This window comes from Triplophysa dalaica, chromosome 24 (genome assembly GCF_015846415.1).
Source record: "Triplophysa dalaica isolate WHDGS20190420 chromosome 24, ASM1584641v1, whole genome shotgun sequence".
NCBI lineage: Eukaryota > Metazoa > Chordata > Actinopteri > Cypriniformes > Nemacheilidae > Triplophysa > Triplophysa dalaica.
This window is the reverse complement of record NC_079565.1, coordinates 16965276-17026223: the sequence shown is the minus strand read 5'-3', so window position 1 is coordinate 17026223 and position 60948 is coordinate 16965276. Positions and strand designations below refer to the sequence as shown.

The window sequence follows — 60948 nt, the reverse complement described above, 5'->3', positions numbered from 1 at the left end:
TAACACACTGCAGATGATGAGCAACCCAATGTGGGAATGGACCTTTTGTAACCATAAAGAAACAGTTGAACATGTTCTATTTTATTGCGAACAATACAATGATAATAGAATAACATTTTTCCAGTCATTAAAAAGGTTAAACACCATGATATTTCTTTATCAGAAATTTTAGGAAAAACAGGTGATAATATATATGACAATATAATATATATATATTTTTTTAAGTTATCCATGTAATCCGTGTTCTACACTCCAGTCCAATCGGTGGCGGTAGTGCACCTTAAGATGGTTTGCCAACCGCCAGATAAACCCTAAAGAAGAAGACGCACGCACGAGTTCAGCGCCACGATCTTTCAACCACACATTGCTTTTGCTTTCCAATCAGGGCTAAGGTGTGTTAATGTTGTTTAATATAAGAAATATGCTATACAATTGACGATATTTGTCTGTCTTTTATAAGTCTTTTGTAACAGGGCTTGTCGGTAACGTTGTATAGCTTGCTAAGTGATAAACTAACTTGAAACGTTAACGCATTTTTTTTAACCGCAAACGTTTGATATGTAACAAAATAGCGCTATTTTATCATAAGTTCAATCCATTTGACCGACTGTGTTGTTCAGTGTGTGTGTGCGTGCGTGTATATATATATATATATATTAGCATTGAATGTTTGTCACAAGTATTTAAAAAGTGTTGTGCTAAGTTAGCAATTCACCCAGTAAGTTTCATATCGGTAGGCATACAGTATATGTAAACTGATTGAGGTACATTGATCATTTATTGACTGATTATATGTTAGTAATTGTGTTCTGTGTACAAGCTTTGCCTTACTGCAAAGCTTTCAATATTAGTATCTCTTTAGTCTTTTCTCAGGAACTCAAGAAACTTTCTTAAGGCCGACTTACAACCCATGGTGAGAAGTTTTAATGAAAACTCTTAATGCATAATATGATATTCTACTGAAGTATAGTTAAGATAAATTTATCTGCTGAGTTGTGTTTTCACCAATACACAATAAACTTTATATTAAGTAAAAGAAATTGACAATTTTAAATAAATGTACATGTAGACCAGTTAACCGAACCTCTTGTGTGCCTATTTCAGACTGCCGTCAGGCTGAACTAAGCCTGACAGGTTGGGAAAGACATCTGAAACCTGAATTGTCTTGACATCAGAAAAATGAGTGAACTGATCAGATCACTGAAACTGTAAGCTGTGAATATGTGGAGGTTATAATAAACAATGCAAACGAGTTTATATTTAAGTTAATATTATTTTGTATGTATTTTATTTGGACCTTACATTAGTGTGTAATATTACATATTTTATGTTAATCACGAAATGTCTTCGATCAGTTGATCTGTTTTGATTACATTTAACTTTCTCTGTCAGCGTTCACCTATGAGGGGGAGGGGCGCGCTGCTCAAGTCAATACACAGCATCAGAAGACACAGCCGCTCTGACTCCTGTGGTTTTTTTGTAACTGTTTATTTCCCCTCATCAGGCGGTGAGGGTGCTACAAATACCCTGACACACCGGTGCGAGGAGAATCATCTCATCCTCAAAGAGAAGATGACAGAAGACGAGACAGCAGTGGTGGTCTTCAGGGGACACACCACCACCAACTCCATGACAGTGGAGGGAGTCAGCCACTTCAGATTCCCTGACGTTTACATAAAAACCTCACATGGGTGAGGGTGAAAAAGGCCCAGCAATGACTCCTCTCTTTATTTTAGAGATAACTGATGAAGTATGGAATAAGCTCTGCAATCATTAGACAGACCTCAGCATATACTCACAACTCCACTGAGCAAAAATAGTTATAGTTTAATAATGTAATATCATATATTCAAATCAAGTCAAAAGTTTACTTCACCTTTGCAGAACCTGGAAAATGCAGAACATTTGGGAAAAATAAGAGGTATTTTGAAAGATTTATTTTTAACTCTTTCCTGCCCTGCACAACTTATTTTGCAAAAGAAATGTTAACCCAAAGTTCACTTCACACCAAAGAATAATAAAAGAAATACATTACTACATGAAACATAAGATTCACAAACAAAACAATATGTACATCAAAAAACATTTTCAGAGGTTTACACCCACCTGACTTTAAATGAATGGTGTTGACTTCTTGAACATCACTGACGGTTTCTTTCGGTTGTAATATTTGTGTATGATCGTCCTCAATGTAAAAAGATGAATCTCAACAACGTACAGTTACTGTTGGACATAAGTCAAATATACAGAAATAATGAAAACGTTTTTTTTATAATACTAAATTCAAACTTTACTTCTGAATTGTCTGGAACGCAGAATAAGTTGAGTTAGATTCGGGTTACAGCTTCACTCTGCAGGACTGTGACCCTCCAGGGCTGAGTTGGACACATTTAGTCATTTAGGAGACGCTTTTATCTAAAGTGACTAACAGAGAAAAAAGCAGGAAATGAAGCTATATGTCATGCATGTGCAATAATACAGTAAATTTTTTCCACAAAAGCCAGATTTTTTGTTTTTATGTATTTATTTCGTTGTAAAGTATTGTCCTGGTGTATACCATTATGAATGCTTCATGCGGTCAATAAAATGTATATTAAATATATTTATAACTATTTCCAATTGAGTCTGTTTTAACTGATTTTTGTATTAGAACACTTTTATTTTAGAGGATGAAAATTATTTAGTGTATAATTTTAGTTCCGCAATCCAGCTACAAGCTTGTAAACATTAACTTAGTACAATTTTAATATACTTGAAGTTGTTCCACTTTAGCACACAAAAGTGCACTAAATACACTTTAAATTGTACTTTACTACAACCAAATTACAACTAAAAAATTATATTCCCAAAATATCACTCTTTAAGTTAACTTATCATTAACATACTATGTAACAGCGCGGACGACAGCAAAGACGACATAACGGACGACAGCAAAGACGACATAACGGACGACAGCAAAGACGACATAACGGACGAGAGATCAAGACGACAGCAAAGACGACATAACGGACGAGAGATCAAGACGACAGCAAAGACGACATAACGGACGACAGCAAAGACGACATAACGGACGAGAGATCAAGACGACAGCAAAGACGACATAACGACGACAGCAAAGACGACATAACGGACGAGAGATCAAGACGACAGCAAAGACGACATAACGGACGACATAACGGACGAGAGATCAAGACGACAGCAAAGACGACATAATTGCAATTACAAATATGGTAGAACGATTACTTCAACTACCAAAGATGCGTTTCTCGATAATCTGCCTGAATTGTCTAAAATATCCAGCATGAGTAATAACGTTGACGATTTTGACACTACTATTGAAAATTTTAACTCTACTTTCTCGGAAATATTAGACACAGTTGCTCCTCTGCGTTTAAAGAAAATTAAAAATAGCAGCCCAACACCGTGGTATAATGAACACACTCAGACTCTAAAAAAAGCATCCCGTAAAATGGAGCGCAACTTTAAGAAAACGAATCTAGAGGTATTTCGTATAGCATGGAAGGATAGTACTCGAAATTACAGGAATGCAATAAAAACGTCTAGATCCGCCTACTTTTCAACACTAATAGAGGAAAACCATCACAACCCTAGGTTCTTATTTAACACCGTGGCTAAATTAACAAAAAATAAGTCGTCATCGACGTCAGATTCTGATTATCAGCATAACAGTGATGAATTTATGAACTACTTCACGAGTAAAATCCAAGATATAAGAGAAAAAATTATAACAATGCAACCTGTAGTGAAATCCGCTGAACAAACTAACTACAGCACCCCTAAGGAGAAATTGCAATTATTTTCTACAGTAGATCACGATGAACTGTCTAAAATCATTAGATCATCTAAATCATCAACATGCATGCTAGACCCTATACCTACAAAACTACTGAAAGAAATGCTCCCAGAAATTATAGATCCTCTTCTTAGTATTATTAACTCATCTCTGACATTAGGACATGTGCCTAAAGCATTTAAGGTGGCTGTTATAAGGCCTCTTTTAAAAAAACCCAAACTCGACCCTAAAGAACTAGGGAATTACAGGCCTATATCGAATTTACCTTTTATATCTAAAGTTCTGGAAAAAGTAGTTTCAACCCAATTATGCTCCTTCCTCCAAAGGAATGACATTAATGATGAATTCCAGTCTGGATTTCGAGCATGTCACAGTACAGAGACTGCTTTGATCAGAGTTACAAATGATCTGCTTTTAGCGTCTGACCGTGGCTGTATTTCGTTATTGGTGCTGCTAGACCTCAGTGCTGCATTTGACACCATTGACCACAGCATACTTCTACATAGACTCGAAAATTACGTCGGCATTAACGGAATAGCATTGAAATGGTTTAAGTCTTATTTATCCGACCGTTTTCAATTTGTAGCAATAAACAATGAGGTGTCCCGCAAATCACAAGTCCCCACCAAGAATACTGCTTAACGATTGACGGATGCTCCATAAAATCCTCGTCATCAGCTAAGAATCTTGGCGTTGTATTTGACAGTACTCTCTCATTTGAAAGCCATGTCGCAAACACCTGTAAAATTGCATTTTTCCATCTTAAGAATATATCTAAATTACGTCATATGCTGTCACTGTCAGATGCGGAGAAATTAATTCATGCATTCATGACATCAAGACTAGATTACTGTAATGCACTTCTAGGTGGTTGCCCTGCGGGCCTATTACAAAAACTGCAACTGGTTCAAAACGCGGCAGCTCGAGTTCTTACACGTACAAAAAAGTATGAGCATATAACCCCGGTTCTGTCAACCTTGCACTGGTTACCTATAAAGCATCGCATTAACTTTAAGATCTTGCTTATTACCTATAAAGCCCTACATGGTCTAGCGCCGCAGTATTTGAATGAACTTCTATTGTATTACAGACCACCACGTACATTACGCTCTAAGGGGTCCTGTCAGTTGGTAATACCTAGAATTTCAAAATCAAGTGCAGGTGGTAGATCCTTTTCTTATCTAGCGCCTAAACTTTGGAATATTCTTCCCTGCACGGTCCGGGAGGCAGACACACTCTGTCAGTTTAAATCTAGACTAAAGACTCATCTTTTTAATCTTGCATACACTACACCTCCATAATATTAATCCTCAGAGGATTTAGGCTGCATTATTTAGATCAACCGGAACCAGGAACACATCCAACAACAAATGATGTACTTGTTGCATCAAAGAGTGCAGAACAGTACTCTACTCTCAGCCAGTCTTGTCTCTTTGTTCCAAGGTTACCGCAGGATGCAGTTCATGCCCAGACCTGATGGCAGAGCTGAGAATGGGAAGCGGTGACCTGACAAGTGCTAAGAGGATAGAGCTGGATAAAGGACGCGACAACTTTGTTTTTTTCTACAACATTTCAAATGCTATTAGATTGTTAATGATAATCTTTAATTTTTATATTTTTATTAAGCCTTGTTGTGCAAGCACTGATGAGCTTGTGCAGAGGCAGCAGCTTTTGCCAGAGGGGAACTGGAATCCCCTGGTTGGGCCTGGGTTCCCCTGAGGTTTTTTTTCTCGATGGGAGTTTTGGGTTCCTCACCACCGTTTGCATATTGTTTTGCACTATCTGCCTGGCCGGGGGGGCTGCTTTAGAATTCATACTTGTATTAAATGTGTCTCATGTACAGCTGCTTTGTAACAATGAAAATTGTAAAAAGCGCTATATAAATAAAGTTGAGTTGAGTTGAGTTGAACGGACGACAGCAAAGACGACAGCAAGGACGACAGGAAAAAACGACAGTAAAGCTTACAGAACAAAGGATACACTGTGAAAAGACGGCAGGACGACATATTACGACGACATCAGCAGACAGCATGAATGTCAAGACGTACTGATTTACCCGAACAAGACGGCAATGACCGTAGACAAAGACAATTGTATAGTACAAAGCTCAAAACAGTTGACACATTTTTGGCACTAATGGAACCCCATATGTGAAAAGACGGCAGGACGACATATTACGACGACATCAGCAGACAGCATGAATGTCAAGACGTACTGATTTACCCGAACAAGACGGCAATGACCGTAGACAAAGACAATTGTATAGTACAAAGCTCAAAACAGTTGACACATTTTTGGCACTAATGGAACCCCATAGACGTACTGATTTACCCGAACAAGACGGCAATGACCGTAGACAAAGACAATTGTATAGTACAAAGCTCAAAACAGTTGACACATTTTTGGCACTAATGGAACCCCATAAGAAAGTGTGCCTTGCATGCGCACATCCTGCCACGAAAGGCACGAGTGTTATGAGCAAATTGATAACGAGAAGTTATCAATTATGCTAGCAATTAAGCTTGCGGGGGAAGCGCACGACCTACAACAAACGACACTTGAGTTGAGTGAGCAAGCGTTAACGAATTTGGCTAGCTTACCCCTACATCAGCTCTCACTATTGTGATCGCATACAATTGAAATGACTTTCCATGTGCTTGCAGAAGAATCGCACGATTTACCTGAACACACACTTATGTATAACTCGCGACATCCATGAACTCTGCAGAGAACTTCCCTATGGTGTGAGAAATGTATCCCCTTACTTCTCAGTGTGATAAATGAGTTTCGGTTTATCTGAACTGCTGAAATGACTCGCGTTAACTTGAGAGCCCTGTTGATGAGTTAAACAGTGATGGGATCCGGCGATTTACTGCAGAGACTGTGATGCGGAAATGAATGGGAATTTAAATCTGTGGTGTGTGTTGAATTAGGATTGGTGCATGTCAGAACAGCTGACTGTCAGCTGGAGCAATCTAAACTCACCCTGCCTGAACTAACGCGATGCTTGATTTCATTTTAACAGAACATTTTGTACTATAATCAACGTCTTGTGCACCTAAAATGTCTTAACGTAGATTTTGGTGAACTTAATCAGTACGTTTACCCTTATACGTTGACCATTAGGACAACTCAGCCCTATTAAACTTATGGTCACCAAACTTATCGAAGGTACTCAATGCAATGACTTTTATTTTCCTCGCCTACTATCACTGATAGCGTTAACGTTTTGCCACACGCAACATATATTGTCATGACGCATGAATTATTCATAAATATCTGGACCGATACAGGAAAGCTATATTTTATAACAACGTTCTTTGTCAGACACGTGGGTGTATTTTGTGTGACGTCACCGAGGCGCTTTTTGTGTATATAACTTACAGTACAGTAAAGACCAATTAAATCGTCATTCTGGAGAATCAGAAGCAAACCAAGTACATGCGATACTGAAATAATCTTAACCAAAATGTCAGGAACCGTAAATTATATAATTTTTCTTTCATTTGTATGGTATAAAATCATACATATACTTAAATACTTAATTATATGTACTTAATTTTTCTATCATTAATTTGCACACACAACGTTAAGTGAGTCTAACGTTATCAATAAAGCAAACGCTGTTCAGCATTTCAACGTGATCTGTGATGGTGGTCTAGTGGGTTAAACCACTGAACTGGTAAATCAAAAGGTTGCTGGTTCGTTCCCAGCAGTCACCACCAGTGTGTCCTTAAGCAAGACACTTTACTCCATGTTGCTCCAGGGGGATTGTCCCTGTAATAAGTGCACTTTGGATAAAAACGTCTGCCAAATGACTAAATTATTAATTAAATTATTATCCCATAAAATGTATTTCTGTAAGTATTTGTACGTAAAGTCTATATCTAGGAAACGTAATCATTTTTACGCATGGATGGATCGCAATCAGCGGCGGAGCTAGAGTTTTTCACATGGGGTGTCCTGGGGGTGACCAAGGCAACTTCAGGGGGTCCATAGACCATGATAGAAAGTCAGTGTGTAATAGTGATGCGCGGATGGCGGTTAAATCCGAGGGCGCTGCGGATGATATGCGGGACGGGTGTGTCGGGTAATAAAAAAATACATTCTGATTAATTGCGGTTGGATGATATAATCTACAGTATTAACAAAATTTCTCAAAAAATACGAATTTGTTTTTAAATGCATTTTAAAGCAGGCGCTAATTTGCAGTAATTTAAAACGAATGCGCCCATGGTGGCGGTAGAGGACGGTCTATTTCTTAAAGCAGATATGGGGGCAAATCAGATCCGAGAGAAATATAAAAAGGGAGAAATATAAACAAAACAAAAGGTAGGAAAGAAAAGTACCGTGTGGGAGCGTTTTAGCGAAGTGGTTTTAACAAGGATGAATCAAGTGCTGGGTATGTAATATGCAACGGCTGTGTATGTATATTAAAGCCATAATGTCCGTAAAAAATACAGAAAAACACTGTAAAATTAACAGACCTAACCCAAAAATTCCATTGTTTTTACGGAAAACCCCTGTAAAAAAATGCTGTGAAATTAACACTGAAATTCTGTAGTTTTCACAGAGAAAACTGTTGTCAAAAAACGTCCATAAAATACGGATAACACTGTCAAATTCTCTTGGAAATGAACAGTGAAATTCCAGAGTTTTCACAAGGAGTTTTTTTTCAACTCCACAAACACTTTTATCACCTTCACTTACAGACCACTGTCACTTTATTTCTGTTGCACGTCTACAAAAGTTCTAATTGAAAATGAACACAAGTTTACATGTTGATGGTTTTGTTGAGTCACCATTATGGTGAAGAGTGTTTGCTTTAGTTGTGGTCTTGACCCTTTGCTTTCCATGTGAAAAAAATCTTTCACCAGTATTGACATCTATGAGTTGAAACACACTGACTCAGGTGGGTGGAAGAAATGTTGTTGATATAAAATACTCAAATGTATTAAGTTAATTCACAGTTTGAAGTTTGTGCCCTGAATTTAAACTGCAAAGCTGTTTACATTCTTTTCCTGTATTTTTTATAGAATTTTACTGGCAACAGCTGCCGGTATTTTTCTGTAAAAATTACGGAACATTTTTTACAGTGTGGCACTGGACTCCTCAGACATCCAGGACAAAAGTGATGCGAGTAACAGAAGAATAATGAAATTTCGCATATAAGGTTAGTTTTAACACTAGGCATCGGGATTTTGTTTGCAGAAATCATTTTGAAACTGAAGTCGCTGTATGAGTAAACATGAATGTTGGCGCTTACCCAGGACACCCCTCTGGCTCCGCCTCTGATCGCAATGCGTACAATATCGACGAATGAGTTCTTTCTATATACGTAAGAGTGTTTACGCGTGTACAAGTTATAAGACGTAGATATATTTACGAACCCATGAACTCATTCATATCCTCAAACGGCCAACGATTTATTGCGTGTGTCGTATCACATAACTCCTTTATTAGAGCAGCACAGTGGTAAATATATCAGCGTGCAGTGAGATTTATTCTTCGAGTAACTGTTGCCAAGCAACATTCTGCCATAGTGGAAAGAAGCGGGTCTTGTAGCCTGGACCAATCATAATCAGAGACCCGAAGTACCCGCTTAATAAATTAACCTTTTGTTTGTTTATATCTGGGAACTATCGTAATCAGAGACCCGGGGCCTGTTGCACAAAACTAGGATAAGGGATTAAGCCAGGATATCTTGGTGATCCTGGCTCAATTGATCCGTAATCCGGTTGCACTAAAGCTGGATAGGGGGCAGGAGGATATGTTATGGTATAAATTACCATGGAGATTTATTCTGTGGAGCTAGCCTGCTCCAGACCAGGCTAAATTCCAGGATCTATTTAAACTCATCCCTAATGTCAGTCAGCAGTCACCACAAATGGAAACCAATAGTTATTTCACTGCTCACTATACATTGTTATCACATATAACTAGACCCACTGTCATTATTTAAACGTTTGTGATCATTAATTTCAATCATTTTGGATAAATAATGATTTTTAGATGATGTTGCTATCATTAGATAATTTACAGTTTCCCATAGACTATAAGGCAATATATAAAATGATAGAATATTAGGGCCACAGAGGGAAAAAAAAGACAAGTCATAATATTGTAACCAGTTGTTTTAAAGGAGGACAGTTGTTAAAATGACAGATGTGGGGCATTTCGTGAAATTGTACTTCAGTATGGTTTCATAAAGAAAGACATGCTGATGTGCCTGAATATTAAGTATCACATTGTCATAAGTATCAAAACTGTAAAAAGAATATGTAGCTTTTCTGCAGAAAGAACCAGCCTCATAAATTTATGACTTTATCCTTTTTCCTCAGTGTGGCCCTAGTACTCTGTCATATAAACAAATACACATTCCATATGAATATAAAAACACAATGTGTAACATTATGTGCCTTTATTGAATAAGGACAAAACAAAGCAGGTAAACCATCAGCTCCTTTCGAAACTGAAGTCACAGTGACTCTACAAGATGGAAAGCACAGAATCAAAGCATATTATACAAAATGATACATACACATTCAAAGGTCTGTATATAACACACCCTGCATGTCTGCACACTAAAATAAATGCAGGACAAGTCCATACAGATCAACTTAACAGACAAATTAATGGATGCAGTAGCCTCCCTGCAGCCTTGTATTACACACAGTATACCGCACAAACATCATAAGAGGCCAAATTCGTAAAAAAACGAACCCAAAAAAAACCCAAATTCCTCTGCCACCGCAGGACATATTTAACCAAAATTGAAAGCACACATACTAACTAAAATAATTCAACACATATTGGTCCCTCAGCAGCCGACCACTGTCGTCATCAGGGAAGATTGCCGGATTGTCCCAGTCCATGGCTGGTGGCACTCTGGGGGCCCTCTCCTTCCTCAGGCAGGCCACATTGTGGAGGACAGCACAAGCCACAGTAATATCACATGCCCTAACAGGGCTGACCCTTGATTTGTGAAGGCAGTGAAAGCGTGCCTTCAGGAGGCCAAAGGTCATTTCAACTCTGGCCCTGGTCCTGGCATGGGCATGGTTGTAGGCCTGCTGTGCATCCTGGGGGTCTGTGAAAGGTGTCAGGAGAAAAGGCTGGCAGCCATACCCCCTGTCTCCCAGCAACACACCAGAGAATTCACCTGTCAACACAAAATCTCATCATTACTACCTCATAAACACAGTGATATTCTTGACACAGCCATGATGGTTATAAATAGGGGTTGTGTGTCTTACCTTGTGATAGGCACTGATAGATTTCAGAGGCCCGAAAGATTCTGGAGTCATGCACTGAGCCAGGCCATTTTGCCACAACATTGCTGATCACACAGTCAGCTTTGCAGACCATCTGAAATCATAAGATGAGGAATATTACACCAATCAATGCACATCACTGGCAATGCAGAGTGTTCGTCAATGGACAATATCAAAAAGTTATGTTCACCTGAACATTAATGCTGTGAAAGGATTTCCTATTCACAAAATCGGCCTCATGGGCACCTGAGGGGCTTTTATCCTTATGTGTGTGCAGTCCACTGCACCAATGACATTGGGGAAACCTGAGACACAAAGTAATGAGTATCCTACTATGTGTTAACAGTTGTCCTGTGATTTGCAGATCCTCTTACCTGCAATCCTATAGAACTCCTCTTTGATGTCACAGAGTCTTCTGTGGCCAGGGAAGGAGATGAAGACATCTGCTAATGCTTTGATAGCCAGACACACACTCCTTATTGTGCGGCAAATTGTGGGCTTGTTCAGCTGTTCTGCATCCCCCACTGAGTACAGGAAGGCTCCACAAGCGCAAGGCCACACAAACCATTTGCTCCACACTCAGTGTATGGCTCCGTGCAGTGCGGTGCTTAATCCTGGGACCCAAAAGTCTGCATAGATACCTGATGCCATCTGCAGAAAACCTGTATCTTTCATATAGATGGTCATCAGGGAAGGCCAGTGGGTCCAACCGGTCCCTGAAGACCCTTTCTCGCCTGAAGGCTCTCCTCAGCACAAGTGCTTCTTCATCCACCACATCTCGCAAGACCATTCATGCCCATGCATGCCATTGTCAGAGCAGAAAGGAACACACAATTTTGGGCCTTCATATAGGCTAGTGGCCACACCTGGTGCTGGGGGGGTGGGCAAAAGAGGCCGGTGCCTTATAACGATGACTTGGTTGTACTGATTGCTGGGAAAATAAAAAAAACCTTAGAAAGATGCCACCGTCCTGTGTGCTCACAATAAGAGCTCATATGTCATGGCTCACTTGACTTTACGAGAATATACCTAATTTTTATTTTGAGCCGTGTCATCTTCTTGGAGCTGGGGGAGGAAAGAAAAATAATGATTAATACATTTGTGTCACAGTTAGCATACAGTGTACATTGAAGGCATATCTCACCTCCCTCTCAAGTTTTTTTATTTCAAGGTCCAGTTTCCTAATTGTCCTCTTTTTTATTTCGGACTCCAGTGCAAGATTTTCCATCTGTTTCTTCTTGTACTGAATGTCCATGTCTGCAAGTTCTATTTGGTGCCGGAGGGGGTTGCCATACAACTTTCTGATAGCTTGTGAGCTCTGTAACACAATACAACTAGCGCAGCTGGAATTTGGAAGGATGTGGTGTCCTTTTATTAATACGCACTATGTTGCCAGGCTGGTTTTCCCACTGTATAGCATCTGGGTCCTGTATAAGAAATTAGATTTTTTGATTTTGATGAGGACTCCTCACCATTGTAGAGTAAATAGTACTTTCACAGTCTTAACATGATACCTCATGCCTTCTGGAATGCAGAGAGATGGTCTCCTCCTCATCATCGTCTCCATCATGTGCTGTTGCTGCTGCACTGGGGCTTTCACCCTATCACATTTAATCGGATTCATATTGAAGCTAGTAGACAAGACATGCCAGGCCTACAGTATGCCTTTGATGGAGTACTCCCTGGATCAGCTTTGTCTGGTGCTTGTGCTGGTGGCTCTAACAGGAACACAGTGCTGCCAGACACTGCAAGGCAATAGGTAAACCAAAGTCAGACAGTCCAAAATGATTCAATATGAATGTGGTTGTATCCCATGTAGAGATGGAAGGACATACCTTGAATGAAGCGGGTGGCATCTTGGGAGGAACCTATGCTCGTCTCTTTCCCCCCAGGGATCCCCTCTAAGACGGGCCTGCCTTTATTTAGCTCCAAGGCCATGTCCTCTGCTGGGGTAAGGTCAGCCTTTGGTGACCCACCACCCGTGCCTTGTCTGTGGGTATTCTTTTTCACTGCTAAAACAGTACAGACAATGTGTGAGCAGGCACCTTCTGGGTACAATATATGCTTGTGCTTTGTTAAATATTAGTCAGGGACCATACCATTGTGCAGAATGTTCTTGTATTTGATTTTGACCTGCTGCCATGTCTGTTTTGGCCCGTTCATGTTTAATCTAAATGCACACACGCACGCACGCACGCACGTTATCACAAGAACATTTAATCGAGTCACACAGCAAAAAATGACTTGGTATTTTTGTCTTGTTTTCAGTAAAAATATCAAAAAAAAAAAACTTAAATAAAGATGTATTTTCTTGATTTGCTAAATGACCTAGCAAAATAGGTATAGTTTAGACAAAAAATATAAACTTTAAGTAAATGTGTGCTTAAAACAAGCAAAAAAATAAAATATCTGTCAATATAATAAGAAAAATTCTCTTGAAATAAGTTTACTTTTTCCATAAACACTTAATTTTAGAAAAATTCTCTTGTTTAACTGGCAGATTTTTTTGCTTATTTTCCTAGGTAATTTTGCTCAAGAAAATATTTAAGATTTTTTTTAGATATTTTTTTTTTAACTGAAAACAAGACAAAAATACTAAGTAAGAAAGACATTTTTGCAGTGCAGTGAGCAACCGACCTTGGGTCCTTTGAAAGGCGCTATATAAATTAAAGTGATTATTATTATAGCTCATCTATTTATTCAATTACATTTTATTTATATAGCACTTTTCACACTTGTTTCATTCTGTCAAAGCAGCTTTACATTAATAAAAGCAGGAGAAACACAAAAACATAAGAAACAGAGTACAACGGCTAAGATTAAACTGTACTGAGCGTGGTAACGTTAAATAATAATGTAAGGCTTTAGTAATAATTTATCATAGCTTTATACAGTGTGATGGAGTTACTTTACACAATTTCACTCATATCTGCAGTGCATTTCAATTAAAAATTTCACCGTTTCATAATTACAGTACAACTGCGTTTTTGGAGATGTGAATTAAATATTTGAATTGTAATTGTGATGTTTCAGCGGAGCGGTGATTGTGTAATTGTGCACTATTTACGCATTCAGGCGGTCTGCAATACTTTGCCACGCCTTTTCTCTTTGCTTTATCACTGTGGCGGTGTTGCCTTTCTTCTTAATTATATCTTTTACCTCCTCGTATGCCTCCATGAGGATTTGTGCTTCCGAAGGGGAAAAGTACGCGGCTCTAGTTGCCATGGTAAATCAGTTAATCTGTGATCTGTGGCGGGGTCTATTTGAGTGAGCCGTGAGCGCGCACCTATCCAGGATTGGTTTCACCTGGCTTAATGAATCCGTGTCTGCTCATCCTGGCTTGGTCTTTGTGTAACCAATTAAGCATGGACGCACATGTTTTGTCTTCATTGAGCTCAGCTGAGTCATTTATCCCGGATGTCTTAATTCTACTTTTGTGCAACAGGCCTCTGAACTATCCGTTTTATAAATTAACCATGAGTTTATGTCAAATAAAAAACACACAGTCAAAGTTTTAAACATGTCGCGGTTCACAAAGAAGCAAATAAACTTTTGTGATTGAAAGCTGTCAGAACCAATGGAAACGCTCATAGAACCAGTTGGCTTCAGAACCAATGGAAACGCTCGTAATAAAACAAGTTGGCTTGAGAACCAATGGAAACGCTCGTAATAAAACAAGTTGGCTTCAGAACCAATGGAAACGCTCGTCACAGAGAAATAAAAATCAGTACGGTATTTTTGTTAAGTAATAAAATAATAATAGTGCTAAATTATAAAACGATTAAATCATTTAACTTATTGTTCTATCAACAGCATAAAAAGAAACATCAGGCATTAAAATGACAGATTTATCATACAAAAAACATGCTGTTTTATGCGTTACGCCACTAGTTTTTGCATACGTTTTCAACGTAACGTTAATTCACTGGCCTTCTTTTTTCACCAAAGATCTCCCGCGCAATATTGTCAAGGTAAGCGATATTGCTGTGTACTTATTAACCTATTTTAAATATATCTTAAGCATATGTATTTTGCCTATTAACGTTAGTAATTAACACTCTTAACTCCATGGGCGTTAGTCAACATGTGTCAGGACCCACTCACCTTCGTAATCATACTTTAGATTTAATACTTTCTTATGGTATAAATGTGGACGATGTTAAAATCGTTCAGCAGAGTGAAGATATTTCGGATCATTATCTGATATTATGTTTGCTTCAATGGCCTACGGCTGCAAATCAAACTCCTTGTTACAAATATGGTAGAACGATTACTTCAACTACCAAAGATGCGTTTCTCGATAATCTGCCTGAATTGTCTAAAATATCCAGCATGAGTAATAACGTTGACGATTTTGACACTACTATTGAAAATTTTAACTCTACTTTCTCGGAAATATTAGACACAGTTGCTCCTCTGCGTTTAAAGAAAATTAAAAATAGCAGCCCAACACCGTGGTATAGTGAACACACTCAGACTCTAAAAAAAGCATCCCGTAAAATGGAGCGCAACTTTAAGAAAACGAAATTAGAGGTATTTCGTATAGCATGGAAGGATAGTACTCGAAATTACAGGAATGCAATAAAAACGTCTAGATCCGCCTACTTTTCAACACTAATAGAGGAAAACCATCACAACCCTAGGTTCTTATTTAACACCGTGGCTAAATTAACAAAAAATAAGTCGTCATCGACGTCTGATTCTGATTATCAGCATAACAGTGATGAATTTATGAACTACTTCACAAGTAAAATCCAAGATATAAGAGAAAAAATTATAACAATGCAACCTGTAGTGAAATCCGCTGAACAAACTAACTACAGCACCCCTAAGGAGAAATTGCAATTATTTTCTACAGTAGATCACGATGAACTGTCTAAAATCATTAGATCATCTAAATCATCAACATGCATGCTAGACCCTATACCTACAAAACTACTGAAAGAAATGCTCCCCGAAATTATAGATCCTCTTCTTAGTATTATTAACTCATCTCTGACATTAGGACATGTGCCTAAAGCATTTAAGGTGGCTGTTATAAGGCCTCTTTTAAAAAAACCCAAACTCGACCCTAAAGAACTAGGGAATTACAGGCCTATATCGAATTTACCTTTTATATCTAAAGTTCTGGAAAAAGTAGTTTCAACCCAATTATGCTCCTTCCTCCAAAGGAATGACATTAATGATGAATTCCAGTCTGGATTTCGAGCATGTCACAGTACAGAGACTGCTTTGATCAGAGTTACAAATGATCTGCTTTTAGCGTCTGACCGTGGCTGTATTTCGTTATTGGTGCTGCTAGACCTCAGTGCTGCATTTGACACCATTGACCACAGCATACTTCTACATAGACTCGAAAATTACGTCGGCATTAACGGAATAGCATTGAAATGGTTTAAGTCTTATTTATCCGACCGTTTTCAATTTGTAGCAATAAACAATGAGGTGTCCCGCAAATCACAAGTCCAGTACGGTGTACCACAGGGCTCAGTCTTGGGACCCCTGCTCTTCGCATTATACATGCTACCTCTAGGAGATATAATAAAGCGACACGGAATTAGCTTTCACTGTTATGCTGATGATACTCAACTTTATATTTCCTCGATGCCTCATGAAACCCAGCAGTTTCATCGAATAAAGGATTGCATAGTTGACTTAAAAATGTGGATGAGTAACAATTTTTTACTACTAAACTCGGACAAAACAGAATTGTTACTTACTGGACCGAAAACTGCTATGCGTAACAACCAAGAATACTGCTTAACGATTGACGGATGCTCCATAAAATCCTCGTCATCAGCTAAGAATCTTGGCGTTGTATTTGACAGTACTCTCTCATTTGAAAGCCATGTCGCAAACACCTGTAAAATTGCATTTTTCCATCTTAAGAATATATCTAAATTACGTCATATGCTGTCACTGTCAGATGCAGAGAAATTAATTCATGCATTCATGACATCAAGACTAGATTACTGTAATGCACTTCTAGGTGGTTGCCCTGCGGGCCTATTACAAAAACTGCAACTGGTTCAAAACGCGGCAGCTCGAGTTCTTACACGTACAAAAAAGTATGAGCATATAACCCCGGTTCTGTCAACCTTGCACTGGTTACCTATAAAGCATCGCATTAACTTTAAGATCTTGCTTATTACCTATAAAGCCCTACATGGTCTAGCGCCGCAGTATTTGAATGAACTTCTATTGTATTACAGACCACCACGTACATTACGCTCTAAGGGGTCCTGTCAGTTGGTAATACCTAGAATTTCAAAATCAAGTGCAGGTGGTAGATCCTTTTCTTATCTAGCGCCTAAACTTTGGAATATTCTTCCCTGCACGGTCCGGGAGGCAGACACACTCTGTCAGTTTAAATCTAGACTAAAGACTCATCTTTTTAATCTTGCATACACTACACCTCCATAATATTAATCCTCAGAGGATTTAGGCTGCATTATTTAGATCAACCGGAACCAGGAACACATCCAACAACAAATGATGTACTTGTTGCATCAAAGAGTGCAGAACAGTACTCTACTCTCAGCCAGTCTTGTCTCTTTGTTCCAAGGTTACCGCAGGATGCAGTTCATGCCCAGACCTGATGGCAGAGCTGAGAATGGGAAGCGGTGACCTGACAAGTGCTAAGAGGATAGAGCTGGATAAAGGACGCGACAACTTTGTTTTTTTCTACAACATTTCAAACGCTATTAGATTGTTAATGATAATCTTTAATTTTTATATTTTTATTAAGCCTTGTTGTGCAAGCACTGATGAGCTTGTGCAGAGGCAGCAGCTTTTGCCAGAGGGGAACTGGAATCCCCTGGTTGGGCCTGGGTTCCCCTGAGGTTTTTTTTCTCGATGGGAGTTTTGGGTTCCTCACCACCGTTTGCATATTGTTTTGCACTATCTGCCTGGCCGGGGGGGCTGCTTTAGAATTCATACTTGTATTAAATGTGTCTCATGTACAGCTGCTTTGTAACAATGAAAATTGTAAAAAGCGCTATATAAATAAAGTTGAGTTGAGTTGAGTTGAGTTAATGTAAAGTTCTGTATATAACGTTAGGTTAATCTGTAATTTAAGTGAAGTTTTTAATATAAATCTAACGGTTTGTACTGCAAAATAATGTGAAGGTATAATCACTCTTACGAGTTTGTAACGTTACTGTTTTACAGTTTTATGCTGCTGCATATTTGTAAAATGACAAACGTAGTTTTTTATAGCGTTCATTTGTTTTGTGCTAAATTATGTGCTAACTTTAGGCATGAAGGCTTTGTTGTTCATAGATATTGTTCCGTCATAGATGTCAAAATATTATAATTTATGATGATCTGTTACTATCTTTGAGTGGTGCTAGGACCTTTGACATATTATCTGACCATACAATACCAGAATACTATTTGTTGTGTCTAAGTGTTTAAAACTACATAAAAAAAGCTGATTCTGAGAACTGAAGTTAAATTTGTTGACACACTGTAGATACACAAGTTGCATGCTGTTGGCAAATTTCCCTTTCTCCTGCTGGGAAAAAGGAAGGCATCTGGGTCTTTTACAGTGGATGTCATTACAGCACATTCCTTTTCAACTATACAGGAACAGAATACCCTTGACACTATTCAAGGGTACTATTGAAATATTTTTTCATGTCTTCTGAAAGGTATTATTACAGCTGCTTGTTGTGGTGTTAAACTGGTAGTCAAACATTAAAAGGTGGGTTACCCAAAAATTACCCAAAACAATTCTTTCATCATGTAATCAATCCTCATGTCACTTATACAAACAACACAACAACACTGGTCCCTTTGTGTTCCACAGAAGAAAGAGTCACATACAGGTTTTATACAACATAATGGCGAATCATTTATTTAAAAACAATTTGGGGATGGACAGGTTTTGTATTTTATTTACAATGTTACATTACAGTTATTCAAACTTTAAATTTAAAATTTCATAGTGTTACTTTTACTAAATTGCATATATCAAAATACCTGGCCAAATTTGCAAAGGTCTTTATTTGTACAGTATATAGTAGTCTTATGATTTGTGGTTTTAGAAATGATCAAGACAGCTGATACATAATAGTTTCATGACCTTTTATTTATTTGGTAGGTTCTGATAAGGTTTTTGTATCTGTTACAGTGAAATATAGTGCCCAAAGGGACCTTGCAATTGAGGAGGACCCACTCCAAGGTGGTGAGCCCTCCAATGGTACTGGAGGAAAAGACACCACCATATCTCCAGAAGGGGTTGATGTCAATGACCTCACTGGAGAAAGCAGCATTATTACTCCAGAAGGGGATGATCTCAGTGAAGAAGATTCCACCATCACTCCAGAGGGGACTGATCTCAAAAGTGTCACTGAAGGAGATGTTGTTACTTTGATCCTTACTCCTGTTGAAATCTCTTCTGATATATCTTCTGACCCCACTTCTTCTCTCCAGCCACCAATAAAAAAGAGAATTCTTCAAAGGTTTCTTACATATTGTTGCAATCATTACAGTTGTTTTTCCTTTTGATTCAGTAGAACAGTGTTTCCTAAATTTAAAGCCTGATAAATAATCTGCATGCACATGGGCTGCTGCATCTAACCTAATGCAGTTGCTAATGTGACATAATCACCTAAGGGGTCCCGATCGAGGGGGACGAGATTCCTGAGCCTGATGACTTTTTATTTGCATTTTTTTTTTTAACTTAACTAATATTTTCATATTTTGTTACACTTATTGATTACATGCGCTATTTACAATAATCCAAAACATATTTCTGGAAATCATATCGCGGCCTTATAACCCCCTACTTTGGGAACCCCTGGCCTAAAACAGAGTCTGTGGGTGCTTGGACTGCATTTTGTTTTAGCCAAGATGCTTTTGTCTTTTGCAGACATCAAGGCCTTTTTTGTTGCTGAGCTCATTGGTACACACTTCAGAATGTACAAAATGTTGATTTGGCTGCTCCTAATGTCCCCGCTATCTCTCTGATGGATTTGTACTGTTTTTAAAGCTTGATGTTTGCCTGTATCACCTGCATGGAGAACACCGGCTTCCAATTGTAATTGCCACACCTAGAATCAGCTCAGTCAATTGTCTATTTACTTTGATCGCTTCACAAAGCCCCCTAAACTTAATATTTCAAAACCCTTCTCCAATCTGATGATCTTAAATTGTAATGACCTTACTCTAACACCCTGCAATGTTGGATTCTGTTTGATGCAACATGCCTCTTGGGTCCAGTTTACAGTTCTGAATATTGCTTCTTTTGCTAATAAATATTGGAAGACTCCACAGTTATTACTATTTGTGTCAAAATCAACATTTTAAATACAGATTATTCAAATGTAATAAACAAAAATGTAAATTGTGCAACTCTTACTGATACAAAGTAGCTGAATGTTCAGTCTGATTTTGTATGTTTGTGACTTCTACAGCCATTCAATGTAACTTAATCCAAAGAAATGCATACAAATATCACCCAAGTAATCAGTTAAAACACCCCATAAATGCCCATTAACCAGGCAAAATACACTAACAACCAAAACAACAATTATCTCTTTATATCAAGTCATGTCAAGTTTTATATATAATACTGTTCATAAACATATACATGGTTTTACTGTAGATTTACAAGAAAAGGATTTTGTCTGAATGACTAGAAAGCTTTTCACGTAATTTTAAACTTTCAGACAAAGCTTTGTCAGATCAACATCCATGTTTGTCGAGAAAATTTTCACAAATGTTAGTTTGTGTTTATTCACTTTAAAATGCATTTTGTCTTCCAGTGGGGCCAAGTGGAAGGACACATGGGAGCCTTATGAACTTTTCCAAACGGACTAATTTTTTTTTATATATAAAAATTAAAGCAATTGTTGAAGTCTTTCCTTTTCTTTTATTGTAAAACGGAAATAACTTCATCTGTTTCAGTTTATTCAATGTCATTATGGGTACAGACATACACAAGAGTGACTATAGGGAGTCAACACCCATTTGTGTCGTGCTGATGCTAAAGCCCTACACAGTCACTTGATGTACTGAAATGTGCTGTTAAAGCAATGGCACAATAGAGTATGCCAGAAACTTTAATCTTTTAATAGTTATACGCAGATAGATGGAAAAACTCAGATAGTTGAAACATTTTACTGCAGTACTGGGTTCATTTATTACTGTACGTTAGGATAAATATTTTTATATGGTTATATCCTGAGCGAGTGTCGATTGAATATTGCTGGCATTACAAACTTAATTTACACATAACACACACAAACATGCAAAAATAATAAAAGAAAATGTATATAAAATTGTAAACCTTTGTAAAGAAATTGTATGATTATAAATACACCAGTATATCGTAAACAGAAACAGTCATGTTGCTGGATGGAGTCAGGCCTGAGGAAGGTTGTGGATCTACTGTACCAGCAGGTGAGAATTTCCAACAAACAAGCAAATATACTCTAGGGATATAATTATTTACTGCTGCACACAACACTGTGCGTTTTAGGGAGATTTAGAGATAAAACCTGTAGACTAAGAAAATTAAAAAAATATTGCTCTCTTCTTCCAGGGAGACCTGGTCAAGACGGCACCACAAAAAGTAAAGGTTAAGTACATTTTGCAGCTCATTCCATGCCCAAGAAGCATAAAAAGAAAATGCACATTTACCAGATTTCAACAATACACCCTGACTCCTGGTCTGGTCTTTATACATCATTAATAGTCTAAAAGTCCCAAGGGTAATGTAATAAATCGAAGGACGTTTTACTGAAGAATGTTATTTCCTGTTAAATCAGTAGAAGTTGGCCAGTTCATAACATATGATATGACAGCAGAAGTCTCAGGTTAAGTGAAACAAGCAAGTCATATGTCAGCATTTCTACAGTACTGTATAGTTCAAGTCTTCTTAATATGATCAGTTCAATTAAAAAACATTTTCAACGTTGAGATTCAAGGTCAGCTAAACAGTATTATATGACTGAGTTAATGCTTGAACTGAGATCTGATCATAGAAGGGCCTGCTGTGACCCATGTGACCATAGTCAGCTGGACAAACATGTTCGGTACTATTTTCCAGGGACATAAAGACATGTAGAGACTGTGGGGCTACCCTGTGTATGTTTGACTCAAAAGACACATGCTAGAACTTTAAGTATAAACATAAAGAAGTTATTCAATTCATCATAATATATAAATAGGACACATACATATTGATTGATAACTAAATAATAAGCGTGCTGTTGCTGCTACACTTTTCATTGGATAAGCTGACACGCAGAACCTTCATGACGTGCTCCAAACAGCTGCAAAACAACGCCGACAGCACATGGGATCGATGAAGAGCATTTTGCTGGTATGCACGGCTTTTATTGGTATTAAATTAAACAAAGTAGTGTTTAAACGGGAAGTAAGGGAGACGTTGCACTTTAGTGCTTAGCATTAATACTTCATGAGCATTACTAGTCGTGAAACTGACTGACTAATACTGTGACGCCTGTGTGAATATGCTTAAAACATGTCGTTAGCAAATGTTCAGCAACAATCACAGACATTAGGTAGGCTTATTCATATTGGCACGTGTAATGCAGCACTAATCTTAGTATAACAGACCTTTGTCATGAAAAACAGAGCTTTGCCATGGACGCAGTATTCTAACCGTAGAGACTGAACGGACTATTTTCTTTAGCGGAAGCAATATAAATAGATTTTAAATCAATAAACTCTCTTTTAAATCAATATGTTGTGTCAAATTATTTATTTATTTGGTAGGTAGCCATGTAATAAGCGGGATAATGTATAGCAAGGCGGTTGTTATAGCGAATAAAACCCCTTCGGGCTGATTTAAGATCCCTCCGCTTCACGCCGGGCTCCTACACAGCCTGTCGGTGTTGTATTCGCTATAACAACCGCCTCGCTATACATTATCCCTTACTTAACATAACATGTCTAGATGTCTTTAAGCAATTTTCCTTGTGTTGTCAAATAGGCTAGACCTCAATATACTCAGATTTTGTCGTCATGTATTACTTTAGTATTTGTATTATTAGTTACGGTGTACTCATGGTAAATAATAACAAGCAAATTGTTCCAAATTATGGTTTCTTCATGAGGTGTGTAAAACATTTTGCTTCATCTCACCAGAACCGCAGAATTATGCTGTTCTGAATCTGATTGTTTGTATTTGTGAACTTGGTGTTGCCATACCATGTGTAGATGCAGGTTATACCTGGTACAACTATTGAAGTTTATCATTAGAGTCAGTGTTAAAGGGCTCTATGTTTTTTGTTGTATTGTTGTTCTACTATTATTCTTGTAGTACATGTTTGAATGTGTACAACTGCCTAGTCCTGCCTTGTTTTGACAGGTCCAAGTTTACCTCAGTTTTTTCTCTTGGACTTGATTAGTCCAAGGAGCACTTTGAATACTTGTTGTTCTATTTTTGCTGTATACTTAATACATATATAATTGTGTACATTTTGGAAAATAAACAACTTTAATTTAATCTATATACATTTTGTGGAAAATAATTTGTTTTTACCTTGACACCCCTTTGCCACCCCTGTTTTTAAAGTGTAGCTCCGCCACTGAGACAAATGATTACTTTTCAAGAGATATAGCTATTTAAAGGGCATTGTTATTACTGTCATGATGACAATTTTTCATATCGAGTGCTATTCAAAATCAAAACATTTACTTATGCATATCAATTAACCTTTATCTTTCCCAACTGCTTGGCAGTTTTGCAGTCTCTTTGAAATTTTCCGCTGGTTCGCACGTCAGCTGTACGTTATGTTGAGGATACCATTCTGTTGGTAGGTGAATTTAACAAATAATTAGGCAATAATTTAGGGAACTTTGTCTGAAAGCCAATAGTTATTATCAAATATAGACATGATATAAGTGAAGAAGAGAATATTTAAAAGAAAATTGTTAATATGTCTCAGGTGTTGTTCAGAGGGCCGGTCCAAATCTGTTGGTGGGTCACATTCGGCCCGCGGGGTGTAGTTTGGGGACCCCTGCTCTAAATATTCTGGCTCCAAATCTGGGTCTGTCCGGTACTACTGCACTCAACCCACATCCTCAGCTGTTTAGTCCATCTAAAGCAGTATACATGCCACCCTGTACAGTATCTTACATCATGTCTTAACTTCTGTCTATTGCAATGTACATCACAATGAAGACATGACCTCTAACCTAATCTGAGAGAGCATCAGACATTACACGAGCATGTCTCACCAGCTAGACAGGTACTTCAAAGGTCTTCAAATAAGTTTAGCAGTCATTACATTACATTTTGATCATAATATGATCCTTATCGTCAAGTAATTTAAACGCAGAAATGGAATGTAAGAAAATACATGACAACGTAGTTGAATTGTTAAATATCTATTTAATATAACTTTTTCCTCATGCCTCAAACATAGATGCACGCACATGCTCACACCCACAATGTTAACACACATTGCTAATAAACAGATGTATCATCTTCATCAGAGCTCTGATCAGAACTGCTGGAAAGAAGGTCTTCCAGACAGCTTACATATTCATCTTCCACAGTACTGCAAGTTGTCATGTTGTCTATCATTTGATATCTCTTTTTTAGAGTGTCCCTGTGAGCTGTAAGCTGGTCTAGTCTTCTCTGCAACATACAGTGAAGCCCTTGAATCCCCTCTTCTGAAAGATTCCAAGGGTTTCCTAAAGCAATTTGAAAGACAAGTGTTATGAAATTCAATAACCTATTTTAACACATTTAAAATAAATAACAATGTTACGCTCGTACCACCAGCGTTGATTTTGTCAAGCAAACTGGTCATCTTGTCCTGCCCACTTTGCATACACTCAAAAAAATGAAAATTGGCGGTTGTTGGTCCAAAGAATGTAACTATGTTTAAATTAAATAATGTGGTTACGTTTGAGCATTAAAATTAAGACAGTCATATTGACAGAATTAGAAAAAGTGACATTTCACATTTACACAGCTCACTTATGTTAAATGAATGAAACGGAACTGCGTTGCTTCTGCAAAACCGCACTTTGGTCAGCAGGTGGAGCAATATTTGCACATGCGCAGATGGAAAGCACATTCAACGATCGTTGTTCAGCTCACTCACTCAAAGTCAAATTCAACATTTCCCAATCTACATTCTGTCTTTATGTGGACACAGGTGCACTCAAAAAAAATGTTTTTGCTGCCTGTTCAATTTACTTAACGTGCTTAAGTAAAATCAACACAACTTTTGGAAAATATGGTTACAACATGATTGTTTTATGTTTAGTCATATAACTGAATCCATTCATGTTGGGACAACATAAAGGAGTTGTGTTGTGTTAACATAAAATAGTTATAATAGGGCAGAGGACTTATACAGTCATGGCCAAAATTGTTGGCACCCCTGAAATTCTCACAGAAAAGTGTTGCATTAACACATTTTTTGCTATACACATGTTTATTCCCTTTGTGTGTATTGGAACAAAACAAAAAAACGGAGGGAAAAAAGCAAATTTGACATAATGTCACACAAAACTCCAAAAATGGGCTGGACAAAATTATTGGCACCCTTTCAAAATTGTGAATAAATAAGATTGTTTTAAGCATGGGATGCTCCTTTAAACTCACCTGGGGCTAGTAACAGGTGTGGGCAATATAAAAAAATCACACCTGAAAGCAGACAAAATAGGGAGAAGTTGCTTTAGTCATGGCATTGTGGGTCTGTGTGTGCCATACTAAGCATGGACAGCAGAAAGAGGAGAAGAGAACTGTCGGAGGACTTGAGAACCAAAATTGTGGAAAAATATCAACAATCTCATGGTTACAAGTCCATCTCCAGAGATCTAGATGTTCCTTTGTCCACAGTGCGCAACATTATCAAGAAGTTTGCAACCCATGGCACTGTAGCTAATCTCCCTGGACGTGGACGAAAGAGAAAAATTGATGAAAGGTTGCAACGCAGAATAGTCCGGATGGTGGATAAGCAGCCCCAAACAAGTCCCAAAGAAATTCAAGCTGTCCTGCAGGCTCAGGTCGCATCAGTGTCAGCACAAACTATCCGTCAACGTTTAAATGAAATGAAACGCTATGGCAGGAGACCCAGGAGGACCCCACTGCTGACACAGCGACATAAAAAGGCAAGACTACAGTTTGCAAAAATGTACTTGAGCAAGCCAAAATCCTTCTGGGAAAACTTCTTGTGGACAGATGAGACCAAGATAGAGATTTTTGGTAAAGCACATCGTTCTACTATTTACCGAAAACGGAATGAGGCCTACAAAGAAAAGAACACAGTACCTACAGTCAAATATGGTGGTGGATCAAAGATGTTTTGGGGTTGTTTTGCTGCCTCTGGCACTGGATGCATGGACTGTGTGCAAGGCATCATGAAATCTGAGGATTACCAAAGGATTTTGGGTCGCAACGTAGGGCCCAGAGTCAGAAAGCTGGGTCTGCATCTGAGATCGTGGGAATTCCAGCAGGACAATGACCCCAAACATACTTCAAAAACCACCCAGGAATGGATGGCAACAAAGCGCTGGAGAGTTCTGAAGTGGCCAGCAATGAGTCCAGATCTAAATCCCATTGAACACCTGTGGAGAGATCTTAAAATTGCTGTTGGGAAAAGGCGCCCTTCCAATATGAGAGACCTGGAGCAGTTTGTAAAGGAAGAGTGGTCCAAAATTCCTGCTGAGAGGTGTTAGAAGTTAATTAATGGTTATAGGAAGTGATTGATTTCAGTAATTTGTTCCAAAGGGTGTGCAACCAAATATTAAGTTAAGGGTGCCAATAATTTTGTCCAGCCCATTTTTGTCAAAATTGCTTTTTCCCTCATTTTTTTTTGGTTTGTTCCAATACACACAATGGGAATAAACATGTGTATAGCAAAACATGTGTTAATGCAATACTTTTCTGTGAGAAATACTTGATTTTCTGAAAAAATTTAAGGGGTGCCAACAATTTTGGCCATGACTGTATTTCCCAGCATGATTTGCGTACACTGCATTTTGAGAGTTATTTTCTTAAATAAGTGTTTTATATTGTGCACTTTTCAGTAAAAAGAAACACTTGTTAGTGTTTAATGTTCATTTATCTTAAAAGTTTTAAAGAGTTACTTATATTTTTGAGTTTGGTGGTTACCCTTGTTCAGAAAAGTGTTGCCTTTGGTAAGGTCGTGGGCGGTAACAATAATTGTTTTGCATTTCTGTTGAGTTCTATTTTCTCAATATCATCTTATTGAAGTTAAATGAGATAACGTCTAATAAATGTTACAAATGTATAATATAAAAAATGTTGAGCAATTCATTTTATTTTAGTGTTTTTATTTGACCTACAGACTTAGTTGCTCTAAGTTCCAATCATTAAGTACAATCAACACAAATGGATAACATTAGCAAAGCTTATTTCTGTTAAATAAATTGAACTAAATCAGGTCATCTAAGATCAAGCTATAGTCATTAAATTCAAGACAATAATTTACATTTATTCAAAATAAGTGTGTGATGTACCATTTAATTAACAAAGTTATGAGCGATTTACTTAAAACATTATGTTACGATTAATTGTATATTACCTTTTCCATTTAAGCAACTAAGTTTTGTGGGACCAGTTGACATAACTTTATTAATTAAATACAACATTTCATTTCTAAGACTGTAGAAAGCCAGTGTTGTTTTGACCTGTTCCTCCTCCAGTCGCTGAATTAGCATGACCTTGTCAAAAACCTTCTTCTTTGTTAAGTGATTGACACAGTCTAAATTGTGTAAAGAAAAAACATATCATGACATACCAGTATACTTATATGTTAATAAATAACCTCTAGTGTACCATGTACCCTGCCATGGAAAAGCATAATCCGTTTCGAGAACATCTTCAATGGACACAATCTTTAACAAAGTGTCAACAAGAGCATTATACTGTTCAATTGCAGTAGGCAGCTTTTTTTTCTCCATAGTGATTTTTCTTCTTATCTTGATTCTCGCTTTGTTTGTGGCTGAAATAATTCATTTTTTTTAGGCATTTTATACAACATAACTATTTATATATGCACAACTGATAAAACAGAAGAAGAATTACTCATTCATATTTTTCCACATTTTACTAAATGTAGAAAGCTCATTAAACCTTTTTTTTAGTGGTGGGCCGTTAACGGCGCAGTGAGACTCTCATCGCGCGATAAAAAAAATGTCGCCGTTAATCTATTCTCAAAGTTGGGTTGGGAGCTGGGAGCTATGATGACTTTCACCTTGATATTTTAGCGCGGATGTATACCAGCTTAACTGCACTGTACGGGGCGAGAACGAGATTTTTCAACTCGCGTGATTCGCGTCATTCGCGGAAGCAGAAGCCGCCTCATCATCTCATAACCAGGGCTTCATTCGCGCAGCAAGTAGGTCTATTGGCTCTTTGCATTAACATATAAATCACTCGCGCTTGACACGCCATTCGCGTTTGGTGTGAACACAACATAATGTTACTGTGAAATGACCACATCAAACGTGACGTGCTAACATGGATGCAGCTATGAAGCCGCCGGGTTTGCTTCAGGGAATGTTATTTTTTAAGAAGCTTCCCAATAGAAACATCGACAAGACTAAGGTTGTTTGCACCTTGTGCAATGCGGAATTGGTTTAAAAAAACACTTTCTCTCAACAGGTAGTGGTCTAGCTTTAGTTGAAACCAGTAACTTTGTATTGAGATCTAATGAATTATGGCTCCTGTATGACATGAGCCATAATCGACATATCGGAGATTAGCCCCTGGTCTAATGCGCCACCTGGCTTGAGAAACCCGTTCTCAAAGGCTTACTTTTAGTCATTATTTGGGTAGCACACATATTCTGAATGCCTTCGGCAGAATTCAAATGAGCCATTTTAATCTAGATTAATCTAGATTAAAAAAATTAATCTATGCCCACCACTACTTTTTTAAACTTTATTATCTATTCATAAAATGTTTACTTTATTTATATCATCTTCAGTGTAGTCACCTTTTGTATAGAATTTGCAGAATTATTCTCTTGGTATTTTATCAAGCAACTTCTTAGGGTTTATTTCCTTAGATGCCTTTTAAACAATATTGTAATGAATACTTGAGTTTCGTAAATAAAATATTAAATAAATATTAACTCGTTTTATTACCAACTTAAGACATTTAAGCATAACCTTTTAAGCAATGATTCTAAAAATATAAAGCAAAACATTTCACGCATCTATTGAAAAACTTTTAACCGGTAAGGCAAGCAAAAACAGAATCCATTAATTTACATGCAAACACTCACCGGTGTGTCAGTAAAGATGATGACGTCGTTGTTTGATGCTGACAGCCATCTCCTCAATCGTGTTCATTAATGGTTCGACAGGAACATTGTTGTCCCCAGATGTTGCTGTTATAATATTCAAATGCAAACAAGAGTAATTAATAGTATTCTGAACAGCACACTGCAAGGTAATATAACCAGGGTCATCTATTAGAGACCCCAACCTTGGAACCATATCATTGTTTTTCATTTGTCTGTTATGCGTGTTTTTTTGTTCTTCTTTATTCAGGGAGTAGATCAATTAAGTTCGGTTTATCTGAGTTGGTTAATACATTGCCTTTAGATGCATATGGTTAGAGACAAAGTTAAAATAATCTCCTTTAATGTCAATGGGATGTTGAATCCAGTTAAACGCAGTAAGATTTTATCTAAAATGAAAAAAGAACAAGCCCATATAGTGTACTTACAGGAAACACATCTGAATGATAAAGAGCATGAACAACTGAGGAAACTGGGCTTCTCTGATGTGTTTTTCTCTTCATATAAATCAGGACATAGAAGGGGAGTCGCTATCCTTATCTCAAAAAAACTAAATTTTGAAAGAATATCTGAAATGGGAGACAAGGAGGGCAGATATATCCTAGTAAAAGGTAAAATATATGAGAATCTAGCTACTTTATTAAATATATATGCAGCCCCAGGAAGTGAAATTAGCTTCTTCCAGAGAATTACTAGTATCATGACCACGCAAGGTAATATAACAATATCATTTTGAAGCAACTACATACCAGTGTGGGCCCACTCCTGCACTTCTGTGACCCACTGCTTGATGACTTCATTATCCACGGCCAGTTCACTTTTCATGTCCTCAAGGCTTTCTTTCTCCTTTTTGAGATTCTGCTGTCGTCTAAACACACTAAACCAGTTAGCCAAGAATGCTATATTTGAATTATTATCAGTCAATGTTTTGCACTCAACACACACAGACATTACCTTCCTATATCTTGTGCAAAGAGTTTTGCACATTTTTTGGACTTTGATTTTGTTCCACCCAATGCACTGCAGTGTGAGCATGTCTGTACGACCTTTAAATTTCAAGAGAACAACAATGGTATGCACACACTGCTATAATTGAATATTATTGTAATTTTTTGGAAACTACTTTTTGGGAAATACACACTGGCTTTAGACATGAACTTTGTGCGTATAGCAATCCTTGACAAAAAGGTGTTTGCCTGCTCCACTTCCTCTCCCATGCTATAGGCAGCACCAGTTTGATAGCTACCACTCCATTTGATCTATTGGGGAGAACTAGTTTAGGAAATGCAGTTTTTTTCTACAGATAACAGAACAAGTGTAGTTTAAGTAAGAAGAGACAATACAACAATTTTAATTACCTCACATTTTATTCCATGTACTTTAGCATGCATGACTGAGAGGAATGGCTTTTGATCGAGAAGGTTCCTTAGTTCAGGGCAGACCCTACACACTTTGATCAAGTAGGGCCAGTATTTACACATGTAGTGTTTTTTGGGTAAAACTATGAGTTTGATCACAGTAAAAGACGTATAATTAATGATGATTAACTGTACCTGTTTTATACACTTTATAGGATTCCGCAGACCTGATAATAGCGACAAACTAAATTCACTCGTCCAGCGTGTGATCCGCAGATCGTATATCAAACCTAAGAAATATTACTTTCCTGGCCTTGGAAACATAACACTCTTACTGTATGTAGTACAGTACCGCTCCAGAAATTATAACGAGATCAAGCAGTTTAAGTGACGTTAATATGTGATAAAGAAACACAGCAACAATTCGAGCGTGCAGACAAATGCAGGTTTATTGACCACACTAAAGGGAAAACAAACCGACTAACTAAGAAATAACAAACAAACATGAAACGTAAAAGCAGTAAAGAAATGGAAGAAATAGACAAAGCAAAGATTGGCAGTATTACAAACAACTATTCACATCTGCATGAACCATCGAGGACAAGTCTCCTTAGTTAAAAGGGGTTACAGCTTAAACGCACCTATTTAGGAAATAGTTGATACTTGCATTGGTTTCCTTTTGAGTGTGCTTGGACAAGGTTTTGTGTCCGTGGAAAAGTGTTCTCAAAGTCCTGATGGTTTCAAAGCAAGTGGTAGAGTCCGTCTACTTCTTTCTCAGAGCCGGGATTGGCTGACGAAGTTAGCCGAAGTAATTCTGCCGAAAGGAAAAACTGTCTCCGAAGAGAGAGACAGGTCTCAGGTGTTCTTGAGCTGGAACGCACAAACACACGGAAGAGTTGAGCGTCGATAGCTCCGTTCATGGGTGTTTTAAAGCCTGGGGGGTTCCACGCCCCTCCACGCCCAATGTGATGAGCTGATTATGGAGCGAAGTCAAATTCCTTTGTTTCGCCTATTAGCTCATTTGCATTTAGGATTAATTAGAAGTTTGGTGCTCTTAGAATTACTCAAAATGAGTATGGTGGGAAACACCTTACTGTGCTATACATCATCTTTCAAGGAATGAAAAGAGAAACATTTAGATATAAAACATGCCAGTGTTATAAGTGCACTGTAAGTCGCTTTGGATAAAAGCGTCTGCCAAATGCCTAAATGTAAATGTAAATGTAATGTACATTGACCTGAAGTTTGTACAAGAATGAAAATATAAACAGAATACAGCTAAACACACATGCTTTTGAGGTTATAGGCGAGGCCGAATAACATGGGGACAAACATACAATGTGGAGATATAGAGGTATATCCATTTAGAACATTCTTTTGTGGATAAGGGGAAAAGACAGACAATTTCCAGACGAGATGAAACATAGGCCACATTCCTTTTAGAGCAAATGGTCCATCTTTGGAGAATATGCAGATACAGTGGATATGCATATATCTCTCCTCTGAACATATTGAGTGCTCTCAAAAGAACACCATGCCTGCAGACAGCCACCTCAATTCCCTCCTCATCTAATCTACTGCTGCTCTTTCTTGAAGACTCTTTAGCAGCTGCAAACTCTGCAGATCCAGAGACACCTTTCCCATGTGCCTGCATGAAACAAAGGCCAAATAAAACACGCACCGAAAATAGAATAACACAAATAAAAGAATGTGATGTTTTCATATAAGTACTTGCGGGCAAACTTACATGTGGTACTTTTTTGCGGATATTCTCAACTCAACTCAACTCAACTTTATTTATATAGCGCTTTTTACAATTTTCATTGTTACAAAGCAGCTGTACATGAGACACATTTAATACAAGTATGAATTCTAAAGCAGCCCCCCCGGCCAGGCAGATAGTGCAAAACAATATGCAAACGGTGGTGAGGAACCCAAAACTCCCATCGAGAAAAAAAACCTCAGGGGAACCCAGGCCCAACCAGGGGATTCCAGTTCCCCTCTGGCAAAAGCTGCTGCCTCTGCACAAGCTCAACAGTGCTTGCACAACAAGGCTTAGTAAAAATATAAAAATTAAGGATTAAAGATTATCATTAACAATCTAATAGCATTTGAAATGTTGTAGGAAAAACAAAGTTGTCGTGTCCTTTATCCAGCTCTATCCTCTTAGCACTTGTCAGGTCACCGCTTCCCATTCTCAGCTCTGCCATCAGGTCTGGGCATGAACTGCATCCTGCGGTAACCTTGGAACAAAGAGACAAGACTGGCTGAGAGTAGAGTACTGTTCTGCACTCTTTGATGCAACAAGTACATCATTTGTTGTTGGATGTGTTCCTGGTTCCGGTTGATCTAAATAATGCAGCCTAAATCCTCTGAGGATTAATATTATGGAGGTGTAGTGTATGCAAGATTAAAAAGATGAGTCTTTAGTCTAGATTTAAACTGACAGAGTGTGTCTGCCTCCCGGACCGTGCAGGGAAGAATATTCCAAAGTTTAGGCGCTAGATAAGAAAAGGATCTACCACCTGCACTTGATTTTGAAATTCTAGGTATTACCAACTGACAGGACCCCTTAGAGCGTAATGTACGTGGAGGTCTGTAATACAATAGAAGTTCATTCAAATACTGTGGCGCTAGACCATGTAGGGCTTTATAGGTAATAAGCAAGATCTTAAAGTTAATGCGATGCTTTATAGGTAACCAGTGCAAGGTTGACAGAACCGGGGTTATATGCTCATACTTTTTTGTACGTGTAAGAACTCGAGCTGCCGCGTTTTGAACCAGTTGCAGTTTTTGTAATAGGCCCGCAGGGCAACCACCTAGAAGTGCATTACAGTAATCTAGTCTTGATGTCATGAATGCATGAATTAATTTCTCTGCATCTGACAGTGACAGCATATGACGTAATTTAGATATATTCTTAAAATGGAAAAATGCAATTTTACAGGTGTTTGCGACATGGCTTTCAAATGAGAGAGTACTGTCGAATACAACGCCAAGATTCTTAGCTGATGACGAGGATTTTATGGAGCATCCGTCAATCGTTAAGCAGTATTCTTGGTTGTTACGCATAGCAGTTTTCGGTCCAGTAAGTAACACTTCTGTTTTGTCCGAGTTTAGTAGTAAAAAATTGTTACTCATCCACATTTTTAAGTCAACTATGCAATCCTTTATTCGATGAAACTGCTGGGTTTCATGAGGCATCGAGGAAATATAAAGTTGAGTATCATCAGCATAACAGTGAAAGCTAATTCCGTGTCGCTTTATTATATCTCCTAGAGGTAGCATGTATAATGCGAAGAGCAGGGGTCCCAAGACTGAGCCCTGTGGTACACCGTACTGGACTTGTGATTTGCGGGACACCTCATTGTTTATTGCTACAAATTGAAAACGGTCGGATAAATAAGACTTAAACCATTTCAATGCTATTCCGTTAATGCCGACGTAATTTTCGAGTCTATGTAGAAGTATGCTGTGGTCAATGGTGTCAAATGCAGCACTGAGGTCTAGCAGCACCAATAACGAAATACAGCCACGGTCAGACGCTAAAAGCAGATCATTTGTAACTCTGATCAAAGCAGTCTCTGTACTGTGACATGCTCGAAATCCAGACTGGAATTCATCATTAATGTCATTCCTTTGGAGGAAGGAGCATAATTGAGTTGAAACTACTTTTTCCAGAACTTTAGATATAAAAGGTAAATTCGATATAGGCCTGTAATTCCCTAGTTCTTTAGGGTCGAGTTTTTTTTTTTTTAAAAGAGGCCTTATAACAGCCACCTTAAATGCTTTAGGCACATGTCCTAATGTCAGAGATGAGTTAATAATACTAAGAAGAGGATCTATAATTTCTGGGAGCATTTCTTTCAGTAGTTTTGTAGGTATAGGGTCTAGCATGCATGTTGATGATTTAGATGATCTAATGATTTTAGACAGTTCATCGTGATCTACTGTAGAAAATAATTGCAATTTCTCCTTAGGGGTGCTGTAGTTAGTTTGTTCAGCGGATTTCACTACAGGTTGCATTGTTATAATTTTTTCTCTTATATCTTGGATTTTACTCGTGAAGTAGTTCATAAATTCATCACTGTTATGCTGATAATCAGAATCTGACGTCGATGACGACTTATTTTTTGTTAATTTAGCCACGGTGTTAAATAAGAACCTAGGGTTGTGATGGTTTTCCTCTATTAGTGTTGAAAAGTAGGCGGATCTAGACGTTTTTATTGCATTCCTGTAATTTCGAGTACTATCCTTCCATGCTATACGAAATACCTCTAAATTCGTTTTCTTAAAGTTGCGCTCCATTTTACGGGATGCTTTTTTTAGAGTCTGAGTGTGTTCATTATACCACGGTGTTGGGCTGCTATTTTTAATTTTCTTTAAACGCAGAGGAGCAACTGTGTCTAATATTTCCGAGAAAGTAGAGTTAAAATTTTCAATAGTAGTGTCAAAATCGTCAACGTTTTTACTCATGCTAGATATTTTAGACAATTCAGGCAGATTATCGAGAAACGCATCTTTGGTAGTTGAAGTAATCGTTCTACCATATTTGTAACAAGGAGTTTGATTTGCAGCCGTAGGCCATTGAAGCAAACATAATATCAGATAATGATCCGAAATATCTTCACTCTGCTGAATGATTTTAACATCGTCCACATTTATACCATAAGAAAGTATTAAATCTAAAGTATGATTACGAAGGTGAGTGGGTCCTGACACATGTTGACTAACGCCCATGGAGTTAAGAGTGTCTTTGAAAGCCAGTCCCAAGGCATCTGTATCATTGTCTACATGGATATTAAAGTCACCGACGACAAGGACTCTATCTGCGGCCAGTACTAGTTCTGATAAGAACCCACCAAAATCTTTAATAAAATCTGTGTGGTGCCCTGGAGGCCTATATACAATAGCTAGAATAAATTTTAAAAATGTTTTGTCCTTAGTATTAGGTGTCGATACGTGAAGTACCATGACTTCAAAAGAATTGTATTTAAAATTAGACTTCTGAGAGGTAATAAAAGAATTCTTGTAAAGTGCAGCGACACCTCCCCCTCTACCTTTTAGACGAGGCTCGTGTTTATAGTAATAATCATGGGGAACGGATTCATTTAGAGTAATATAATCATCTGGCTTTAGCCATGTTTCTGTCAAACAAAGCATGTCTATTTTATGATCGGTTATCAAATCGTTAACAAAAAGTGCTTTATTTGAGAGAGATCTAATATTAAGCAATCCGAGTCGTAACAGCTGATTATCTGTATTTTGTTCATGTTTGATTTGTTTAACGTTTATTAAATTACTTTCAAGAGGTTTACGCAATATCTTATGTTTGCTAATCCGGGGGACAGACACAGTCTCTATTTTATGTTGTTTGTAAGAAGGGATTATTACATGTTGTATATTTTGTGTATTCTGTAACGCGAGACGGCAAGCAGACAGTTGGTTAGGCCATTCTGTCTCCTTCCTGACCTGGGCCCCAGGTAGTCAGACTTTAGCATTATTAAGACTGTGTGCCAAATTTCTAGAGAGGAGGGAAACCCCATCCCAGGAGGGATGGAGACCATCTCGTTTCAACAGGTCAGGTCTGCCCTCAAAACTCTTCCAGTTATTTATAAAATCTATATCATTCTGCAGGCACCACTCAGACAACCAGCCATTTAGTGATGATAATCTGCTATAAATCTCATCACCACGGTAAGCAGTAAGGGGGCCAGAGAATATTACAGTGTCTGAAATCGTTTTTGCGAGCTCACACACCTCTTTAATATTATCTTTAGTGATCTCCGATTGAGTCTAACATCATTTGTGCCGACATGAATAACAATCTTACTGTATTTACGATTAGCCTTAGCCAGCACATTTAAATTTGACTTGATGTCAGGCGCTCTGGCTCCCGGTAAACATTTGACTATGGTGGCTGGTGCCTCTATGTTAACGTTCCGGACAATAGAATCACCGATCACTAGGGCACTTTCAGCAGGTTTCTCAGTCGGTGCGTCACTGAGCGGGGCAAACCTGTTCGAGACTTTAATCGGAACGGTTGAGTGATGTTTTGTCCTGCGACTATGCCGTCTCACCGTTACAAAGTTTCCCAGCTGCAGGGGATTTTCAACCGGAACCGAGCTGTGTGCGCTAACATTGCTCGCATCCGAAGTGTTTTCTACGGTCCTTACACTCTTACTATCCTCAAATAAAGATGGGATGCGAGACTCTAATTGTAAGATCTTCTCCGTCAGCCTAACTACTTCCCTGCATTTATCACATGTAAAACCCTCGCCGCTGACAGAGAAGGCTAAACTAAACATATGACATGAGGTGCAAGTAACAACAATAGGAATAGAAGCCATAACTCACCGGGTATGAAGTGCAATCCTAACTTACCAAGGTTGCTTGATGAGTCTTAGTATATACGCTTAAAAAGAGAAACAGTTAGCACACAAGACAAATAGGGGGAGATGATATTCCACACTGTGAACAGAAGGCAAGCTAACACGCTAATATGCTAGCGGCGTTACGCTTCAATTAATATAGATTTAGAAAATAAAGTTATAAATAATTCGGCAACGACAATGATAGGTATCGATAGTAAAATACACTAATAATAAGACCAAGAACAAATGTGATGTGAAGCAAGTGTCAGAGGATACAAACTAGCCGCCGGCAGCGATGCAATCAGGTGTGCCCTGATATTATCAACAAACGAGGAAACATCTTCATCCTTGCAGAGGAACACTCCATCAAAGTAGCCAGATTCCTTTGAACTAATGAAAGGATTAGACAGAACAGATATTTAACAATTTATTTTAAATGGATACAAATTTAAATTCCTAATTTTAAGGCAATCTTTAAGAATTGTTGCAATGATGATGGGTTACGCAAAATTGTTACGCAAAATTGTGCTACCTGGAAAACATGCTGCACCAAGGTTTAAATAGTGATTTGATAGTTTTGAAATGACAGATGTACTCTACCATTTAAATATTTGGGATCGACTTGACAAAAATGTTTTAAAGGGGTGATTCACCGGAAAAACGTGTTTTTCTTTGTCTTTGGTGTGTTATAAGTTGCCCATGCATGTATTAGACATGTAAAAGTGCAAAAATTAAAGTGTCGGAACAAAAGATGCATTCTTTCTAAAAGCGAATGCTCACCCAGACCTGCCTGAAATGCCTCGTGTAACCACACACCCACAAATCTACATCAGTTGGTGGTCTCACTTGACTAAGACCGCCCAAATGTTTACGCAAGTAAGGTGGGCATACATGTCAGTACAATTGCTTTGGAACCTGATGTTCCAAATATGGCAAAGAGAAGATACTAACATGCACCTTGTGTGGAAAATACAGTGTTTTTGAACCTTAAATCATGTATACATATTTTTCCATTCCATTCTCTACCTCGGGTCACGGGGAGCCTGTGCCTATCTCAGGAGTCATTGGGCATCAAGGCAGGATACACCCTGGATGGAGTGGTATACATATTTTATTGCATCTAAAACAAACGATAATATTCGCTTAAGACATGTCATACGACCCCTTTAAAACCCTTTTAAAGATGAACTGGTGAACTTTTCACCAGTATATATCAATAAATATATCAGGCCAAATATATCAATAAAATATTTGCTTAAAAAACGTAAACAAATAAATAAAGGACTTACTTTCCTGCCGTTTTGAAGCGGTGAAGTTTGCGGTTGCCATCGACTGCAACTGCTAGCATGAGAGGGGTGCAAGCAGTACACTTGAAATGTTGTGCGCCACAGATCTCGTCAACTTCATATCGACAGATAGACCATTCAAGAAAGCTCTTGTAAAAAGCATCCCCACACAGATTTCCACTCTATTTGAAAATAAGAATAAAATGTACATAACACTCAATCAAAGAATGGAGTATGCCATTCATCACAAGTTAAGTATGTTCAGGCAAAGTATCCCTACCCTGCCATAGTGTGCCGTCTTCATGTCAAGCATTCTAATGAATGCTAAACGAGACAATCCAGGGGCAGCCATTTTCAACTCCTCAAAGGACAGGAATACTTCAAAATCATAAAGTGTGCTGAAATGAATTGTGCCAGGCCAGTAGCCAATATCCTGAACTTCTCTCAAACCCGGTACCCAATTTTCTTGGCATCTTTCACAGTAAAGCCGGGGTATTGAAAGATCATAGCGGCCTAGAAAGTAATTTATTGTCAGCTCATGGAATTAAATGAGCATGAAATATTAAAAAGAGTACACTTTTTTAAGTCTACATGACGGTCACAAACGTTCAGTAACATGTACCATTAATGTTAAGTCATTATCTTTCCTTATCCATTTCAAAAGCAATTTATATAAACATGCTTAAATTCATTTTTAGATTATCCCACCTACTTAACAATGTCAATGTTACTCTTTGAACAAGAACATAACAAACAATTCTTTGGACAAATTCAATTGGACATTTACCTTTCATGTTGATAACAGGGTTAGGGTAACATCTGTAAAAGTCGAAATAAAATAAGACAATACAAAAAATAAAATAATAATACGATTGCTGCATTTCAAAGCATATGGCTTCTACATAAAAACTTTAAAGATTTCAAACAATTAAAATGTTAAAAGTTTACAGACAATCATGATGATGAAAGTATCGCCCATCAGGGTCCTGTCTCATCCCTGTAGTGGGAGCTACTGCCATTTGGAATCCAGCAATCATAGAGCTTCTGTTGTGAAACACATGTGTACTGTGCACAACAATGTCACACTCCATACAAATGTACTGCTTTGGTAAACTTTCTCTGCACTTAAACACTGCCTCATTTGCCTTGCACTTTTGGCAAATATAATAATTTAATTTATAATTTAGTCATTTGGCAGACTCTTTTATCCAAAGCGACTTCCAGTGCACTTATTACAGGGACAATCCTCCTGGAGCAACATGGAGTAAAGTGTCTTGCTCATGGACACACTGGTGGTGGCTGCTGGGATCAAACCAGCAACCTTTGATTTACCAGTTCAGTGGTTTAACCCACTAGACCACCATCTCGCACATATGGGGTATGATGTTCTCTGTCACAAGCATGTTGCTTATTAAAGATGGTCTAGCCTCCTTCCATTTTTCAGATGAATATGCGGCCCTTGTTCCCCAATCTAACGATGCTGAGGTGTTCTCCGAACGAAACTTGTCTGATCACCAATGCTTGGCAACATGTCTTGCAATTCATGCAGAAGGGTTTCTATCACATGCAAACATCACAATGAACATGATGATAAAAATATGACAATCTACCTAACTTTTGAATTCCAATAAGTGATAGAATGGACTAACTACTCATTTTAATAAAATATTAAAATGACTATTTACTTAAAAATTAGGTTGTCATTGTCATTATAATAATTTAATTTAAGAACACAGAAGAGAGGCAAAATATTCATGGCTGACAGAGTGAGTAATCAAAACACTGAAAAAATGTTATACATTATTAGCCTCTAAATCTGATAAGAGAAAGCATATAAACGTCAAATTTAAATGTCATTCAAAAAATGTATATTGTTATTATTCTAAATAAGTGTCAAGCAACATAATAAATTCTTGTTTATTATTAAATGCAACAATGTGCTTGGCAAATGCCAATATCATATACTGTACAAAATGGACATGAATGGAGAACTACTCATTCTATAAAGTATTGAATATAAAAGAAAGCCACAATGTTGCAGGGCTTTTACCACATGCACACTGCTTTGCATTGTTAATTTAGATAATCTTTTACCTGTGGTAAAAAAACATTGAACACAGTTTTAGTTTATTATTCAGTAAGCCAGTTTACATGATGTCACTTTACTAACAGTCAAATACTACAGTTTATGCTTACATTCTCAAGAAATGAAAGACATATTAACATAACATTATCCGTTAGCTCAGTAGAACCGTACCATGATGGGTGGATATAGATGGCTTTGGGATTTGTCTGGATTTATTCACAAATATGGGTTTATCTCTCTTTCTTGACCTTACTTTATAAGTGGACTTTCTTGCACTCTTCTTTGCCTGTGGAAATAAAGTAGAATTTTACAACAGCCGTGTATTTCATCACCAGTTACAAAGGTTTGGCAGATCATAAAGGACATCTTAATAATTTATATTAATCTTTTCAAATTCTGTCAATTCACTTAGATACATAACGTCATATTATTATTTAAATACAGTTATTTTTGCATAATATCATATATTACTTTACCGAAACTGGATGGACCATATGGTCATTCTGGTTCAGCTGTTCAATAAGCTCTCTGCTTTGATTTAGGACCTCGTCCAGTCGAACTTTGGGACCGTTATGGCTGAGTTTTTGAATAAATAATCGTTTGACCTTGTTTCAGAAGTTCATCTAGCTCAGTTCTGCAGTAGTCATGGCTGAGGTCTTGAATAATCGTTTGACCTTGTTTCAGAAGTTCATCCAGCTCAGTTCTGCAGTAGTCATGGCTGAGTTTTTGAACATTCGTTTGACCTTGTTTCAGAAGCTCATCCAGCTCAGTTCTGCAGTAGTCATGGCTGAGGTCTTGAATAATCGTTTGACCTTGTTTCAGAAGTTCATCCAGCTCAGTTCTGCAGTGGTCATGGCTGAGTTTTTGAATAATCGTTTGACCTTGTTTCAGAAGTTCATCTAGCTCAGTTCTGCAGTGGTCATGGCTGAGTTTTTGAATAATCGTTTGACCTTGTTTCAGAAGTTCATCCAGCTCAGTTCTGCAGTGGTCATGGCTGAGTTTTTGAATAATCGTTTGACCTTGTTTCAGAAGTTCATCCAGCTCAGTTCTGCAGTGGTCATGGCTGAGGTCTTGAATAATCGTTTGACCTTGTTTCAGAAGTTCATCCAGCTCAGTTCTGCAGTGGTCATGGCTGAGGTCTTGAATAATCGTTTGACCTTGTTTCAGAAGTTCATCCAGCTCAGTTCTGCAGTGGTCATGGCTGAGGTCTTGAATAATCGTTTGACCTTGTTTCAGAAGTTCATCCAGCTCAGTTCTGCAGTGGTCATGGCTGAGTTTTTGAATAATCGTTTGACCTTGTTTCAGAAGTTCATCTAGCTCAGTTCTGCAGTAGTCATGGCTGAGGTCTTGAATAATCGTTTGACCTTGTTTCAGAAGTTCATCCAGCTCAGTTCTGCAGTGGCTATGGCTGAGGTCTTGAATAATCGTTTGACCTTGTTTCAGAAGTTCATCCAGCTCAGTTCTGCAGTAGTCATGGCTGTGTTTTTGAATAATCGTTTGACCTTGTTTCAGAAGTTCATCTAGCTCAGTTCTGCAGTAGTCATGGCTGAGGTCTTGAATAATCGTTTGACCTTGTTTCAGAAGTTCATCCAGCTCAGTTCTGCAGTAGTCGCGGCTGAGCTTTGCAGCATCAGTTTGCCCTTTTTTAATCAGGCCATCCATTTAATTTATATCATCAATGTGACTGAGCGTTGCAGTGACTGCCTGGCCTTTTTTAAGCAGTTCATCTAATTGATCTTTATCAGAAGTCATAGTTATTATAACCAACGTTAATGCAAAGACAGTGTAAATGACCTGAGTATAGAGGCAGAGAAGCAAAACTCTAGAAGAAATGTGTAATTGAAGTTCTTCTTCTTCAGTTTTATGGCGGATGGCACTAACATAAAGGCGCATTATAGCCACCTACTGTGTTGGAGTATGGTCCAGAGTTTGGGAAAAAACGTATAATATAAGTTACCACACTATATCAATCTAATAAACACCCAGTGTGCAGCCGATAACATACGGCGGACATTTGCAAAAGCGTCTGGGAAAAACGTATAGGCCTAACTTTACGTATCAAGTTTCTCTTATAATTTTATGGCGACTTGCATAACAATCACATTTATCCTTCCAGGAAAGCGAGAAAATATCCCGGATTTTAAATATCAAGATTTAAATGGGTCGCACACCGGACGCGCGTCACGCCATGTTTCAAACATGGAACACATCGGTTATATAAGGGTACACACAACGAGGTTTTACTGAAGTTTGTTTTCCATTTTCGGCGTCTGGCGGAGGTTCTCCTGTACAGTTCTGAAGCTCAAGAGGCGGCGCGGCGTTGCGCGTCCAGTGTGGAACCCACAACAATATAAAAAATTTGACATGGGAGTGACTGATCTGTCAGGTTACTTCTTTTAAATAAAGGCACCACATAGTGTCAGTGTAAATACCGATGAATAGATAAGTAAATTCATTGACGACTGCCTGAAATTTGCGCTAAAATTGCAACGGGGTGGAATGCGTAACTGTTGATACACATTTCAAGTTACGGGAGCGTAAAATAATGTACGTTTTAAGCTTAGACCTTGCGTCAAAATGGTACGCAAAAGTAACATTGCATGCGTACAAATATTAACGAATTGTACGTTTTGATTATGAGACCAGGCTGAACATTTTTTGTAATTCATTTTTGCTGTCAAGTAACATTGATAACAATCAAAAACCCATTCATGAGAATTCCATTGTCCATACTTTATCATTAAAGCGACATAAGACATGGGTTTACATAAGTTTTAAAGTGCATTACAGAATGCGTTATTACATGCTCTCCGTTATATTTCTTCCAAGTGGAAAACCTAAAAGCACAATCCTAGTGGTGAAGCTTTCGGGTGTTTCTATCTTGTGTTTTAAAATGTTAACATATTACACAACAAGAACGTAGCATTTAATCTCTGAAATTAAGCGAAATTCAATGAAGAACATAGAACATTTCGGCATTCACCATACCGTACAAATGGCGCCGATGACGATAATGCACTTTGATTCTCACGACTGGGACATCACCTAACAAAGACCGACTGAACTAAACAACGACTATTTTAGTGGGTACGTCATTTTAGACGCCCAAACAATTATAACAAGATGCTGAAACAGTTTTCTTGCTTATATATATTATGTCTAAAGAAATTTACGTGAAATGTATGTAACTTCTTCACAAGATAAATCTCAGTGTAGAAAAGGCATCATCATCCAGGGGCAAACAGGTATATCCGATTCAAGACAAGCTGAGGTCAGGGCAGGCGGAAAACAAACAATAAATGAATCCAGGCAAACAACAGGTCAGAGGCGGGTAGAAAGCAGTCGAAAGAATACACAGTGCAGGCAGGGTCATACACAGGCAAATTATCAGACCAATCACAAAACATAAACAGACTTGTGGCTAGGCCTTACAAGACTTCACGAAAAGGGATGACGCCCTGACCCCTGCAGGTGTAGTGGTAATGAAAGAGAGCAATGGATGATGGGAAATAACGTTCTAATGTTACCTAAAAAAGCAGAGCTCTAAAATTAAGGGGCAATACGGTAATATAATTTAGTACGTAATGTTCCAGGGAAAAAAACTGATTTAGATTCTGGTATAGTTCAATTGCACCCTGTTACCGATATCAGCAATCCCTTCCCCGATCAAAAGAATTCCCATTCACCCATAATTGAACTAATGCAGCCTCCAAGTGCTCTGCGAAATTGGATATTCCCACTTCAACCTGGAAATAGTGCTACGGTGCTATATTACAGTCAGCAGATAATTATGTAACGTTTAAATGCTACTTAATTATTAATAACTGTAATAAATCTCCATAAAACGGAAGGAAGGAGGCGGGAACCGGCAAACATTCAAAACATTTAATAAAGTAATATAACAGCCGGCGGCCCCTCACGGGCGACCGCCGGCAAACAAAACAAATACAAAACACAAGAACATAAATATAAATACAAATACAAACATAACACAAGTTCGGGCCCGGTCCTCTCTCTTCGACGGTCCGGTCGCTCGTTCCTTTTATAGGCTCCCTATCTTCTACGTGATTCGAGCCCGGTGTGCGCACAGCTGGCACTAATTCACAATTACTCACCGGACTCGAACCACGGTCTCGCCCCGCCTACTCTACTACAGTAACATTTATGTTTAACGTAACATTAATGTTACTAAACACTTTTAATGTTACTAAATCAAGACGTTACTTACTATAAATTGGAATTATCGAGCTTCCGAGGCCAGCAACGTGAGAATGGACCCAGCTAAAATAAATTTATTCAGTCCTTTGTACTCTTATCACTATCTTAAATATTTTCATAATTGGGTTCTCTCTTCTTGCTCCCCAGATCTTTAGATCCCTCCATGGATATCAGAAAATTGCTATAATAAGCTATTATTATTTTTTTTGATACTTTTTACTCTCAGCTGCTGCTCCATTTATTCATTCATAGTCAAAATATGTACATATTATATATTTAGTAGTGAATGTTTTTTCTGCTCACCGTATATTAAACTAACTTTAATACTGAAGACAGCAGATCACTTTGTTACAAACTCTTACTGTACTAAAACCATGGTACTATACTATTACTTTAATAAAACCATGGTTAATTTTTGAGAGGGTGCTTTTATCATCTGTTAAACTTTAATTCATGTTTTGAATAAATCATCATATTTCAAGATAAACTTACAGTTGGTTTTGCAACAAGCATAGCAGCTAATATAATCACTTTGCCAACTTTAACGAATAACTATAATATTGTTGTACAACAAGTATAAGTGTCCTTTTGTTGCTAGAATTTTTAAGTTCGTCCAGTTCCGCATATCACACAATAAAACTCGTTTTCTAGAACTGCATCATTGGGGTTACAAAATAAAAATCACTCTTCAAGTTTGACGACCAGTCAACGATGTGTGTATCAAACGTGCTTAGTGACGACGTGTGTTTCATACGTGCTTAGTGACGACGTGTGTTTCATACGTGCTTAGTGACGACGTGTGTTTCATACGTGCTTAGTGACGACGTGTGCATCAAACGTGCTTAGTGACGACGTGTGTTTCATACGTGCTTAGTGACGACGTGTGTTTCATACGTGCTTAGTGACGACGTGTGTTTCATACGTGCTTAGTGACGACGTGTGTTTCATACGTGCTTAGTGACGACGTGTGTTTCATACGTGCTTAGTGACGACGTGTGTTTCATACGTGCTTAGTGACGACGTGTGTATCAAACGTGCTTAGTGACGACGTGTGTTTCATACGTGCTTAGTGACGACGTGTGTTTCATACGTGCTTAGTGACGACGTGTGTTTCATACGTGCTTAGTGACGACGTGTGTTTCATACGTGCTTGTATGAGGTGTGATATGTGCAAATTTGGCTACTCGCTAAGCAAACTGACGTGAGAACAAACGTGTATAAGCTCGCATGCCGTCTGAAATCGGGCGGACGTCGAGGCGGACGTAGCTTTGAAAGCTTTTTTTTTCAATGCATGTGACAAACGTCTGGACAAACGTACGTGTGCTTGAACGTCTGGACAAACGTACGTGTGGACAAATGTGGTAATAAAAAAAGCAGGTTGTTTTTAAATCATTAATGCAAAACAAATTACTATTTGAATATGGGATCAGAATTTTTCATTATTCTGTATAAATAAACTACGATTCGCAAATAAATATAGACAATTTCACAAACATTTTTTAAATCCACATATGTGCAAAAAGCGAACCATAAATACATGTTAGACGTTCCACAAAAATAAATGGAATTCACAAATAAATACAATGAGATTTGCAAATAAAAAATACTTACAATGTATTTTAATTATATTTATTTGTAGATCGCCTTCTTCACATTTGTGGATCGCTTTCTGCACATTTGTGAATCGCTCTCTGTGCATTTGTGAATCGCTGCATGCATTTGTGGATCAGTGCGCGCATTTGTGGATCGCTCTCTGTGCATTTGTGAATCGCTGCACGCATTTGTGGATCAGTGCGCGCATTTGCGGATCGCTCTCTGTGCATTTGTGGATTTTTAAACATTTCTAACGTCAAATCGTGCGCACAATCCACAAATAGGTGGACTCCGCCCGCTATCTACGCAAGCCAATCGGTTAACTTCCGCTTTTGTTGTCCAATAGGCCACGTTCTAACTTCAGCCAATCACGTTTTGCTCTGCACTAAGATTCAGGGAGCTAACATGGGGGCTAGTGGCGGTCTAAAATCTGTGTTATACTAAGAAATGATAATGGCCTCTTCTTTATACTATGTAATGATTGCTTGTTTTTATATACATTGTCCGTATTGTTACATATCTGCTGTATTTAAACGTGTATGACTTGATAACAGCGTGCACGGACTGGAGTGGAAAATCCCAGTGACTAGGGAGTCGGGACTGATTTGGTCTGCTGCCAGCCGTTTTATTGTGTTTATGTTCCAAAGAGCTAAATTCAGATTTTTTGCAACTGTCGGTCTACTACCAGTATAACGATGGCAGAATTAACGTGAGGGGAATCATCAGCATTGTGAATTTCTATGTCATTCATAATTCAGAATAAAACGTAATTTCTACAGTCATCTCGGTTTATCCCATTCCTGAATGATCTCTGCTGCTATCGCTACACTGTTCTGTTTACTGTCTAACTCTCTGCCATGCCAAAACTATATGATACCTGTTATATACATTAACAATAGTAAGCGTAGTCTTTAGTGGCAGCAGTGTAAGTAGACTATATTGCAAGATTATCATGTGGGATAAGTCTGTCCACAATTCTCCACATATAAATACTGTAGTTGTATAATTTATAACTTATAAATAAGTTATTAGGTGCTATAAAAATTGTGTAAGGTAATGGGATAGCTATATGATATATAAAATCATAACATATATAATAAATAAATATAAGTGTGAGTGAGTAGTTTAGTATTGCACATATTTGTTGCACAGCGGGGAGAACATTTAACTGTTCATGGGGTAGATGGCCTGAGGAAAGAAACTTGTCCTATGTTTGGCTGTTTTGGTGCTCAGGGCTCTGTAGCGATGACCAGACGGCAGCAGTTCAAAGAGATAGTGTGCTGGGTGTGAGGGGTCCAGCGAGATCTTGTGAGCCATTTTACTCGCTCACTCTGGATGAGTAAAAGTTCTTGCAGTGATAACAGTAGTTACCAGTGATTCGCTCAGCAGTCCGAAATATACGCTGTATTATTCGGAGTTTGCATGTGTCCCGAGCATGTTCACTGAAATTGAGAGAGAATAGGCTATGTCGCCTCTATATGCAGCAAGTTTTAAATGACATCATCGATCGACACAAAATTACAATGCTAGAGCACTTGAATTAACTTGAACGTTTAGCAATCTTTAAAAGTACATCTCTTGATGTGCACGACGCAGAAGAGCCATTTTTTGTAAACAGACTGATTCGAGCCTACCTGAGCATGCTTGTTTTTTTCTAAACAAAATCAAGTAAAACAACATAATTGACTTTTTATTGCAGGTCACTGGCATTGTAAACCAAAATCAACCGATCTCGTCATCCCGGGACACCTTCCGCATATTTTCGGGGATCTCTGTATGAAAAATGGCTTTACTGAAATGCCCAGTAATATCCAGTGCAATTTGTGCATTTGTATGGAGAACTCATTCATTTGTACAATTGGCTTCAATTCATTTTTATTTGGCAGTTTCATATTTTGCTTCATACTTTTTTCATCAAAGAAAAAGTTGTGTTGCCTCCCTTGCGTAACTTCTTAATGCCCCCGTTGTTTTGTTATTTGCCATTAAATAATGGAAATAAACAGTATTTTAAAGCTGTCCTATATGTCATTTAAAAGGCAGCAATATATACATAATTATAACCCAACAATAATTATTTATTTAGCACCAGGTAAAATGGAGACGTTTATCGTTTAACACGCTACTGAGAGCACTGCCACATCCATTATTATTATCTACAGTAAATTGATTATCTGCAGTTGTAGCCTATACCGATATTTACTATGGTAAGGTTCAAAAACACAAATTGTATAGGCTTACATCACTTACTTTTGGGGTTGAATTTAGGAATATATTGTGTGCACAGATCATAGTAAAAGAATGGACATCCTTTGTCATTGGAAAGAGTTAGCCAGTAAACAGAACAGTGTAGCGATAGCAGCAGAGATCATTCAGGAATGGGATAAACCGAGATGACTGTAGAAATTACGTTTTATTTTGAATTATGAATGACATAGAAATTCACAATGCTGATGATTCCCCTCACGTTAATTCTGCCATCGTTATCAAGTCATACACGTTTAAATACAGCATATATGTAACAATACGGACAATGTATATGAACACAAGCGATCATTACATAGTATAAAGAAGAGGCCATTATCATTTCTTAGTATAACACAGATTTTAGACCGCCACGAGTCGCCATGTTAGCTCCCTGAATCGTAGTGCATAGCAAAACGTGATTGGCTGAAGTTAGAACGTGGACTATTGGACAACAAAAGCGGAAGTTAACCGATTGGCTTGCGTAGATAGTGGGCGGAGTCCACCTATTTGTGGATTGTGCGCACGATGTGACGTTAGAAATGTTTCAAAATCCACAAATGCACAGAGAGCGATCCACAAATGCGCGCACTGATCCACAAATGCGCGCACTGATCCACAAATGAGCGCACTGATCCACAAATGAGCGCACTGATCCTCAAATGAGCGCACTGATCCACAAATGAGCGCACTGATCCACTGATCCACAAATGAGCGCACTGATCCACAAATGAGCGCACTGATCCACTGATCCACAAATGAGCGCACTGATCCACAATTGAGCGCACTGATCCACAAATGAGCGCACTGATCCACAAATGAGCGCACTGATCAACTGATCCACAAATGAGCGCACTGATCCTCAAATGAGCGCACTGATCAGCAAATGAGCGCACTGATCCACAAATGAGTGCACTGATCCACAAATGAGCGCACTGATCCACAAATGCGCGCACTGATCCACAAATGAGCGCACTGATCCACAAATGCGCGCACTGATCCACAAATGAGCGCACTGATCCACAAATGCGCGCACTGATCCACAAATGAGCGCACTGATCCACAAATGCGCGCACTGATCCACAAATGAGCGCACTGATCCACAAATGCGCGCACTGATCCACAAATGCGCCGCTGATCCACAAATGAGCGCACTGATCCACAAATGAGCGCACTGATCCACAAATGAGCGCACTGATCCACAAATGAGCGCACTGATCCACAAATGCGCGCACTGATCCACAAATGAGCGCACTGATCCACAAATGAGCGCACTGATCCACAAATGAGCGCACTGATCCACAAATGAGCGCACTGATCCACAAATGAGCGCACTGATCCACAAATGCGCGCACTGATCCACAAATGAGCGCACTGATCCACAAATGAGCGCACTGATCCACTGATCCACAAATGCACGCACTGATCCTCAAATGAGCGCACTGATCCACTGATCCACAAATGAGCGCACTGATCCACAAATGAGCGCACTGATCCACAAATGAGCGCACTGATCCACAAATGAGCGCACTGATCCACTGATCCACAAATGAGCGCACTGATCCACAAATGAGCGCACTGATCCACAAATGAGCGCACTGATCCACAAATGCGCGTACTGATCCACAAATGCGCGCACTGATCCACAAATGCGCGCACTGATCCACAAATGAGCGCACTGATCCACTGATCCACAAATGCACGCACTGATCCACAAATGAGCGCACTGATCCACAAATGCGCGCACTGATCCACAAATGAGCGCACTGATCCACAAATGAGCGCAAATGAGCGCACTGATCCACAAATGAGCGCACTGATCCACAAATGAGCGCACTGATCCACAAATGAGCGCACTGATCCACAAATGAGCGCACTGATCCACAAATGCGCGCACTGATCCACAAATGAGCGCACTGATCCACAAATGAGCGCACTGATCCACAAATGAGCGCACTGATCCACAAATGAGCGCACTGATCCACAAATGAGCGCACTGATCCACAAATGAGTGCACTGATCCACAAATGAGCGCACTGATCCACTGATCCACAAATGAGCGCACTGATCCACAAATGAGCGCACTGATCCACTGATCCACAAATGAGCGCACTGATCCACTGATCCACAAATGAGCGCAGTGATCCACAAATGAGCGCACTGATCCACAAATGAGCGCACTGATCCACAAATGAGCGCACTGATGCACAAATGAGCGCACTGATCAACAAATGATCGCACTGATCCACAAATGAGCGCACTGATCCACAAATGAGCGCACTGATCCACTGATCCACAAATGAGCGCACTGATCCACTGATCCACAAATGAGCGCACTGATCCACAAATGAGCGCACTGATCCACAAATGAGCGCACTGATCCACAAATGAGCGCACTGATCCACTGATCCACAAATGAGCGCACTGATCCACTGATCCACAAATGAGCGCACTGATCCACTGATCCACAAATGAGCGCACTGATCCACAAATGAACGCACTGATCCACAAATGAGCGCACTGATCCACAAATGAGTGCACTGATCCACAAATGAGCGCACTGATCCACAAATGAGCGCACTGATCCACTGATCCACAAATGAGCGCACTGATCCACTGATCCACAAATGAGCGCAGTGATCCACAAATGAGCGCACTGATCCACAAATGAGCGCACTGATCCACAAATGAGCGCACTGATGCACAAATGAGCGCACTGATCAACAAATGATCGCACTGATCCACAAATGAGCGCACTGATCCACAAATGAGCGCACTGATCCACTGATCCACAAATGAGCGCACTGATCCACTGATCCACAAATGAGCGCACTGATCCACAAATGAGCGCACTGATCCACAAATGAGCGCACTGATCCACAAATGAGCGCACTGATCCACTGATCCACAAATGAGCGCACTGATCCACTGATCCACAAATGAGCGCACTGATCCACTGATCCACAAATGAGCGCACTGATCCACAAATGAGCGCACTGATCCACAAATGAGCGCACTGATCCACTGATCCACAAATGAGCGCACTGATCCACAAATGAGCGCACTGATCCACTGATCCACAAATGAGCGCACTGATCCACAAATGAGCGCACTGATCCACAAATGAGCGCACTGATCCACAAATGAGCGCACTGATCCACAAATGAGCGCACTGATCCACTGATACACAAATGAGCGCACTGATCCACAAATGAGCGCACTGATCCACAAATGCGCGTACTGATCCACAAATGCGCGCACTGATCCACAAATGAGCGCACTGATCCACTGATCCACAAATGCACGCACTGATCCTCAAATGAGCGCACTGATCCACTGATCCACAAATGAGCGCACTGATCCACAAATGAGCGCACTGATCCACAAATGCGCGTACTGATCCACAAATGAGCGCACTGATCCACAAATGAACGCACTGATCCACTGATCCACAAATGCACACACTGATCCTCAAATGAGCGCACTGATCCACTGATCCACAAATTAGCGCACTGATCCACAAATGAGCGCACTGATCCACAAATGCGCGTACTGATCCACAAATGCGCGCACTGATCCACAAATGCGCGCACTGATCCACAAATGAGCGCACTGATCCACTGATCCACAAATGCACGCACTGATCCACAAATGAGCGCACTGATCCACAAATGCGCGTACTGATCCACAAATGCGCGCACTGATCCACAAATGAGCGCACTGATCCACAAATGAGCGCACTGATCCACTGATCCACAAATGAGCGCACTGATCCACAAATGCGCGTACTGATCCACAAATGCGCGCACTGATCCACAAATGAGTGCACTGATCCACAAATGAGCGCACTGATCCACAAATGAGCGCACTGATCCACAAATGAGCGCACTGATCCACTGATCCACAAATGAGCGCACTGATCCACAAATGAGCGCACTGATCCACAAATGAGCGCACTGATCCACAAATGAGTGCACTGATCCACAAATGCGCGCACTGATCCACAAATGAGCGCACTGATCCACAAATGAGCGCACTGATCCACAAATGAGCGCACTGATCCACAAATGAGCGCACTGATCCACAAATGAGCGCACTGATCCACAAATGAGCGCACTGATCCACAAATGCATGCAGCGATCCACAAATGCATGCAGCGATCCACAAATGCATGCAGCGATCCACAAATGCGCGCACTGATCCACAAATGCATGCAGCGATTCACAAATGCACAGAGAGCGATCCACAAATGCGCGCAGCGATCCACAAATGCGCGCACTGATCCACAAATGCATGCAGCGATTCACAAATGCACAGAGAGCGATCCACAAATGCGCGCACTGATCCACAAATGCATGCAGCGATTCACAAATGCACAGAAAGCGATTCACAAATGTGCAGAAAGCGATCCACAAATGTGAAGAAGGCGATCTACAAATAAATATAATTAAAATACATTTGTAAATATTTTTTATTTGCAAATCTCATTGTATTTATTTGTGAATTCCATTTATTTTTGTGGAACGTCTAACATGTATTTATGGTTCGCTTTTTGTGCATATGTGGATTTAAAAAATGTTTGTGAAATTGTCTATATTTATTTGCGAATCGTAGTTTATTTATACAGAATAATGAAACAATTCTGATCCCATATTTGAAAAGTTATTTTTGCATATTTTGTGGATTGTAAAACAGTGTACACACTATTTGTAGTCAGTGCATAAATACATGTATTTGTGTATAAAAGTGTTCCAGGTGTTACTTGGTGAACTTTTATGAGTGTGTTGAGGTGATCACTAATTGCTGATAATTGATAATAGATACGTTTAAACTAGTCATAGCCTGATGTTAACTTGCATGTTAAATGTACTGTTCTATGGTTTTCTTCTACATGTCTCCCCAAATCATCTGATGCTGACCAGCTCATTAATATGGATCATATTTAATAGGGACTTTAAACTGATGTGAACCCCTGTTTTATAGGCCTACCGTAGCAGCACAAGAAACATGTAGTCTGGAATAAACATGCAGGGCAATGTTATACATTGTTTTTAACTGTGCTGTGAATGTGTAATGTCTGAAAAATTATAAAAATTATGGCAACTTGTTGAGATATTAAGGCTCTATATCTACTCCTAACATTAACCATATGAATAAAAGTAAATTTTAAGTCTTAAATCAATTTAAATGAAAGCAATTGCCATTATGATCTTTAAAGTAGTAAAAGATTTGTGCTTTTTCAGCAGGAGGTAGCCTTGAACTCCGGTCTCCCACATGCCACAACTTAGAATTAATGACTTACGCCACTTGAGGATCTGCTGCACATAAGCAGGCTATTTTGTATGTAGTGTAAATAGACAAGGCGTACATTTAACTGCGTTTACTAACTGACTCTATTACACAATTTCTGTACACAAACATCTGCTTGCTGCAAGTTTTATTTAACCTTTTCCTAACCATCTGCGTTGAGTAATTGTGAGAATCTGGATTTCGTCCTGTCCTCTACAAATATTGCATCTGTGTTTAATACAAAGTTCATATATCATATGTATTCATTCATATTCGTTTATATTAGTATTAGCTTCTATTCATATAATATGTGCCTTACTTTCTTGTTGTTTAACCTCGTTGAAAGTTGTATCATGTTTTATCCTGTCTTATGTTGATATAAGTATCTGTTGTTCTCCATCCCAAGGTTCCTAATGATATCTAGGGACAATTGTTTTGATATTGTAATATTGAATATGTAATCATATCTGATTGTTCAGGAGGAATAAGACTAAACAGAAAGTCTGGTGAATGTCCACTCTGGTGGTTTTATATGACACCTCCTGTTTCAAGCTTATAAATATAAGTCCTTAACACAATAAACTTTGGACTCTGATTGAACAAGCACTTGTGTCTGTGTCAAACTTTGTCTCCAGGATCCTGAAACTCTGTGTGTTCCGTCGACTAGACTCTTCAACCGTAGAATATTGTTTAGACAAGGGGACGTAAGAAGCTTACATTCTTTCACCTGTTCAAACAATAAGTTTCATTTTCTATGATTTCTGTTAGAGAATAAGTAGGCGGTCTAAGCGCACTGGTTACACTTGTAGTGAACAACAGACTATCCTCTCTTCTCCATTGCTCATCTGACACACCTCTGAACATGTGGTACAAGGATCTAGTCAATCAGATCTTATAACATGTCTCTCTCCATAGCTAATTTGCATTGTTTGACCACGTTTTACCAATGCAAGGCCCCAGAGTGTCAGGGAAATGGTATATAGAGAGGCTTAAAGGAAAAGCTAAATGACTAAGCTAATCGAATAGCAAATCGGAAAAGGAAAGGCAGCGGGGAAATGCAAATGCAAATGGTAAATGTATTTATTTCGTGGTTTATATTGTTTTTTAAAAGTCCCTTTTTAATTTGAAGTATTTATTGATGGATTCATGTTTCATTCATTAATTATTTTTACAATCACGCTTTTTATCGCCCATTAAAACAATATATAATAAATGACTTTAATCAATAAATGACCAATTTATTTTTGAATTAAAAAAAACAGTTAAAAACAAATGGATTAATGCCTATTTTTATTGTAGAATTAGTTATTAAACAATGAAATTACTTTACACAAGACTCTTGTGGTCCTCCATAGTTGCATAGGACGTCACACACTGCAACCAAATGCAGAAGCTGGTTCCCATGCATTGTTTTGATTGTGGCGACCAGTCATGATGTTAACATTAACGGCCAAAATTAGCCACCGATCCTGCCATTCACGTCCCGTGTCAGACACACTCGCGCACATACTGGTGACAATTTAGTGACCAAAAGGTGAACAGCTTTTCAAAGGTCATTTTCTCAGCATCTATTTTGAGCAGTGTCTCCGCGGTGGACAAGCTAAACTGAACGTTGACTGAAACTAAACAAGGAGTACAACACAGAAGTTAAGCATCTGTCACTGTTACTGACTGTTTGGCTGCATGAACAAAGTTTGTTGGCGGAGGCAGTACATGGGAAAATAACCACTACTCTTTAATCTAGATGTATGGTGATAATGTTGCAATATAAATCAGGATAACACTTTAAAAGTGTTTAAAAAGTGACTCATTGTTAACATGTAGTAACATGGGTAGTTCGTTTTTATTTTTGTTTCCTGTCTTGACAACAGAGACGAAAAAATATGTAAATGGAAACAGCTTTATGAGGTGTTGACTTGCATTACAGAATGTGACAGTTCCGTTATAATATGACTGCAAGTCTGAATGATAAACCTATGAACCTAACGCATATTGTCGCTTTGTGTCGTAGTAAGTGTTATATGTTATATGTATTGGGTTGTTAAAGTTAATGTGATGATCATGTTACCATATTACTCACCATGCAACCTTCCTGTGACACTGTGTGTCAGACTTTATGTGTCTCAGTTCAATTTCTGCCCTGTTAAAGCAGTCTTGATGTTGTTGCTGCAGTTTGACAATCTTGCTTTAAACAGCTTCTGTTCATATATAAAAAGGGAAAAAGTTAAACGTTTCCATTGTAACACAAAAAATAATATTTTAGTTACTCATCTTTATGCATTATCCAAAGGAAATGTGTTAATTCATTACATATGAGTGTTACAGGCCTGAGATTCAAAAAATAATTTATCGTTAAGGCGATTCAGAGTCGACTCTATAATGGACTTTGTTCATCATGGACGTTTTTTGATTACGACTTTGCAGATTGTTAACTTGAAGGAAAGTTATATTACACACTTCAAATTTTTTTGGGAGGAAATCCAAGTTACTGGCTCTTTAGTACAAATTAATTGATAAAGAAAATCTATTTATGACATTATTTTTCAAAGCATTTACACTTCAACTTTCACAGTATTGCAGCTTTGTAGATAGGTGACTTTATGCATCTTGGAGACATTGCAACAGTTCTTCTTGATTTAGTTTGTCTCCGTTTATTTCCACATCTCCATGTGAACTGATATTTTGAAGGAAAATTACTTCAAACTACATGCAAAAATTATTTAATAGCAAAAAGTATTTAATAGCCAGGCTTAAAAGGGTTGCTTAAATACAGTTTTGTCGTTGCATATACTTAAACTGTACAATGTATATTGTTTAAAACTGATGAAACTTGACTGCACAATTGATGAGGAAAAATGCTGATCTTGCAGTTCAAAAAATTGCTCAGACAAAGAAGGTCCAGGTGTCAAAGATTTTACTTTATTTGTTCAAGTCAAACAAAGTGAGATGTTTCCCAAAAGCATCTGAAAATCGGGTGTTTTCCAGCCTCTAGTTATACTGAAACTACTCAGTGGGAATATACCTGATTGGTTTCGAAAGGAAACACCTCTATCTCTTATTTTTTATTATCCAACCATCCTTGTCTGCCACCATTATTTCTAGGCAACAAGGTTTTTGGTCTAATGGTGGAATTTCAACCTTGACTCGTTTTTTTAAAAATAAGTTGCGCTATAATGCATCATAAGTTTGACTTATTTGGGTCAGGCCTTTAAAACATCACTGGATTTTGTATTGCTGAAAATGATTAAAATATTTTATGAAAGCAATTACTGCATAAGTACACATATGTTGATTCTATCATGCATAAGTATGTTGATTCTATCATTCAAACATCCTTGATTCTAATACTCATCTAAGTTATCTAAGTTAACATGATTTCTGATCTACTAAACACAACTATGTTACAAACATTCCTATGAATACTTCTTTATAACCGGGGTGAATAACAGTCCCAAGATTATGATCAAAATTATACTCAATACATTATGCATTATTATACTGTAAAACTTATGTATCTCAGAATAAATATAAAAAATCACCAACCCTTTCTCTCACCAGGTAGTGGTCGAGCTTTTGTTGGAACCAGTAACTTTGTATTGGCACCTACTATATTAATGCTCCTGTATGACATCGCTTATTGCTCCCTAAACTCTTTGTTAGTCCCTTTGGATAAAAACGTCTGCTAAATGACTAAATGTAAATGTAAACTCTTCATATTGTTATTGGCTTATAAATAAATTAAATACCTTTATATTTCCATGATAAATTGATCTTGAAGCCCAGGCTTGTCTGTTCTACAAGTGATGTAAGGCTCAGCATCCTGAAGAGGTCGTCTACATCTTTTATTTATTGGTATAGCTAGCATGGGGACTGCCACACAGGTGGTGATATTTCTATAATATAAGCAAAAACATATGTTTGATTATTTATGTTACTACAATTATTTACTCAAAAATGATATGAGAAATCATATCGCTCTAAGAACTGTACAAGAATAACGAACTATGATTGTTGACCAGTTTCGTCACCGACATACTTAGCAAACGAATATTTATGCAACGAATTACCAAACGCACAAGTGGCAATACAATCGACAATCAACTCTAAACACGATATTTTATAAAAACACTTTCTTGCTGTCGTACTTTGCAATTGTTTCCATGTTTAATTCAGAACTCACCTTCACTCGATGCGTAGGTCTGTTTCGCGGGAAATTGTAGCTAACTGTCACATGTCTGCATTTCCCGGCAAACACATCCTGTAGCTCACTTCTGCACGTCAACCACGTTATGCATGTGGGTTTCACGTTGAAATAGTGCCTTCATTTGTACTGGTACTGCATCATTTAAACGGCATCATACAGGGGAGATTAAAAATATAGAGACGAGCTACCATATAAGTACATGCGTCCCGCGTTCTGTTTGCGTCTGTGCGTGCCGGACTAGCAGCGGCGCCCTGCGTAGATCGATCCGCCTATGACACCAAGGTATCGCGAGACCGTTCTTTTTGTCAGAATTACATCAGAACTGTCACAAAATGATTTGTACATAATGTACATTATAATACATAAACTGATATCATACAAATGTATCTTTTATCCTTGTTGGCAAATGATTCACACTTAAAATATAGAAGTGAGGCAAAGTGAGAGAGTTTGTGACCCTAAGGCAAAATGTTAAACTGGTGTAAAACCACAGCGACTATGATGAAGCTCCACCCCTGAAACTGGATTATTTATATATGTATGTCTAGTATTGACACAATATCAGTAATATTATAAATAGTATCCTTATTTTTGACGTAAATGTGGGCGCCGCCATCTTTGAGCTGTTTGTGTTTAGACTTCTGGGGAGCCTCTTTAGCTAATGGCAGTCATATTGCAAGTGAGAAGAGTGATCAGTTTTGACTGCCTAGATCATATTTATTATGGAACAAGCTTAATGTGTTCAGTTGGAAGTTGCTAACTAGCCAGTACTAATGCAAAAACTGCCTACAACACATTTGTTTAAGCCGTAACCCATGCGACATAGCTGAATCTGGATGTCACATATGATCTGCATCCTATATTCATTATTTTTACTGGAAGCCCTTTCTTCTGGACAATTGATCTACTTGACCACAATAACTAATACACATCGTTCAAGGGCAGGCATTTATTGGGAGAGTGACTCTAAACAGTATGTAAATAGTGGTATAATAATATTAGCAGCAGGTAAAATGCTGTCAGCATTTTTATATGTATTTAGCATAACTTAATAAGCTAAAGCAAACCAAAGGATCTCAGCTGCATGATTAACAGTTACAGGACTTGCCCAAATTACATTTTCATTCATTTGGCAGACGCTTTTATCCAAAGCACATTTAATATTTTGTCAACATGCAAAACAGAATCGACAGCTTGTAGTTTACAGGCGGAAGTACACACAGGAGAGAATAAACAACATGAAATATATATTTTATTTAATAGACATAAAAACAGACAGTTATTAGTAAATTGTTTTTAAAAAGTTGTGATGGATGCTGCAGCTCGCTGGAGACCTGGAATACAAGAGCAACCAGCTGTCTCCTTTCTTCTCCTATTAGTTGTACGGATCCATGAACGTTTGCTCCACTTTGAGCGGGATTCACATCTGCTTTTAAAAACACGAATTCGGGTTCTATGTCATTTACAAATTTCAAACGACTTTCCCACTGTGCATGTTCACTTCTCTGTGCTTTTATAGTTGCGCATTAAAGACCCGTCAACTCCGAGAGAAAATACAAAATAACTGAATATATTGTCATATGATATATCAGGCCGCTTCAACCTCACGCTGTGTATTAAAAATAAAATGAACCAGTCCAGAACTGTTTTTAATAGTGACTTGAACTTGCTCCCGCAACACCAATTCCATTTTTTCAATTCCATTCATCGGGCAGCTAATAAAACAGAAGTCTCAACACAAAGAGGAAGTACGTCACATCGTTCACTTCCGCATTCAAAATGAAGGTGGATATGTGTGACAAGGACTTAACAAACCCAGGCCATGAACTCTTTGAGCTGCTGCCATCAGACAGGCGTTACAAAGCCATCTACTCTCACACAGCCAGATTTCAGAACAGTTATTCCTCAGAGCTGTGGCCGCTCTAAACCAAACTTGAACTCAAATATAACAAACCATCCACACGTATAGTCTGCTACACATACATGTAACAGCATACCTAACTCAGAATTCATAAACAGGTGAAGTGCTGCTGTCAGTACTGCCTCTTGCACTACATCACTTTTTAACAGTATCTTGCTGATACATTATTGTTATACAGTGTTCTGTTACAATTGTACTGTTTACACTGTTCATATGGGTCACAGTCATTCAAATTGGGCTTAATTCCAGTTAACATCACTGACGATCTCATATATGGACTGTTCACACTGATGCAGTTCTAAAGAAGGCACACCTGCGCCTCTTTTTCCTCGAGCTATTGGACTGCAAAGAAACTGATGCACTCCACACGCTCACACTTCTTTTTACCATGCACTACAGTTTCATGGACTATAATGCATCATGCGCTGCACCAAATGCAATAACCATCCGATAACAAATTGACATACTCATATCTGTACTATGTGCACAGTATGGTTGATCCATTATACATCCACGTTTATGTGTACACCTGCAAGTTTAATTTGTATATTCAACGTCTAATGTGTATATCTTGTGTATATTGTGCATATACTGTCCATATGTGTATAAAGCATCTTTTTTGTACAGTCTGTCTATTTATACTTTGCACTGTTTGTCTGCACTACATACTGTCACTTAAGTTTATTTAGTCCTACAGTTGTTTGTCATACAGTTGTCTGCCCAACTGCATTCGATTTTGTATGGAGTACGCACCCAAGACTTTCACTTACCACAAGTGCTGATGTGACAAAAGTGATTTGATTTTGATTTGAAATGTGAACATTGTTACAATTCATGAACATGCATGTAATATTGAATGCTGTCATAAGGTTCTGCCTCTTGCACCGTCTCACTTTACCATTCAATTGCACTACTGTTTATACTGGTAATGTTGTATTACTTATGTCTCATTGTGGTTCTTATGTACTATTAGCTTACTGTTATTGTTTTTTAATTGTTATATAAGCAGTTTTAAGGGTTGCTAATC

General features: G+C 38.4%; 2 long non-coding RNA genes and 1 pseudogene across 2 annotated transcripts; 1 reads left to right on the top strand and 2 right to left on the bottom strand.

The window, feature by feature from the left end:
- Positions 1–299: 299 nt before the first annotated feature.
- On the top strand, positions 300–2614 carry LOC130414287 (uncharacterized). Its single transcript, XR_008905588.1, has 4 exons — positions 300–392; positions 863–913; positions 1105–1208; positions 1505–2614. It is a non-coding gene; the product is annotated as an uncharacterized LOC130414287 (long non-coding RNA).
- Positions 2615–10512: 7898 nt separating this feature from the next.
- Positions 10513–12370, bottom strand: LOC130413814 (putative nuclease HARBI1; annotated as a pseudogene).
- Positions 12371–24565: 12195 nt separating this feature from the next.
- On the bottom strand, positions 24566–30796 carry LOC130414462 (uncharacterized). The gene is made up of 5 exons (XR_008905612.1): positions 30493–30796; positions 30306–30397; positions 30101–30219; positions 29334–29438; positions 24566–24759 (listed from the first exon to the last, which is right to left on the bottom strand). It is a non-coding gene; the product is annotated as an uncharacterized LOC130414462 (long non-coding RNA).
- Positions 30797–60948: the final 30152 nt, after the last annotated feature.